The following is a 72,089-nucleotide window of genomic DNA, read 5'->3' as shown; positions in this document are numbered from 1 at the left end:
GAAAGAAAAAACTGTCAATGGCTAATTCTACATCCGGCAAATCCATCCTTCAAAGGAGACATTAAGACATGCTATAATTTTAAAAAGAAAAGGTGACCTGAGAGAATTTGTCACTAGCTGACCTTCTCCCCAGGAAATGCTGAAGGGAACATGTCATGTTGAAATGGAAGGAAACTAGGTAGTAACTCAAATCCACACTAAGAAATAAAAGACCCTGTTAATGTAACAACATAGGTAAAAGTAAAAAACAGTATAAATGTACTTTTTGTTCATAATTTCTTTTTCCTTTTTTTTTTTTTTTTTGAGATGGAATCTTGCTCTGTTGCCCAGGTTGGAGTGCAGTGGTGCAATCTTGGCTCACTGCAACCTCTGCCTCCTGGGTTCAAGTGATTCTTGTGCCTCAGCCTCCTGAGTAGCTGGGATTACAGGCACACACCAGTGTGCCCAGCTAGTTTTTGTATTTTTAGTAGAGACAGGGTTTGGCCATGTTAGCCAGGCTGGCCTTGAATTCCTGACTGCAGGTGATCCACCCGCCTTAGCCTCTGAAAGTGCTGGGATTATAGGCGTGAGCCACCGCATCCAGCCACTTCTTTCTTTTTTTCTATCTAATTTAAAAGACCACTACATAAAACGTTAATTATAAATCTTGAGTGATGGGCACACAATGTATAAAGATGTAATCTGTAACAATAGCAGCATGAAGGTGGGAGGGAGGACTAAAGATCATAGAAGCAGTTTTTGTATGCCCGTGAAATTTATTTGGTGTTTACTCAAACTAGACTGTCACAAACTAAGATGTTTCTTAACGGGAGCAGCAGGGAGGAAAGCGCACCAGAGATTCTGGTCTGCATGGTCTCTGCTGAGGTCTCAGTTGTATTCATTTCCTGTTGCCACTGTAACAAATTACCATAAACTTAGTGGTTTAAAATAACAGATTTATGATCTTGCAGTTCTGAAGGTCAGAAGTTCAAAATGGTTTCAGGGAACTAAAATCAAAGTGTTAGCAGGCTGCATTACTTCTGGAGGATCTAGAGAAGAATCAATGTCTTTGCTTTTCTCAGTTTTTACAGGTCGTCTACATTCCTTGACTCAGACCTCACATGACTCTGATCTCTGCTTCCATCTTCACAGGCTCTTAACTGCCTGCCTCCCTCTTATAAGGATCCTTGTGATTTCATTTAGTACCCACCAGGTGATCAGGATAACCGCCCCTTCACAAGATCCTTAAACGAATCACATCTGCAAAGTCCTTTTAACCATGTAATTGTCTTAATCCATTTGGGCTGTTATAACAAACGATCATAAGCTGGGTGCTTATAAAAAACAAAATTTCAGCCAGGCGCGGTGGCTCATGCCTGTAATCCCAGCACTTTGGGAGGCCGAGGTGGGCAGATCATTTGAGGCCAGGATTTCAAGACCAGCCTGGCTATCGTGGCGAAAGGCCGTTTCTACGAAAAATATGAAAATTAGCCAGGCATTAGGTGGCACATGCCTGTAGTCCCAGCTACTCAGGAGGCTGAGGCAGGAGAATTGCCTGAACCTGGGGTGGGGGCGGGGAAGGGGGGTATTGGGGTGGGGTGTGGGCGGAGGTTGCAGTACCCTGAGATGACGCCACTGCTTTCCAGCCTGGGCGACAGAGCGAGACTTTGTCTTACACACACACACACACACACACACACACACACACACACACACACACACACACACAATTATTTCTCACAGTTCTTGAAGCTAGGAAGTCCAAAATCAAGGTACCTGGAGATTTGGTGTCTGCTCAGGACCCACTTCCTGGTTCTCAGGACCCACTTCCTGGTTCACTTGTGTGCCTTCTTCCTGCAGCTTCACAGGGTGGAAGGAGCAAGGCGCCTCTCTGGGGCCTCTCACAGAGTGGAAGGAGCAAGGCGCCTCTCTGGGGCCTCTCTGACAATGGTACGCATCCCATTCATGAGGAAAGAGTCTGCCTGAATTACCTCCCAAAGACCCTACCTCCTGATACCGTGACACTGGTGATTAGGTTTTCAAACTACAGTTTTTGGCGGGGACACAAATTTTTAGACCACAGCAGTAACATATTCATAGGCTCCAGGCATGAGGAAGTGGACATTTTTGGGGACTTATTCAGCTCACCACAGGTCTCCCTATGCAATACTGAAGTGCAACCAGGGTTTAGAATGACCCAGGCAGAGCCTGGGATGCTCACACCTAACAGAGCCTTCAAGCCTCCAGGAGCTTCATAAGCCGGACCCACAGCCCCTCCAGACTTCCAGAATCAGGATCTTTGTGGGTGTAGTCTGGGATTGTCACTGTTTAAAGTTCTCCCTCATGATTCTTATGTGCCGGGGGTTGTAAACCCTCTCAGAGGAGGCATCAGCAGTCCATATAGCCCAACGCACCACAGAGAAAAGTCCCCTGATAAGTTTCAAGAATCCCTGGACACTTGGTGACATTCAGAGGCCAGGGTTCCAGACCGACCTGCACCTGCTCCTTCAGGCATGTCTTTTTGGCAAAACTTCTCAGGTAATTCTGATGCCCATGAAGGTTGACCAGTTGTCCCTTCGAGGGCAGCACTGGCTTACAGATGGATCCAAGCAGCCCCCGCCAACCAGGCTGTTTATATGCACAGTGATGCACGTGGCCAAGGAGATGGTACGTGTGTAAAGGCTTTGCTTTGGAGTGAGCTCTTAAAGGAAATGATTTCTTTCAGAGCCAAACTCAGACACCTAGCAGGGAACAGTTTGAAAAGGTCACCATGTACTTGACCCTTGGGAAAAGATAGGGAGCCTCCAAAGATGGAGATGTGTCTGCAGGATTGAACTGTCGAAGAATCGCAAAGATCCTCTCTAAACGATTTCAAAAGAATACCAGCTAGTGTTGCTGTAATTTGTGCTATTAAAGGAAAAGTCACATGGAGGGGAATATATCTTAGCATGACAAAAATGCAAATTTAAAATGTGAAGTTAGTTCCATTTTTAAAATTCAGAATCACAGTAGAAAAAATTGTAAAACTTAAAAATTAGAGATAGAAAAAACTCTGAAGACATCTTGTAAAACAGGTAACCTGCCTCATAAAGCTACATAGTAGCTTCTCAAACTTCGCTTATTCTATCTGAAAATGGAAACCTGGCTCCTTCTCCAGTGTACTCATATTGAGGTGTAGTGAAGACCAATGAGGGATATACAAATTAACCATTCAAAATGTTACAAGCAAAGGGCAAACAATGTGTCTGTCATTTAAAAAGTTAGCAGATCACAAGGTCAGGAGATCGAGACCATCCTGGCTAACCCGGTGAAACCCCGTCTCTACTAAAAAAATACAAAAAACTAGCGGGGCAAGGTGGCAGTCGCCTATAGTCTCACCTACTCGGGAGGCTGAGGCAGGAGAATGGCGTAAACCTGGGAGGCGGAGCTTGCAGTGAGCTGAGATCCGGTCTCAAAAAAAAAAAAGTTAGAATTGGCCTTGCGCGCTGGCTCGTGCCTGTAATCACAGCACTTTGGGAGGCCAAGGCGGGTGGATCATGAGATCAGGAGATCGAGACCATCCTGGCTAACACGGTGAAACCCTGTCTCTACTAAAAATACAAAAAATTAGCCGGGTGTGGTGGCGGGCGCCTGTAGTCCCAGTTACTCGGGAGGTTGAGGCAGGAGAATGGCTTGAACCCAGGAGGCAGAGCTTGCAGTGAGCCGAGATCGCACCACTGGACTCCAGCCTGGGCAACAGAGCAAGACTCTGCCTCAGAAAAAAAAAAAAAAAAAAAAAAAAAAGGGAATTCACCGAGATAAACAGGGAAAACTATATTTTAAAGATCATCTGCTTATTTCCACACTTTTGAGTTGGATGTATGAAATGTGCAATTAACTATCATCATAAAAAGTTGACTAAGATACTCAAAACTGAAAATCCTAAAATACCTAGGGAAAAAAATGAAACTAGCATGGTTCTTAAGCCCCAAACTTAAGCAAGCACTCACATATTTGTCTCTGGCAGCCGGGCATATCAACCATGTCTAAACACCACTAAATTTGATTCTCACTTTACCTATAGGCAGATAGCAGCGTATGACCGTCTCTACTACATTCTTGACCTATAAATCTTCAAAGCAACAATGCTCTACTACAAAAAGAAAAAAAACCAAGACCACAAGTAACCCATCTTCAAACTGTCACTCTAATCCCTTCTCTGACTGTCAGATTAAAGGTTGCTGCTGTCTGGAGGTCTATGGCTTCAAATTAGGGATGAGATCATCAAAAAAGCTTAAAATCAAACTTCAGATTGCTAGCTTCCCTAGGCTCCGTGGGGAAAAAATAAATACGTAAATAGTTACCCATTAGATATGCTATCAAGAATAAGAATGGATCCTGCATACATGTAAAATATCTATGATAAGATATCAATAACCTTATTGATAATATTACAGGACACTCATGTCCAGTGGTGGTTAAAAATCCAGCCTGACCTTACAGTAGACATTGAGCTACATGCCAGTCAGTGATCAAGGTCAAGGGAGGCAAGCTCTAGCCCCCACATCCAAATCCAACACAGCCTACCTGTGTACAGCCTATGAGCCAAGATGCTCTCTGGATTTTCAGTGAATGAAAGCACATGGAAAGAACAAGTATACTTTATGACGAATGAAAAATAAATGACATTCAAATTTCAGTATCCTTAAAGTTTTGTTGGGACTCAGCCATGTTTATTTCTTTGCAGATTATCTATGGCTGTTTCAGACTATAAGGGCACAGTAGCATAGTTGTGACAGAGACCATATGGCCTACAAACCTGAAGATATTTGCTATCAGAGCTTTTATGGAAAAACATTGGATGACCCCTGTTATAGACCTTGGACCTCAACCCTGGCTGGACAATGCAATCATTCTGAGAGTATTTAAAAGAACTGATGGGCAGGCCTTTCAGAGAGTTTTATACTAATTGGTCAGTTTTGATCTGGAAGCCCATGAAAGTTGATCGGTTGCCCTGTGGAGGGCAGCACTGGCCTGCAGATGGATCTAAGCAGCCCCAGCAGAACAGGCCACTTGTCTGGAGAACCAGATGAGTAAGTGTAGCTTCAAGTTGCCCAGCCCTCCCCTCGGCCCTCTTCCCTCCACCCTTGACTTCTGAATATTTCCTTTGTGGGATTCTTACTACAACAGTGCCTTCTCAGGGAACACCCGTTGCTGCCCACCTTGCTCCGAAAGATGTGCAAAGATGTGCACACTCAAAACACACACTGTCTCTCAAACATGCACATGTGCACACATACACACATGTGCACATATAAACACGCATGCACATATATTTACACACACACCGCTTGTGCGATCTCTGGAGCTCAACAAAGTGGAAAGAGGATTCTATTAAGTTAAGATGATGAGTTTCTTATCCAAATTACACACATCTCCTTCCCCTCATTGAATCCTCGTGGGCCCTTGAGCTTGAAAAATATGCAGTTAGGCCGGGTGCGGTGGCTCAAGCCTGTAATCCCAGCACTTTGGGAGGCCGAGACGGGCGGATCACGAGGTCAGGAGATCGAGACCATCCTGGCTAACACGGTGAAACCCCGTCTCTACTAAAAAATACAAAAAACTAGCCGGGCAAGGTGGTGGGCGCCTGTAGTCCCAGCTACTCGGGAGGCTGAGGCAGGAGAATGGCGTAAACCCGGGAGGCGGAGCTTGCAGTGAGCTGAGATCCGGCCACTGCACTCCAGCCTGGGCGATAGAGCAAGACTCTGTCTAAAAAAAAAAAAAAAAAAAAAAAAAAAGAAAAATACGCAGTCGTTCTTTGACCCAGATCATATTTATTTTAAGATCTAAAGCAGGGGTGTACAATCTTTTGGCTTCCCTGGACCACATTTGAAGAATTTTCTTGGGTCACACATAAAATACACTAACACTAATGACAGCTGATGAGTTACACAAAAAAATCGCAAAAGAATTTGGTAAAGTTTAAAGAAAGTTTATGAATTTGTGTTGGGCCACATTCAAAGTCAGACAATCTCGGTCTGAGGTTGTTTTCCTTTGAACTGGCTCTCCCACATTGGAGCCCATAGGTGGCAGTGGAAACTCACGGTTGAAATGCCTCTCTTTAAATGAGTGGTTTGTGGTGTGTGGTGTGTTGTGTGTGTATGTGTGTAGTGTGTGTAGTGCAGTATGTCGTGTGTGTGTGCTGTGTGTTTTGGTGTGTGTGGTACCTATATGTATGGTATGATGTGTTTGATGTGTGTGGTGTGTGTTGTTTGTGTGGTATGTGGTGCATGTATGTGGTATATGTCTGTGGTGCATGTGTGTGATGTCATGTGTTTGATTTGTGTTGTGTGCAAGTATGTATACATACTTGTGTATGTATACACCACATACAAGTGTATGTGTGTATGCCAAGTATGTATGTGATGTACGTACACATGCAGACTTGCATACAACAGGGTGTGGTGTGTTATGTGTGGTGTGGTGTGTGTGTGTAGGGTGTGGTTTGTGTGTGTGGTATGGTGGTGTATGATGGTATGTGATGTGTATGTGGTGTGTGGGGTATAGGGTGTGTATGTGGTGTGTGCTGTGATGTGGTGTGTGTGTGGTGGGTGGTGTGATGTGTGTGTGGTGCACGTATGGGGGGGTGTGTGGTGTGATATGATATGTGTGATGTGGTGTGTGTGGTTCATGTATGTGGAGTGTGTGGTGTGCTGTGGCATGTGTGGTGCATGTATGTGGGGTGTGTGGTGTGATGTGGTGTGTGAGTGTGGCGTGTGGTGTGATGTGGGGGGTGTGGTGTATGGTGTGATGTGGGGTATGCGGTGTGTGTTGTGATGTGGGGTATGTGGCGTGTGTGTGATATGCGGTGTAATGTAGTGTGTGCTATGTGTGATGTGGTATGTGTGTGTGTGAAGCACAGGTGTTCTGGGGAGCACTTGTCCCCCAGACGCCACTGGGAGGAGAGGAGCTGCTGGCTTAGGAAGCAGTGCCTGCCTGGCCTGGGCACTCAAGTGACAATAGCAGGCTCAGCCCTCAGTGAGTCCGGCCCCTGGAGACCAGGGCCCATGCTTCTCAGCAACAGCACACAGAGGCCCGAACCCTGGGCAGCAACAGTTGCCTGGCACCATCGCCGCCCATCCTTTCACTTCCAAACTTCCCATCTGGGTCACCATCAAATGAAGAGGAGCTGGGCCGGAGCGTGTTTCTATGGAAGCTCCTCGCAGGGCTGGAGGGCCTTTCTCCTCTAAACTCCTGTGCTTTCTGTCATTGTCACTGGCCAGCGAGAAAGCAATGTGCGTTGCCTTTTAAGTCTGTTTTTATGAACTCCCATTGATTGGGGGAAGCCAGCTGAGTAAGTGGCACCGCTCTCCCCTCTCACCTGTGGACAGGTGAGCGTGCAGCCGCACTCTTTCAGGGCTCCACTGCCAGCGGCCCTGATGTAGCCTCTCTGCTGGTGGTGGGGGATAATTATTACGTGCTGGTATCACTTCTTTGGAAAGGACAATGGAAAAATCTGGCCCCAATCCTTTAGCCTGGGGCATCTGATAAGAAGGTTCTGGGAGAGGTTGATAATGAAGTTCTTCCAGATAGAAATGCGGTTTAGGGACAAACAAGGTGTTGGAAGAAAGGAAGGACACACTCACAAACGCCTAGGTGCCTTTGTGGCCTGGAGGGGTTACAGTGCCCCAGAGCACTTTGCTTACTGCTGTATGGGTTTCTGGGAGCCCCACTTCCTCCTCTATAAAATGGCCACATTGCCTTACGTATCCCAAGAGCATTAGGAGAATTAAGTGAGATCATGTGTCTGGGAAGACTTTGTAAGCTAAAGCCGTGGGTGTGGTGTCTGCTGATGCTGCTGCCATGCACAGTGTTTTCTGGGAACCACTGCTGCTCCAGCATCCCCTCATCTGGGCTGAAGCCTGCTCCTTCCTCCTCGCCTTCCAATAGCCCCTCAGAGCTCAGCCTGCAACGCAGGGAATCTGGCATTTCTGCCAGTTGGAAGGCACCAGTGCATGAGTGCCCACCCCCCGCCAGCGCCCTATGCCAATGGCCCCCCACTCCATCGCCCCGTCTTGCAGGAGTTATTCTGCAGGCTCCTGGCTGCTGGCTTGGCCCCTTGGCCTTGTGGAAAGTGAGACAGCATAAGCCGTGGCAGCTCTGCAGAGCTGGGGTGTCAACACTTAACTATTCTAATAGGAACACTGAGAAATTTGCCCTGGGTGGCCTCTCAGTTCCATCCCTGGTGTGCATTTGTTTATTTTGGAGCCTGGGAGACAGCAAGCGCTGGGCTCGTTCACCCACATTCTGGGCCTGGGCACATTGTACCAATGTTACCCTTCACCTCGGAACAAGCCTGCTGGTGCCAGTGTTCCTTTGGTTTAGCCCTGGGGACGCAGCACGTCCCCATTAGCTGGACACAAAACCAAGGCTTGAAAGAGGGAACCGCCTTACTCTGCAATGCTTCTTGGCTGCTCCCTAGTGAACCTGACCTTTTTCCTTACTTATTTGTGTCACAATCTATACATATCTGGTTTCCGCTTACTCCAGGGTCAGGCTGCAGGTGAGATGCCTTGGCTTGGACACATATAGATACACTGAACGCGTTTGTTAGACTCTAGACACTATTTATCACTAAAGATAACTTGTTCTCCCAGAAAGGCAGCTCTTGACTTCTCGTTGCCCTCTGAGGGGCTGCCAGGCATGCCAAGACATTCGGGTGTGCCACCAGGGTTTCTTTTCAAGACAGACACCTGTCTACAGAACTGTGGTTACTCAACTTCTCCACCCCGTCAGGAGCCAAAGAACAGTTCCCATAACTTCAAGTTCAGGAGACCAACAAGGCATCTAGACTTCTGGAAAAACTACCTGGGTATGCATCGCTTTGGAGGGATTCGCATCTCCTCCAAGTGCTATCTTCAACCATACAACTCTCAGGCGCAGACCATGCCGTCTTCCCTGCTCAACCAGGGAAAAGCAATCGTCTGGAAGGCACTGGACCTGCTTGGAGCCATGGTTGATATAAAATGAGGTGCAGGAGAATTTCTCTCCTCTGAGGTGTCTTTCCTGGGGTGTAGGTAACTGTGTGGCCCCAGTGCACACACAGGCCAGTTTGTAAACCGTGTGAGCTCTTTTGAACTAATCACACTGAACTTGTTTGCATGTTGAACAGAAAAAGATAGTTTTCTTCCCCTCTTGTTCAGTTTTTTTCCTACACATTCAAACAATAATAATATATTAATAATAATGGTGTTTGTGTGACCTAACTCCAGCAAACAAACTCAAGCAAAGGGCAGGAAGGTGGACAGGTGTACCCCAAGCTCGCCGGCCGAGCAACTGCTGCCTTCCCCAGGGCTGCTCCAGGACGTCCTCTGACTCAGCGAGGTGGCAGCGTCCTGAGTCACAGCCCCCCTGGGGAGCTCGCACCTATCCAAGGTTTGGAGGGCATCTGCAGGTTTGACTTTTTCGGAGACATCCCTGTTCAATGTTAAACAGGCTCCACATAAGAAAACCAACAGTGTGCAGAATGTAGTCCTCACTGTCAGTAATAATTGCTACCAAAACAGAGAGAGGTGTCAGTGCCAAATTTCCTGAGAGTTTACTAAGATCAGAATTGTCTTTGTGCAACACTTCTCTGCGAGTGTCCACAGGCAGTGGGACAGAGCTGGGGAGGAAGACCTCGGGGCAGGTGCTGGGTAGCACCTGTCAGACTTGTGTCTCAGCGGCGACAGAGCGGCAGCCGGCGCGGTTTACTGTCGCGGGCAGAGAGGAGCTGTTCACGGCTGCTAGCTTAGTAATTTGTAGATAATGAGCTCCTGGTAGAAGCCTGTGGGTTTCAGAGCATATGCTCCAACAGATGGGCTGGCCTCGGCAAGGGTGGGGGTGCACTTGGACCTGTCAATCACTGACTTCCAGCTTCTGGGAGGGAACAAGCCCGGGAGAAGGCAAGGTTAGCTGCAGAAGCACAGTTCCACACAGGTTGGCCATGGCCCACAGTGATCCCCTAACCTTGCAGGAGCTCCTGGAGCCCCAGGCTCGGCTTCAGATCAGTCTCAAGTCATTTCATGAGGGGAAAACTCTCCACTAGATCGATGGTTCTCCAAGTGGGTCCCCAGATGGGGAGCAGCCCCAGGAAACTTGTCAGATATGTGAATTCTAGTCACTCCATGCCTGGTGGGTGGGCAACTCGGGTAGGTCCCTCAATCTGTGTTGGAGCAAACCTCTCAGAGGATTCCCAGACAAACTGAGGTTTCAGAAACACCGAACAAGCTCATTATCCACATAAGGACCAGAAGCGTGTGATTTCCTCCTTTCCACCGTGATTTCTTAGGCCCAGTGTATTGTTGGACACAAAAAGTGATCCAAGTGGAATTTTTGGAGGGGCTGTGGGAGGAAAGGGACTCTGCAAATCATTTCAGCTTCACTCCTCAACCTTGTTTCAGATTGAAACATTGTACTAAACTCCAGAAAGAGAACATCTGGTGATGAAGGTTATTTTCCACACTCAGGAGCAGGACCAGCACCTGCCCCTGCGAGACTCCTGGAAGAGCAGATTCTGGAGAGAAATAAAGGACTAACTTCAGCTCAGTCTTGAATTTGGGAATATTCCTTTTATTAATAAAACAAGATTAAACCTACAGTGCTATGGATCTTGCTAATTAGAAAAGGGGAGCAAAGGAAAGCACACACACACACACAGAGACAGAAAACAAACCAAAAAACCCAAATAGTTACTGAAGAAATCGTTGCAGAATCAGTGCTCCAGGTTGGATTGGTGAGACTTTCATCACCAACCCTGCAGCATCGGAGTCCTGCAGAGGCTGTTGCAGAGGCTGCAGGCCATTCTCAGGCACAGGCTTTGGTTTAGCTCTGGGAATGCAGCATGTCCCCATTAGCTGGACAGAAAACCAAGGCTTGAAAGAGGGGAACGCCTTGTTCTGCAATGCTTCTTGGCTGCTTCCAAGTGAACCTGGCCTTTTCCCTTACTTATGTCAGGGTCTAGTGGAGACCCTGAGCCAACCCAGCATCAGGAAGCTCGTGCTACCCGCCCCCCTGCCGCACGACCCCACCCCAAGCAGGGGACATGCCCACTGCCTTGGAAGTCGAGAGGGGGACAAGAATGACATGGCGCTATACGCCAAATTGGCTTTTATTAGGTGAAGTGTTTCTCCAAGTCACTTACACTGACTGAGCTTTTAGTTTCTTCATCTGTAAAATGGAGCTATTAATACCGCTTTCAAATACATTTTGCAGGTGTTAAATGAGACGTGCTGCAGGTAGCATCTGGCCCAGGCTGATGCTGCAGTTTTGAGAATGTGGGTTGCCACCCATTAGTGGAAAGGAAAATCAATCCAGTAAGTGATGGTTCGAATTGATTTGTTGTTGTTGATTCTAAATGATTTACTGGAGGTTTGTATTTAAATCTTCTGAGTCATATTTGATGTTAACTTTGTTATAGTTTTTCTTTATCATACATAGTGAGGGTAAGCTTTTCACGACACTTTTGTTTCTGTTGTATCTCAGACACAAATGTATTTCTTACTTGGGGTTGTAGACCCAAAAAATGGAAAAATATTGTATTAGGTGGACAATAAATATCTGTCTCTTTCCTCCTTCCTTCTTCGTCCTTTCGTCTGTCCCTTAGAAAGTCAGGGCGGCCACCTCTGTCCCTCTGGCATCAGTGTTAATGGTGGATGCAGTGAAACGGAGAGAGGCGTCATCTTCGTTGGGTCAGGGTGTAGATCATTACCTTAGCATGTGGCGTGGCTGCTTCTCAGCTCTATGGAAGGGAAGTGGTGGACCAGCACACCACATGTACTCAAGCAGCCCCTGAAGGGCCAGTGGGACCACAGGAGGCCCCAGAGCGAGGAACTGGGAGTGCTAGTGGACTGCTCATGGATAAAGAAGAGGCACTGGGGTACCCGCCTTACTTACTTTCTTGCCATAATGTTCTATCATGCAGGTAGTTAGAAAAGAGTCCAAAACTCAGAAGACATCAGGAAGTAGTGCTGTGTGAGTGTGTGTGTGTGTGTGTGTGTGTGTGTGTGTGAGAGAGAGAGAGAGAGAGAGAGACATGTGAGAGGTGTGAGTGTATGAAGGCGGCCAGGGAATTCTTAGCTAGGACTGCATGGGGAATTGTCAACTAGTGCTGCATCACCTGTCTTAATAGTTGAAGAAAAAGCGAATATGAGTGACCTGAACAGACCAAAATGGGAATGAATGGCTGGGTGATAGCCTGAGATGAAGGGTCACTGGGCTGCAGGGACAAGAGCCCATCTAATTAACTGAAGACCCTCTGTTGCCAACACTGTCAGAAATAGTGACTGCCCCGGGTGGTGGCTTCAGTCCCTCCCCCACCCCAGCCCCGCACAGCTGGGGACGCAGGTCCAGCTGTCACAGCACACTGGCCCTCATTCCACTGAACAATGACCTTGACTCCTGGGAGCAGGAGCCACAAAGATTTAATACATGTCCCCCCCTCCTCTTGGTGGGCCGGCAGCCGTCCAGAACGGACATACTGCAGGAGCTGCCACTCCCTCCTCGTCACTTCCCGGGAGGTCATCCCTCTCCCGGTGATACGGTGGAGTCAGTTGGGCCTGGAGCCATGAACAGACCATGGTCATTTAGGCAGAAGCTCCCTCCCTGCTCCTCCGCTGCTGGTCCATGGTGCAACTTCCCAGGCCTTACTCCTGAGAACTAGGACCATCTCTCTGGCCTGAGATGCTGGAAGGGAAGCCTGCTTTCCGGAGAATGCAGCTGGTGCCTGACTTTGGCCAGCTTCCCTGGGCTGGGCTGCCAGGCAAGACAGCATCCAGGTGAGCAGCTAAGCAGCTGCTTCTGTAGCCCCTTGCTCGCAGCTCAGGGCAAGCTGTGTTTTACGACTGCTGTGGAAACCTAGCACCTTGAAGATGGTGGCAGGAGACCTGCTAAGATGTTCCTCTCCCCTCCAGGGCCATGCTTTTCAGGCGCTTGGGGTTTCTCCCTTCTACCAGAAGCCTGGGGGAAGCAGGATGTCTGGACAGAGGGGGAAATACATATCTCGCTTTCCTTTTCCTTTTATTCTGTTTTTTTCTTTTGGCAGTTGGAGTTCAAAAGAAATAAACTGATGTTTATCTGAAGACGAACGATCTTACCCAATAAATTTTCATTGCAAAGGCATTCTTAGAAATATTTTGGGAAGAAACTTGCTAAACTGTGATGAACTTACATTAAGCATTTAAAAAATGGTCTGAATAAGTTAGAGTCACATCTTACAACTTGCATTTTCCTTTTCTCATCCCATCAGAGTATATGTTAGCTAAACTAGCAATTGACTTAGACTTTGAGATGGGAGTTAAGCTAAAACCAAACTTTGCTTTCGGGGCTGCAGGTGACACACTGATATTATGACTACTTTCTGACACCCCATTGTCAAAATTCCTTCAGTTTAAACATGCAACTCCACTTTTTTCTTTAAAAATGAATCTAGCCGGGCGCGGTGGCTCACACCTGTAATCCCAGCACTTTGGGAGGCCAAGGCGGGCAGATCATGAGGTCAGGAGATGGAGACCATCCTGGCTAACACGGTGAAACCCTGTCTCTACTAAAAATACAAAAAACTAGCCAGGCACCATGGCGAGCGCCTGTAGTCCCAGCTACTTGGGAAGTTGAGGCAGGAGAACGGAGTGAACCTGGGAGGCGGAGCTTGTGGTAAGCCGAGATTTCGCCACTGCACTCCAGCCTGGGCGACAGAGAGAGGCTCCATCTCAAAAAAAAAAAAAAAAAAAAAAAAAAAAAGAATCTGAATTTTTTTGTATGGCACCCACGAACACTTCATTGTGAATTCATCCATTCCAAAAATATGAATGGAGTGGCATTAAGCCTTGTAATTCCAGCAACCTCCCTCATTAGCAGTGTGATGAAAACATTAGGACATGGGCTCACAGTCTTGGTGGTACATCAGAACCACCTAGAAAGCCACCTAAAATTCCCAGTGTTTAGGTAATCTTACCTCTGGGTATTGTCCTAAATAATTTTTTTTTTTTTTTTTTTTTTTTTGAGACGGAGTTTTGCACATGTCGCCCAGGCTGGAGCACAATGGCACTATCTTGGCCCACTGCAACCTCTGCTTCCCAGGTTCTAGTGATTCTCCTGCCTCAGCCTCCCGAGTAGCTGGGATTATAGGCACCCACCACCACGCCTGGCTAATTTTCGTACTTTTAGTAGAGACGGGGTTTCACCACCATTGGTCAGGCTGGTCTCAAACTCATGAACTCAGGTGATCTGCCTGCCTTGGCCTCCCAAAGTGCTGGGATTACAGGCGTGAGCCACTGTGCCCAGCCTGCCCTAAATAATTGAAAGCAGGGACTTGAACAAATATTTGTACACCCATGTTCATAGCAGCATTATTTACAATGAACAAAAGGTGAATACGTCCCAGGTGTCCATAGATCAATGAATGGATAAACAAAACGTGCTCTGTCCATACGATGAAAAGTTAGTCAACCTTAAAAAGGAAGGAAATGCTGACATATCCTACAACATGGATGATCCTTGAGGACATTATGCTAAATGAAATAAACCAGTCACAAAGAGACAAATATTGTGTGATTTTACTCATGAGCTACCTAAAGCAATCAAATTTACAGAGACAGAAGGTATAATGGAGGCTGCCAGGGTCTAGGGGGAGAGGAAGATCAGAATTTGTGGTTTAATGGGTATAGACTTTCCAATGGGTATAGAGTTTAGTTTTGCAAGATAAAAATTGCTCCAGAGACGGATTGTGGTGACAGTTTCAAACCAATGTGAATGCACTTAAAGTCACTGAACTGTGCACCTAAAAATAGTTAAATGGCAAATTTTATGTTATGTTTATTTTACCACAATTTTTGAAAACCTAACGTTTAGTCCCTACCCCAGATTAATTGGATTCCTGAAAACAGATCCCAGGTACCAGGCTCCGCTGTACAGCCCAGATGGGGAGCTAGTGCCTCAGGTGATTTCACAGCCATGAGAGGTCAGCGGGTTTCCACGGGGCTTCAGTGGAGTTGAGGAGGCTTGCCTTGAAGAAGCTGATATGCTGCAAATAAGTAAAACAGAGAAATTCCGACCGGTTCTCCAGATTACTTGTGGAAGTATTAAAGTCTTCTTTGGGAATCCACTTCTGAATTTACATGGATATTCACCCTCAGTTACCCATGGTCACTTGATTTAATGAATGTGTGTTGAGAACCATGATGTTCCCACAAATATCCCTGGCTGCATCCTAGTCAGGGAGATAGAGTTTAATATCTATGCAAAATGTACACAGTACACTAAAAGGTGGTAACGTTAATGAAAAACAATGAGGAAGTTAAAGGGAATTAAGAATGGGAAGATAGGGTGGTAGAATGAGGCGGTTATTTGGAGGTTATTATCTTTAAAGGGTCTATTTTGACTGGATACTGTGAGGCTTAAAGACAAGAGGTTTTAATTACATAAGGACTGTACTCTAGTGAATACATTTGTTTCTCACGGGAGTAGAGATTAGCAATTCTGAAACAACTTTACCTGTGTACTAGAATTAAACAGATCAGCAAATAAATGATAGATGATGAGACCCAGGATTCTCACCCACAGAGAAAGAAGTTACAAGTAAGCAAGAGGGGAAAAAATGCTAGAATAGACTCTATTCTTCTGGTTTGTAGTTGGAGATATCAATATGAATTCTATTTATTTTAATGTGTGCACAAAGGAATATGCAGAAATAAACACATATGTATGTTTACACATGGGTTAATACACATACACTTTTTTTTTTCTATTTCTGCCTGCTGAGAGGACCTAGAAACTGTGACATCCTAGTAGCAATAAGCACACACACCAGCACCTAGAATTTGGTGTCTAAAACCATTCTCCAATAAAAAGAACCAGGACTCCACAGACAATGTCTGATGCTAGGGCTGGGGAAGGGAAAACAGAAGGTGAGCTTGGAGCATCTTATTGTGCCAGAAAGTGAGAAAGTGATTTAAAAACAATTGGAGGTTGGAGGTGGTCATAAGAGTATTTCAAAAGGAACAAAACTGAAGGAGCTACCAATGGTCATAGCTGCAACAACTTTAGCAAGAGCTGACGAGTTGATGGGTGCAGCACAGCAACATGGCACAAGTATACATATGTAACAAACCCGCACGTTATGCACATGTACCCTAGAACTTAAAGTATAATAATAATAAAAAAAAAAAACAAAAAAAGAAATGACTATTGTATTTGATTGTAACCTAAAGAATAAAATAAATAGCCATGAGTTCATGTTGATATAAATAAATGACTACATAAATAAGATAGGAGAGAAGAAACACATTTTTCCTATTGAATGATTCCAATTAATAAATGCAAGAGGACTGAGAGAAATGGAAATCACCGTGAGAATCCCACAGCAATAACTGCTGCAGGCAAGACCCACTGATAAATGCTTGATATTTCCATAGTCTCAAAGCATTTACCCCCAAATATTTCCTAATTACTGTGGTAGTTTAAAACTATTTCCACAAATACTTTAGCATTCTTCTTTCCTGGAACTGAAACCTAGTTGCCCTCTCCTGAGCAACAAAGCATGGTATGGGAAAAATAGTGACATTTCAGTGGAGAAAACTGACTGACACCACCTTAACCAAGTTATGAGGGTGAACAGGCAAACAAGTGAAGGGGTGAACATGACATTAACATCACAGGTGGTTGATATCACTGCCCCCCCCCATCTGTGATGAAATGAGGCAGACACAGCCCCCCTATGGAATTCTCCCTCAAGATTCACAACTTCTGTGGCACCAGGAGAAAACAACAGACAACCCCAATATGAGGGAAATTCTACAAAATACTTGATGAGTATTATTCAAAAGTATCAAGGTCATAACAAACCCTGAGGGACTGTCACCAATTCCAAGTGACTAAAGAGACATGACGACTAAATATGGTGTAATATTCTGGATGGGAACCTGGAAGAGGAAAAGGCCAGAGTGAAAATCTGGTGAAATCTGAATAGTCTGTAGTTTAGTGAATTGTGTTGTACCAATGATGAGTGCACCATGGTTTTCTGAGATGTTGACATTAGAGGGAGCCTGAGGAAGGACCAGAAATTCTCGGCACTACCTTGTAACCCTTTTGTAAATTTGAAATTATTTCAAAACAAAAAAGCTACCTAAAAAGAGAAGGAACCACTGGCCTTACAGAGGTTTTGACAAGTAATAAAAAGTAATTGCCTGCATGTAGCCGGACTTCCACACGAGAAAGCCCGAAGACTGGTTCCAGATGCTCCTCTGTGAGACCAGGCTGGCCTGACCCCTTCTCTGTGGCTCCGTGACAAAGGCTGACAACTGTCCCTCTGGTGATGGGTGAGAGAAAATGAGGGCAGAGGGACAAGTTTCTTTCCACCACAAAGCTGAATCAGGGCTGGACCACGGCCCCCTCCACAGTAGTGAGTTTCAATAGGGCAAATGTGATCGGTAGACATTTTCTTGGCTGGAAAAGAATCAGGTCCGACTGGAGGCATCTGTCAACTTGAGCTGGATACAGATCAAAACGGGATGGTTGTGGACTCCTGAAACTGCTGTTGGGGTCTTCAGTTCAGTCTTGGTGTCTTCATGTTTTTTTCCTTCTGATTTCATCTTCACATCTCAGGCCAAGCAATCCATCCCCAGCAAGTAGCAGATGCACCCTGCTGGCTAGTAGAGAGACGCCCTTACTCATCAAGACAAAAACCAAACTGCAGGAGAGGACTGCTGCCATCTTGACATAAGCATTGTTTTAAGTTTGACCATCAGTTTCATCTACATGAATTTCATGTAGAAATAACCTTGTAGAAGTCTACAGGGGCACAGGAGGGCAGTCAGGGTTGGGGAAGGGAAGAGACAGCTCTGATGACCTGAAAAAAGATCCATTGGTAGGCCGGGCGCGGTGGATCACATCTGTAATCCCAACACTTTTGGAGGTCGAGGCAGGTGGATCCCAAGGTCAGGAGATTGAGACCATCTTGGCTAACATGGTGAAACCCCGTCTCTACCAAAAATACAAAAAATTAACTGGGTGTGGTGGCACCCACCTGTAGTCCCAGCTACTCAGGATGCTGAGGCAGCAGAATAGCTTGAACCCAGGAGGCAGAGGTCACAGTGAGCCGAGATCGCGCCACTGCACTCCAGCCTGAGCAACAGAGCCAGACTCCGTCTCAAAAAAGAAAAAAAAAATTCAGTGGTGATTCTAGGATTTATCTAGATTCCCTCCAGTCCCTCTTTCCTCTTCCTCCCAAAAGAATACGGAATGAATAGTTGTATGAGTTGAGCCCATACAAAGTGTAAACAGTCATTGACATCATATCTGTAATGGAAAAGATGCGGGAACACAGGAGACCTGGCTCTAGTTTGAGCTTTACTGCAAACTGTGTCTCTGGATAAAGACCTCAACTTTTCTAGGTCTCATTTTCTCACCTATTAGCCAGTGGGGTTGAACAATGGTAACTTCTGGGGCTTTTCTCCTGGTATCTCAGGTATAATTTTAGGAACCAGTGATAGGACTCAGTGAAGTTTTAAGTAGAAAATTAATGAGTATTACAGACTCCATCTAGCCCATGGTATCTCAACTTGTTCACACACACTGCACAGTATGCACAAAAATAGAGGTGAGTTAATGCAAGCACTCTCTTTAGAATTTCTCAGTAAGCCCAAGATGAAAGTTGGCAGAACATTTATAAAATCTTTCCATATGATGCCAAGAGCCCTCCCTCCCTCCTTTCCTTCCTACCTTCCTACCTTCCTTCCTTCCTTTTTTCCTCCCTCCCTCCCTCCTTCCCTTCCTTCCTTCCTTTCTTTCTTCCTTCTTTCTTTCCTTCCTTTCTTCCTTCCCTCCTTTTCTTTCTTTGTCTCTCCTTCCTTCCTTCCTCCCTCCCTCCCTCCCTCCCTCCCTTCCTTCCTTCCTTCTTCCTTCCTTCCTCCCTCTCTCTCTCTTTCTCTCTTTCTCTCTTCCTTTTTTGAGATGCAGTTTTGCTCTGTTGCCCAGGCTGGAGGGCAGTAGCTCAATCTTACCTCACTGCAACCTCTGCCTCCTGAGTTCAAACAATTCTGTTGCCTTAGCCTCCCAAGTAGCTAGGATTACAGGCTTGCCTCACCATGTCCCACTAATTTTTGTATTTTTAGTAGAAACAAGGTTTCTACTAAAAATTGGCCCAGGCTGGTCTCGATCTCCTGGCTTCATGTGATCTATCCTTTGCCTCCATCTCCCAAAGTGCTGGGATTACAGGTGTCCATCGTGCCCAGCCAGTCTTGCCCTTCATAACAAGGAAATATATGTGGGGGGTGTGTGTGTGTGTGTGAGTGTGTTAATCAAGTAGGTCAGTTTATTGCTCTCTGACAACCTCCTAGAACTGACTCTTACATAAGCAATGTTGAATCCTCTGGGTTCAAAGAACATAACTCTAAATCTGAATGATTAATTTTGGTCTCCTTTCTTTTCTAAGACAAGAGACAGCCCTCTAATTATAGCATACCACAATAAGAAAATCAGCCTAATTAATTTAGTTGAAAATTAATTACTTTTCTTTACCCAGGACAGGGAGTGAAAGGCTTTGCTCTCTAAAGACCACCCTTCCCAGCCTGACTGAGGACTCTAGGGACAGGATGAGGAGGCACACCCCGCTGGGCCAGGCTGCCACCCCAGTACCATATGGGCTAGAATGACTTATGGGGTAAAGAGAGATGAAGCACAGGAGCCCATCACAGAATGCATGACTGGGTCCTGCTGGGCCGTTGAGCAATAGTGTGCTTGCTGTGTGTGCAAAGCGGCAAGGCAAGAGGAAGCTTGGCTGAAATCAGCACAAAATGCAAAAACACTTCCTTAGTGACCTGGCTTACCCTCATCAACATGTGAATTCTTAGTGTTAGCGAAGGGTTCCAGGGTGCTCTCAAACATCAAACACTGCACAGATACCAAACCCACACTTTGACAAATGTTAAGGAGAAACAAACAAAAACCACTTGCTCATAAAACACAGATGGATTGAAAAGACTAAGAGGAAAATAATCTGGGCAAAATAAAATTGGAGTTAGTAAACACAGCACATGCAAAAACTGTTTGAGACATTGGGAACAAAAATGCTAGGGTCAGATCACCCAGCCCTGTTGTTAAACCTCTTATCTCCACCACGAACAGCCAATGGCAGTGCAAATTCCACATAAGGTAGCGTGCATTGCCTATTCGATAAAGGAAAGCCCAGGACGTGGGCCACTGTGGGGCAGGAAGACCCTTCAGAAGCACAGTGCATGCACACAAGGTACTTCCGGTATGCAAGGGACAGCTGTTTCCAGCTCACCATGCCTGCAACTCATTTGTGTCCACTGTATTCCTAGCAGCCTATGGCCTTTATAACTAGACCAGAGGAGGGTCTAATAAACTTCAGTCTGAAAAGAGAGTCATGTAAAACAATTGTGAGAATTGCTAGATTTGGAGATCATTCTTCAAATATATCTCTTTCAAAATATTTGTGGTATTCTTAAGCATTGTGCAATGTTTTAACATTTGAGTCTCAACTTTACAACTCACTTATTGGGAGGTCCTTGTATTTACCAATATTTTAGCCATTATGAAAATAGAATCTGGAGGGCATTTTCCTTAATATCCTTCAAGATATTTGCTATTTTATCAATTATTTACTCAGAGTAATTACATCAAGAAATCACTGCCCTTCATCATTTTAATCCTAAATAATAACAAATGCATGGATTCACTTTGGAAGAATGTCTCAAATTTCATAGTGAAAAAACTCCAAACATACAGTCAGTAGGAATGCTAATAGTTACCCTCAGCAAACCATTTGACATTCCAGATTAACTAAAATAATAAGGTGGCTTAAATTTGTAAATAATTTGATTATTTTGTGACTCTTAGGTATCAAAATTGATGTATATTTTCTCATCAGTAGTCTGAGAGCTATTTTGAAAATGAGTTTCATACAACTCACTGTACTTGCTATACACAACTCTACTTGCTACAAACTGCCCTCGATTACCACTTGTTCTATAATCCAAACTGCTCTGTCACCATCTGTCAGCAATGAGGTGGCTTGTTGAGGTTAGAGAGCAGCAGGAGGCAGGACGGTGCTTAAGATAATCTGAACCGGCCGGGCGCGGTGGCCCACGCCTGTAATCCCAGCACTTTGTAAGGCCGAGGTGGGTGGATCACTTGAGGTCAGGAGTTCAAGACCAGCCTGCCAAACATGGTAAAACCCTGTCTTTAAAAAAATACAAAAATTAGCCGGGTGTGGTGGCGCTGTAATCCCAGCTACTTGGGAGATACTTGGGAGACTGAGGCAGGAGAATTGCTTGAACCCGGGAGGCAGAGGTTGCAGTGAGCCGAGGTTTTGCCATTGCACTGGGCAACAGAGCGAGACTCTGTCTCAAAAAGAAAAAAAAAAAGAAAGATAATCAGAACCTCCAACCCCACACCCAAAACACATTATTTTATTTCTAGTCTTCCTAATAAGTCTTAGATATTTGTCCTACTGTATGGTCTAAAATCATCTGTCTTCAAAGCCGCCCCACCTCCTTGGAAAAGAAATGTAACCAGAGACTGGGGTTCTGATTGAACTTGAGCTTGATCCTGAAGAATCCCATAAGAAAATGGATGCTACAATCCCACATTTAGGTTGATGTTGTTATCTGTTTGATCTCACTTTACAAATGCTACTTCCCACCATGCTCCTTCCTCCATTGTTTGACACATATTTCTTATACTTCAAGAGGCAGCTCAATATTCAGTTCTAGGAAAAATGGTCATGGTTCTACTATCTCATTCTAAGTTAGAATTTTTCTCATGTGCTTATATAAGGTGTGGTGCTTACCTCTATCTCAATACTTATCGTATCATTTTGGAAATGGCTATTTGTTGATTTTACCGACCAATTTCAGTGGAAGTCCAACGATACATCATTTATTTCCAGAACTTTATGCATAAATGGCACTGAACGTGGACTGAAAGCCTTGTGAAGGCAGCCATGCTGAGCGCCTCACTCCTGCAATATTCCTACGCCTGGTCTGTCCCTTGTGGCTTGCCAGGCACTGAACACATTTTTATCCAATGAATTAATGAAGTTGCACTTAGTATAAAAAGCATAATGTACTTTATAATTGATGCTGGCATAATTACACAAATCTCTTGTAGGAAAAGATATCCTACAGCAGAGGCTGGCAAACTATAGCGCCATTGCCTGCTTTTGTATCCTCGCCAGCGAAGAACCGTTTGTGCATTTTCCAATGTTTTTTTTTTTTTTTTCAAAAAAATCTAAATGAGAATAGCATTTTATGATATGTGAGAACTACGTGGAATTCAAATTTGGTGTCGGTAAGTAAAGTTTTATTGGCACACAGAGTCTTGTTCATTCACTTGTGTACTGTTCATGGCTGCTCTCCCAGGGCAATGGCAACAACAGGGCTGAGCAGCTGTGGCCAACACCAGATGTGCGTTCTCCTTGCCTTGCACTCTGCTGCACTACAAATTGCAGGGACGGCCTTCCAGCGCTGCTTGCAATGCCATACTATGGCATTTTATTCATTTAATTTCAGTGCATCTTCTTACATCCACCAAGAAAGGATGAGAAAAGCGGACTCCAAAAGTCACACTTTCAAGGCAGAGTGGAGTGTAGATCATTTTGTTACGAGATTAGAAGGCAAAGCATGTCTTTGCTATGCGATGATCTTATAGCTGTGCTAAAGAGTATAATACACATTGACGTTATCAGGCAGAGCACCCGGCATGGTATTCTCAACCGCAGGCAGGAAACCGATAAACTTTAAAATAGAATAATACCTTTTCCAGAAAGAACACTTGTGTGAAGAGTTGAGAACATTGAGAGGAGCCTCGAATATTAACTGAAAAGCAAGTAAAAAAGTATAAAACTATTGTAAGCAATTATAAAAGGCAAAATTATAAACTATTAGACGATGATGGAAGTTATCTGTATCAGCTTGGGGATGAGAAAGCTCTTTAAACAAGACTCAAGTTTTACAAACTCATAAAAAATTTAAAATTGTCTGCTTCATTACATGAAGAACTTAGATTGTTCAGAAAATACTAGAATATCATTATAAAAGAATGCAAATTAAAATTATACCTGTTAGACTGGCAAAAATTCAAAATTTCCTATCTCACTAATAGGCCAAGACTGGGAAGAAACAGGTCCTCTTTTTCACTATTGATGGGAAAATAAATTGGTCTAGCCAAGTCACCTTACAAAGTGAATTTCAAGATGTGTTCCTACATTGTCAGTACCCGCCACTGCTCCAAGTTATGGGAGTGGGAAATCGTACTGAGACCTACTGAGCCAGGCTGGGCAGGGCCCGAGGGAGCCGCATGGGGGCTGCCCCCTATCCTAAGCCCGCCTGACCACCTGTCACCCCGCTTCTGCCTCCTGGTTCCCACCAGTCCATCCACCTCTCTGGGACCACTGGGCGGTAGCCAAGGAGGAAGCATGCCGGCCATCCGCTGAGTGCTGCTGGCCACACTGCGGGCAGTGCTGGCCCAGGAGGGTAGCCTACACTGGAGGTAGTGAGTGATGTGTTGACCAGGATACTGCATTCCCCTCACCTGCCCAGAGGGAGAACCTGAAATCATGCCACTGTCCACTGGTTGCACAGGACTCCAGGCGCAGGCTCACGCCCCAGCAGATGGGCTGGTGGGAAGGAGGCTGCTTCTGAGGTCGGTGCAGCTCTGCGACTCTAGAAACTATTCTTGCTGCGGGGCTGGCTGCCCAGCAGGTCTGTGCTTTGCTGGTGGATGTTTCGCCTAGGAACCCCAGTTCTCCTGCTTCTGGAAGAGCCCTCTCAGTGACATTGATTGTGAATAGAGTCCTCGGAGTCAAGGTTCTGAGTCAAAGCTGTTCTATTGGTGAGGAAGTTTCAGAACTGTCAGGCAGAACTCTTCCAGGAGCCGTGCCAGTATTCTCAGGAGTCCCAGAAGCTCTGCCAGTGGCAGTGCCAGAGGGAGATCACTCTTTCTATACAGTGTCCCCGTGTGTCACCAACAGTGTTGGGAGCAAGTTCAGCAAAACCCAAGTGTTGGAGGGTTATGGAATCCTGCAGTCCGACCCAGCTGTCAACGTCACAGTCATTGCTGTGGCCAGAAAGCCTTGCTGGCTCAACGTCACCTGGCAAGACCCCCACTCCTGGAACTGGTATTTCTGCAGACTATGGTTTGAGCTTTGATACCTGGCTAAATAGTCAAAGATGTTCATAATGTGAATGGCCAAGGATCTCCAACATCACTGTGCCATTCACAACACCTGGAAAGGCATGAGGCACCAGACACAGCTTCAGGCCCAGGAGGAGCTGGGGTAAGGCTTGTGAAGTGAGTGGAGCCCAGAGGTCAAGGGCACCCTTTGGGCAGACTCCAGGAGTCCTCCAGCTGAGACCACCTCCACACAAACATCTACTAATAATAAAGATGATGATAATATTCTCCCCAGAGATTCTGCAAATGTAACAAGCTTCCTGGGTTAAAAAAGACATGGAAGTTGCAGGGTCTGAAAGAAGACAAGACCAGCCTACAGCATGCACTGGCTGTGTTCTTTGGGGTGGCTGGTCCCAGAGAGACCTAGACCCACCCCATTACTTGTTCCTCTCATCTCCCATCAGTGTCCCCTAGCAGCCTCGAAATTGACGCCACCCTCGGCCATGGCCGACCAGATGCCAGGGACCCGTGGAGCCCTTATGACATCAGCAATGGAGACTATTTCTTCCCCATATAGCTGGCCAGGTGGCACCTGACAGGTTGGGTGTGTAAACCAGAAAAGTATCTGAGACAGCTCCCTATCAGTTTAAAAGTATGTTTTGCCAATGTTAAGTACACACCTCGAAGAAACAAACACGGAATCATAGAAAGACTTTGGTCTATGCTTTTTTCCAAAGATGATTTTGAGGGTTTTTGAGTATTTAAATGAGACAAGCAGGCTGGAGGGGGAAGAGGGAGGATATGGTCACATAACAGAATTCACATGTGACAAGAGAAAAGGAGCCGGCAGAGGAATAGTCCATGACATATTAATCTTGGGCTCAGTAAGTTAGCACTTTGCATAAGATAAGGTGAACACAGAGCAGCTACCTGTGGAGATGTTGAACCTTGATCTGTAGCTGTCTGCTTAGGAACAAGATGAAAGGCAGCTTCTTGCATGCCTCAGGTTTCTGCTCATGTTCTCCTTTTGGCACGGTGAACTGGGGTCCTGAGCTCTTATTTTCCTTTCACAGGTGTCAGGCATGCTGCACCGTGTGGATGACGGAGTGCAAACAGACTCAGCAGAAGTCACCTCCCACTGCCCTGCCGGCTCATCTCAGGGGGTGGGGCCTTTGGTTTCGATGTTATGGAAGAGCCTGGCAGAATGTTCTAGACCAGATGAAAATTGGGCTGCTGCAGACATTCAGAAGGAAGAAGTGGTTGAGTTTTTAAACCTCCTTTCCCCAATGCCCTGCTCAGTTAGAGTGAGCTCAGGCCACCGTGAATCACGAGAGCCATATCAATGCTCTCTTGGACGCTCAGGCAGGCAGAGCCAGGCAGCTGGGAGGGGGGCCTCTGTGTGAAGAAGAAGCTGCTGGCTGCCCACCCCTGACACTTCTGCACAAGCTGCACCACGGGGCAGGTGGGATGGATTTCCAGCCAAAGCTTTCCTCAGTCACCTTGCTCCTGGTCCACTGTGCGGTTACATCTTCCAGCTCAAATTCTGAAACCTAAGTGCCTTTGCAATTCTGTGTTTCTGGGCCTGAGGATGGCTTTTACTTAAACCACCTAGACTAGGAAAGAACCTCTTTCTCCCTTTCTTCCCCACACTTAAGAAACAACTGGGGGAGTGGGGGAGTGAATAATACAGTATCTCGGGGCCTGATGGTTTTAAATGGGGAATTATAATTAGGTCCTCATTAGCATTTTGCTAAATGTAAATGATATTAGGCATTTGCTGAATACAGAAGCAAATGTATTGGCTTTGGGTTTCAGGACTTCAGGAGGAGAGAAGTAGAGGAAGGAGGGGAATGGGGGACAGGATCTTCATGGCCCCCTGTAGTAGGGGAGGTGAGAGGGACCCCAGCCTCTGAAAACCAATGTTCTCTGTCTCCCACCTTCCCCAAAGGAGAGCTGGCAGTAGGGAGGGCTTCAGCCAGTGCTAAGATCAAAACTGTTGTACTTCAGCTTTGTTTTCCACTGAACCTGAGTAGCTAGGGAGGATGTTCTAATATTAGGGAAAATGATGTGGAAAAATAAAAGAACCTGGCAAGAATGCATTTCGATTTGCCTTTTTAAAAGACCACCAATTTCCTTCATCTTTCTCTTGGGAAGGTGGAAGATCCAGTAGTCACTGTGTCAGTATAGAAATAACTTTGTGGGGGAAGCACAGGAACCTTGTTTAGCCCAAAAGCAAGTCAAGTGAAAAAGGAGGAGGAGAAAAAATAATTTTCCCTGTTAGAGAAAAGATTCTAGTTTCATTTTGTAATTATAGTCCGCCTCTTCTCTAGGGGAAAAACAATTGTGAACTCCCCAAGGTGGTTATGAAGGAAGAGAGTACGATTCCCTGTCCTAGTGCTGAGAAGTCTCCCCCGCTCTACCAGGCAAGGTCCTAGAAATTCCCCACCCTGAAAGCTGTGAGCCCTCTGCTGTCAAAGGGGAAGTTCATTAAAAAATAAAAAAGGCCCTTACCACTATGCCTTCACCTTTTTGTTTAGGTCTTCAACTTGAATTCAGCCCAGCTAGAATGAAGCACCCATTAACTGTCCAGCCATGACACAGCAACTAACCACTTCAACTGAGTTTTCTGTCCAGGATTTGAAGATTCAGTGATATTACCGGGTACCTAGACAGTTAACCCTCAGGTATTGGGGTATCCCAGAGTGGAGATGTGATTAAAATCAGTCGTGTAACCACAGACCCAAAATTTACCAGACCACAGAAACTTCGGAGTACTCTACCTTTTTAGAAAACCAACTACCACCACCAGACGGTGTAAAAGGATAAAAATGACCCAGTCTTATTTACTGTTTGCCAGGTTCAAGCTGTTACAATCTTCCGCAAGTAGAGATTTTCATCGTGGGGTTTGTCTGTGCATTTTACACTCTGCTGCTGCTTGAGGCAACTTATCTTAAGTTAACAAAATTCAAGCAAGCATGAGCTGATTTTTTAAAGCTAAATGAAAAATAAAGATTGGCTGGGTGAAGTGGCTCACGCCTGTCATCCCAGCACTTTGGGAGGCTGACGTGGGAGGATCACTTGAGGACAGGAGTTCAAAACTAGCCCGACTGCTTTAGTGAGACCTGGTCTCTACAAAAAGAAAAATGCTTACAAAATAGCTGGGCGTGGTAGTGTGCACTTGTAATCCCAGTTACTCTGGAGGCTGAGATGGGAGAATCAGTTGAGCCCAGGAGTTCAAGGCTACGGTGAGCCATGATTATGCCCTTACATTCCAACCTGGGCAACAGAGTGAGACCTTGTCTCAAAAAAATAAATAAGTAAATAAATACATAAATAAACATAAGCTCCCTGTTTCTAAACTCCTAAGAGATTGTTTTCTTTACTTATCTGCATTAAGAAAACTGAAGGAATTTGCTTTGAGGGTTACAAAATCTTTAGAAACTGTTGGTCTCCATTTATAAAGATGAGGAGATAATCATATTATTTAGGTCCCTGGAACCAGATGTTTAATACTCTTCCCAAAACTACAGGTGAGAACTTGTTAGGGTAATTGTGGGTTTAATATAAGCTGATATCAAAGAGATGTAGCTGTTATACATTAACAAACATTCATGACAATAACAACACAGCAATGCAGCTAACATGTATTAGACTGTTACCCAGTGCCTCTCCCATAGCTAAGCACTTCATAGTGTGGGGAGAAGTGATTGGCTATGGTTTTATGATGCCTAAGGCTCTCCTCTATGGGCACAACCACCCCATCCTACAAACTTTCAGCTTAGTAAGATTGGCATAGATGGTATTCAGCTTTCCTTCATCTTTATAACCTGGCAGTAGTGTATTCCCACCCCCGTCGTGGGGATGATCAGTGCATAAGCCAAGATAAAACATGAGAAGAGCATGAAAATATTGAAACAGACAAGCTGACACTTTTACATGAGCCTAATTTAATGCTCCAAATTATCCTCTAAAATCAGTACTGCTGTTATCCTCACTGGCAGTGAAACATTAGGCATTGACTCCCTCCTATGGCTCATGTTAGCACTTCTCAGTGCTGGCTCCTTTTCCTGGCATTCAGCACAGGACTTTCTTTTCTTTTCTTTTCTTTTTTTTTAATTTTTGAGATGGAGTTTCACTCTTCTCACTCAGGCTGGAGTACTATAGTGCTATCTGAGCTCACTGCAGCCTCTGCCTCCCAGGTTCAAGCAGCTCTCCTGCGTCAGCCTCCTGAGTAGCTAGGATTACAGGCGCCTGCCACCACACCTGGCTAATTTTTTATATTTTTAGTAGAGACAGGGTTTCACCATGGTAACTAGGCTGGTCTCAAACTCTGACCTCAAATGATCCACCCGCCTCAGCCTCCCAAAATGTTGGAATTACAGGCATGAGCCACCGCGCCTGGCCAGGACTTTCCTAAAGCAGCACCTTCAGTGTATGTGAGGTTCTTCAAATGTTCCAGAGCCGCTGCATCTGCTCTCCCCACTAGAGCAGTCCCACTTTCCCCTCAAGCCGTGTCAGTAATTACATAGAGCAACAGAAGTCACACAACTCCAAGACCTCCAGCATGTGAGATAAGATGCTTCAGATCAATGTTTAAGATGGTGCTTTTTCTCCAGCAATAAATTTGAGTCATTGCACATTAAGAAAATATTACACTGTCTCCATCTTATTTGTTAAGAACAAAATAACCCTTCTTTTAAAGTCGTCCTCAAAATTAGGTCTGCCACTTCCATTAAGAGTATAATCTTGGTATTTTATTGCCTTTTAAAGTTGCTTGTTATTTTAACTCCACCATTTTACAATTCAAAGTTGCTTCTATAAAACCAAAGGTTATCATAGGAGAGGCTTTGTGAAAGCCTCTGAAGGAGCCTGACTCCTGGTTCCCTCCCTATCAGGGAAAACACCAAACCTGAAAGGACAATGTGAGAATCCCTTGAGGTGACAGGTTCTGTCTTCAACCTGCTTGCGTAGGGCTGGTGACTTTGGCAACCAGGCCCTCATAGGAGGGAAACATAAAAAAGGGAGCTTTGACATTTTCCTCCTGGTACTCGGCACATCTGCCCTGGGACACAGTGCCTGTGGGACTCTGGACCCCAGCACCAGATGTCCTTCTGAGAAAAGCCCAGTGGCGGAGAGAATTTCCAGAGGAGGGAGGGGTGGAGCCAAGAGAAGAGCTGGGGAGATAATGGAGTAGGCAGCTCCAGGAGTAATTCAGAGCAGAAGCCCCTGCTGTAAGGGTGCTTTCGGGACATTTTTTTTTTTTTTTTTTTTTTTTGAGACGGAGTCTCGCTCTGTCGCCCAGGCTGGAGTGCAGTGGCCGGATCTCAGCTCACTGCAAGCTCCGCCTCCCGGGTTCACGCCATTCTCCTGCCTCAGCCTCCCTAGTAGCTGGGACTACAGGCGCCTGCCACCTCGCCCGGCTTTCGGGACATTTTAACCAGCATATCGTCCCTTTTATGTGTGTATGACCATGCCATTGCACCAGAACTCTACACATCTAAAGAAGCCTAAGTAAAAGATCTCTATCAACTATTTTAAAGTAAATATTCTAAATGATCAAAAATGCATTTGTTATAGGTAAACTGGCAGCCAGCAGCTTTTATTGTTTCTTTGTAATTCATAAAATAATGATATATCTTTTAATCAAGAACAACTTAGATTTCAGTAAATCTAATCTTTCAACACACACACATATATTATATTACAGATATATAATGCTTACAAATCTGGGGAAGGATATTGAAGTGTTTGCCAACATATTTGAAAACTCAAATGAAATGAGTTATTTCCTGAAGATGGTTAAATTGGCAACATTAGCATTAAGAAGTTACAGAAAGCTAGAGAGGACTTTTAAAATAGGAAAATGCAAAAGAAGAAGAGAGTCATGTGGAAAGTCTGCTTTTTAAAAGAGATCCAGCACACACGATTTTAATGTTGGCTTCTGTTTCCTCCAGATTTCCTCCAGAGAGAGGAAAGATTTCAAGTTCATTCTTCTATGAGGCTATCATAACTGGAATATCAAAAGTAGACGAGAATACCACACAAAACAAAACCTGTAGACAAACTCTACTTCTTAAAATAGATGCAATAATACTACCATAGATGCAACTGCAAGAAAAAAACGGCAGTGTAGTGAAACAATCATATCTCATGACCTAAAGGGCTATCTTGGGAATAGAAAGTGGTTCATCATTAGAAATTGTATTGATAAAATCCACTATATTAAGAGATTAGAACATCTTAATAAATTTCCCGAAAAGAGAGCAATGGGTAAAATTTGACATCGATTCTCATTGTGAAACAATCAAACAAGGAAGTCCAGGATAAAATAAAACCCCTGAACCCCATAAAATATATATATACCAAAATCTGCAGCAGACTTCTAATTTAATAATTATTTTTAAAAATAGTTACCACAAGTGTTTAATCTAGAAATGGGATCATATCTGTAAATTAAGAAACAGTTATGTGTGTTGGAAAGAACATACGTACCCTGATTTGCAGCCAAGATTATACTTTAACAGTTCAAGAGAATCAATTGAATATATCTTAGAATAATTTACTCAGAATAATTTACTAAGAATGTCCCATTCATGATAGCAAATAGCAAAAAATACTTAGTAAGAACACAATAGCACACGTACAAGGACCTATTATGAGAAAAAACAAAATTTTTGTGACACAACAGAGGGGAGAAAGTATATTCTTTTGGTATATTTTGGTATAAAGCATATTTTAGTAAAAAGCTTCCAGTTTAAAAAAAAAATCTCTGGTAATGGCTTCATTTTCCGACGAAATGGCAGAGAAAAAAATATATGTATATATATCCCTTCTACTTCAGTAGCTCACACTTTCACTCTCTCTAATGGCTGTTAAACTCACCCACCAATTTCTCTCAGTTTCAGCTGCTATATTTTTTATTTCCAGTATGTGTATTCTATTTTTTTATATTTTTGTCCTCTGCTAAAGCATTCAATCCTGTGTTTTAATGCCTCCAACATATTAATTATATTTGTTTTAATGTCCCTGCTTGATAACTTCATCATCTGAATGTTCTGTGGATCTCTTTTCGTTGTTTACTTTCTTTTCTGTTCAGGTCAGGTTTTCTCTCCTTGAATGCCCAATTATTTTTGATTGAATGAGAAACTTGGTGATAGAAAATTGTAGTTCTCATTCTGGTCTCTAAAGGATAAAATCTTCCTGCAGGAAGATGTTGCTTCTGTCAAGAAGCTAGAAAAAGAAGCATCAGCACTCCTGCCTCGCCTTCATCCAATTAGAGAACCAGGAATTGAGGAACCTGAACCTTTGGAGAGGGCTGTTTCCAGGGCATTCTCACTCCTAAGGCGGACACTTCTGAGTTCCCACAAAACCTAGGGCGTTTACCAAGGTCCTTCCTTGTTGCAAGTTCCTGAAACTTGTAAGCATCTATAGAAGTTCAACTTGGTGCTACATCATCATGATGTCAGCTCAGGGAGTAGTTTAGAAAGTACAGTTGAATTTTTTTTTTTTTTTTTTTTTTTTTGAGACATTGTATCGCTCTGTCAGCCAGGCTGGAGTGCAATGGTACAATCTCGCTCACTGCAACCTCAGCCTCCCAGATTCAAGCGATTCTCCTGCCTTGGCTTCCTGAGTAACTGGGATGACAGGCGCCTGCCTCCACACCTGGCTATTTTTTGTATTTTTTTTAGTAGAGACAGGGTTTCACCATCTTGGTCAAGCTGGTCTCAAACTCCGGACCTCGTGACCCGCCCACCTCGGCTTCCCAAAGTGCTGGGATTACAGGCATGAACTACCATGCCCCGCCTACTGATGGATATTTTAATCAGATAGGGTAAACTAATCCCCTCGTCCTCAAGGTGGTTGGATGATAAAACTTCCTGTTTAAGTGGGACTCTGGCTGGATCTGATAAACCAGTTGCCCACACGATGGAAGTATAAACACACCACATAGGTAGTTTCAAATTTCCCAGTGGTCATATTTTAAAAATATAGACAGAAACTGGTGAAAGTAATTTTAATGCTATATTTTATTTAATCTAATATATGCAAAGTGTTATTTTAACACAAAACCAATCTAAAATGTATTGGCGATGACATTTTTTACATTTTTATCTCACCAAATTATCACAATTGGTAGGTATTTTCTAAATGACGGTACAGCTCAGTTAGGACTAACCACATGTTAAGTTTTGAAAAGCCACATGTGGCTAGTGGTACCACAGTCGTCACCAGTCTAGAACATTGAAATCAATGCCAAACACTAAAGCAAGAAGTTACATTAACTGTGGACAGCCCCTAAGGTTTGTGAATTTGAAACTAAGATAGTCAGGATCGGCCTGACTTGCACCCACTTGCAGGGTCTAAACAATGGAAAAGGCTGGCTAAAGCATAATTCTTCAGAAGCTGTCACTGTGCCACTGTGCACTCTCCGTAAGGATGAGGAGGGCGCTCACCCTTCCCACCAAGCAAGGGGGCTTCCAGACACCACCGAGAGACACTGGCTGTCCGTCTTGGAACTTGAGAGCCGTGAGACCTGATTTCGGAGACTTGTCTGGAAAAAGCACAGCAGTCAGAGACCGTGGCTGATGATGCTCAGCTCACAAGAGTAGAGACAGCAACCTTTGGAGCAAACTGCTCCTTTTCTGATTTCGGGCCTCACTAGCGGCAGGAGACATTGCATCAAGAAAAAGGACCCGCCCATACTGGTCTCAATTCTCTTGCAACTTTCTAGCCCTGAAACAAGCCCAAGCTGGCAAAGAAAACTTTTTTTTTTTTTTTTTTGTGACGGAGTCTCGCTCTGTCACCCAGGCTGGAGTGCAGTGGCACGATCTCAGCTCACTGCAGCCTCCACCTCCTGGATTCAAGCGATTCTCCTGCCTCAGCCTCCTGAGTAGCTGGGACTACAGGTGCACACCACCATGCCCCGGCTAATTTTTGTATTTTTAGTAGAGACGGGGTTTTGCCATGTTGTCCAGGATGGTCTTGATCTGCTGACCTCGTGATCCGCCCTCCTCGGCCTTCCAAAGTTCTGGGATTACAGGCGAGAGCCACCCCATGCCCAGCCAGAAAACAATTTTAATGTGATAGTTATTGGAGTTTGATCATTACATTGGACTGACCAATGCAATTACTGAGATGAGACTGTCCCTATAACCAAAAGCACCAGAAAGCCACAGTACCTGTCCAAGATGTTAATTGAGAGGTAAGCAGAAGAGAAACAGGTTCACAGAGGGAATTTTGCATGTAGGGATGAGACACAATAAAGCTTCTCTGGTATTTTCCTGACTGAGTCCTCTTCATTCAACAAACTGGTTACCTGAGGGGGTTTTTGTTTCACCTCTTGGGGTGGTGGTAGGTAGGGGACCAGAAAGAGCTAACAGCATGTGAGAATCAGGTGAGATTTGGGCTCATGCTTCACAGTGAGGGGTGCTTCCCCGGGGCCATACCCTTGATCAGTGGGACCAGCACAGCACCCAGAGGGGCAGATGGTCTTATCGCACCTCAGTGGTCTGCTCCATCTGCTCAGGGACCAGACCATCAGCTCTATCAGGCCAGAGGCCTGGTGTCACCCAGAAGCTCCTGTCATTCAGCACTCACCTTCTGGGCTGTGGAATCTTCTCTTGCCACGTAGAAAGGTGGAAAGAGATGGGAAACTTGGAGAGAAGCAATCAATAGCTTTGGCAAATAAGTTAAAATTGTCTTTTTCTTTTTACTGGTGAGAGACTAGTTAAACTGGAAGAGACTCGAATTTTGGGTAAAAAATAAGTTTTTGTTTTTACTATTAACCAAAACATAAAAATAAAAAAAAAGGGTGCTTCTTTCCTTTAACCCAAATGCCATCACCATGAGTCCAGAGAAAAATGATACCAGCTACCTAAAATAAAGGGTGCTGCACGTATAAGCACAAGCTGTATTACATTTTATAAAGGAAATCAACATTTTCCTTGAAAGCATGATATTTGAATGGTGTCAAAAGAAAGCATAAAGGTTAATTTTTGTGGCAGGAGGATGAAGGAAGCAGAGAATTATAGGGAAATACAGCATGAGCTATGAGAGAAGAAGTCGGGCTGTTGGAGGCAGGAAGCTATAATTTTGGAGACAGGGGGACTCATGGTGATTGCCCAGGCACCTTTTATTTTGTAGATGAGAAAATTCTGTCAAATGATTGCAGAATGTCTCACAATTAGTAGTGAAGCTGGTGGAATCCAATGAGACTTAATTCAGAGATTTTCTTCCCCCACCAAAGCATGCTCTAACTTTTCCCCAGGGAACGGTTCTTCATTGACTGCATTTTTCTTTTTGTAATTGAAAGGTGATTCAACACTGTATATTTGCTGTGGTTTGAATGCCTCCTCCAAAATTCATGTTGAAACTTTATCCCCAGTGTGGCAGTACTGAGAGGTGGGACATTCAAGAAATGACTGAGTCATGAGAGCTCTTCCCTCATGAAATAATTATTCCACTCATGGGTTAATAGGTCAATGGGTTATGGTGGGAGGGGAACTGGCAGATTTACAACAAGAGGAAGAGAGGCCTCAGCTGGCACACTCTGCCCCCTCACCATGTGATGCCCTGCACTGCCTCAGGACTCTGCAGAGAGACTCCACCGGCAAGAAGGCACTCACCAGATGCTCCCTCTTGATCTTGACTTCCCAGCTTCCATAAGAAGCAAATGCCTTTTCTGTATCAACTACCAGTTTCAGGTATTCAGTTATAAGCAAGAGAAAATGGACGACTACATTATTCTGTAAGATTTTGGCTTTGGGAGGACGAGGCGGGCAGATCATGAGGTCAGGAGTTCAAGACCAGCCTGGCCAAGGTGGTGAAACCCCATCTCTAGTAAAAATACAAACAATTAGCCGGGGGTTGTGGTGGGCGCCTGTAGACCCAGCTACTTGGGAAGCTGAGCTTGAACCCAGGAGGCAGGCTTGCAGTGATAAAAGATCACTCCACTACACTCCAGCCTGGAAGACAGAGTGAGACTCCGTCTCAAAAAAAAAAAAAAAAAGGTTTTGGTCCTTTCTTCTCCTTCTTCTCCTTTTTACTTTTAATGTCACTGGCTTTGGAAGACTGTGCTTATCAACGACAGACCCAACAATATCCTGTTATGATGGAACATTTGGGTCCCCTGAAGTTAATATGCTGGAGCCCTAACTTCCAAGTGGTTTTATTTGGAGGTGGGGCCTCAAGTAATTAAGGCTAAATGAGGAAATGAGATCATAAAAATGGAGGCCTGATGTGATAGAATTGGTGTCCTTCTTGTAAGAAGAGGAAGATCTCTCTCCTCCCCGACTGCCACTCCATGTAAGGATATGGTGAAAAGACAGTCACCTGCAAACCAACAAGAGAGCCCTTACTAGAAACCAAACTGGCCAGAACCTTGATCTTGGACCTCTGACCTCCAGAACTGTGAAAAAGAAATTTCTGTTGTTTAAGCTACCAACTCAACAGTATTTTGTTATGGCAGCCCAAGTAGATTCATACACATCCCATCCTCCATGCTCTTCTTCAATGTGGCCATCCTAGTCCCCACTAAAGGCCCCCTGGTGAAGCTGGGCTGGCCTCAGGAACTTGGTCAGAAAGCATAGACCTCAGCCTGGTTCTCTTGGGACACTTGCTGTCTGGATGATCCTGTTTGAAACCTTCCTTTTCAGAGCTCAGCCTCCAGGTTACGAGAAGCTCAAGCCACATGGAGATGCCATGTGCAGGCACAGAGCCCTAGCTGATTCCAGCCTTTGAATCATTGCATTCTGGGCACCAGACATGTGAGTGAGAAAGCTTCCAGATGGTCCCAGCCTCTAGCTGGCCAAGTAAACCACAAAGTTTCAGATTGTCCCAGCTGAAGCCCTAGACATTGTGGAACAGAGACGAGCTGTCTCTGCAGTACGTGTCTGAACTCCCAACCACGGAATCTGCAAGTACAGTCAAATGGTCATTTATGCCATCAAGTAGGGGCATTTCGTGTGTGCATCCATGGTAACCGAAATGTACATTTCTTTCAGGAAAATTTCCTCCGTGGTTGTTACCTGGCCAACCCTATCAATTCCACCCTGTCTGACTTGTGAGATGCAGGGAGAGCAGAGATGAACATGGGAGGGAAAACCTCCCAGGGGTGAACTAATGAAAGTCTGTAGAACAGAGTTCACGGTGTTTCTTATTTGTGTTCTTTCTCCCCATTTTATTATTTTTATTATGAGATGGGGACTTGCTCTGTCGCTGGGGCTGGAGTGCAGCAGTGCAATCATAGCTCACTACATCCTCAAATTCCTGGGCTCAAGTGATCCTTCTGTCCCACCCTTCCAAGTAGCTGGGACTACAGGTGTAAGTCACCATATGGGCTAATTTTTAAAAATTCTTTTCAAAATTTATTGATTTATCTCTCTGTTTGTTTGCTTACAAGTTCTCACTAAGTTGCCCAGCCTTGTATTGAACTCCTGACCTCAAGTAATTTTCCTACCTGGACCTCCCAAGTAGCTGTTTACAGGCACGAACCACTATGCCCAGCCCTCCAACTTTATTCTTCATGGTAAAAAGGTTCCAAATTGCTTACTTTAACTACAAGTGTCTCTGAGCTTCTAACTTTGGTTATACTCAAGGCTATGTTTACTCATCACGACATTGAAAGTTGAATCTGTCAAAATGTTCAAAGCGCTCCATGCTGGTCCTTTTGTTCAGGTTAGACCAGCCCAAGTCACTACTCTCACCAGACAGGAACCAGAGTACCTACAAGGGAGTAAAAGCATCAAGTGGAAAGACAGGAAAAGCAAGCGTCAGCGTGGTCTCTCCTTGGAAAAAGGCAACCAGGACTCAAGAACAGGCTTCAACTAGCTACTTGCTGGTAGTAGGTTGATTATAGTACAGTTTACTGTCCAAACAGGAAAGGGATGCTATTCATAATTACACTGGAACAACAAGCATGAATCTGGTGTAATTCCATTTATGTAAAATTCTAGGAAATGCAAACTAATGTATGGTGACAGAAAGTATCTTAGTGTCTGCCTGGGGTGGGGAGGAGGGTTGGGCGGAGGGATTAAGGGTAAGCATAAGGAGACTTTAGGAAAGATTGGCATGTTCTTCACTTTGATTGTGGTGACAATTTCACAGCTGTACACAAATGTCAGAACTTTTCGAGGTGTACACTTTAAAAACATGCAGGTTATTGTTTGCAAATTATATCTCCACAAAGCTATAAAACAGTCTATACCACAGCCAAGATTATGTCGCTGGACATTCTCATAGTATCTTTTTGTAAAAGAAATGAAAATATTGCAAAAGCATCTCTCCTAACCTCCTCACCTTCCCTTATTCTCTCACCTCCTATGCCATTTCCCCAAAGTAACCCCTATCAAGATGGGAGCATACTTTCCACGCACAATTTTATACATATTCTGTGTGTATATGTCCATTAAGTTTATTTGTTTTCTTTTGTGAGTATAGAATCTCGGCATAAGTATTATCATATTGGGGAAATTATCTAGTTTGTGACCATTAAGAGGAAAAACAACCCATTTCTCCTTTTGCTGTCTTCTTTCCAGATCTGAGTGCCAGCTAACCTCCTGAGGTTGCTTTTCAGGAGCCGTTAGGTTATGACCCCTGTTTATTAGATGCCTTGTATTCTCTTAGTTGCACTCCTTTTGTTTGTTTTTGCAACAGTATATTTTCAAGAGATCTTAGAAAATATTTTTATGCACCTTCAGAAAAGTACATAGATGAAAAGTTAACTTTCTAATCCCTCCCTGAATGTCTAAAAGTGTGTTTTCTTTTAATTTTTCAATTACATTTGATCTACGTTTGACTGGGAATAGAATTTTAAGTTCCCAGTCATTTTCTTAAGTACATTCAAACACTGTTTCATCATCTTTTAAAAACTAGTGTTACTGATGGAAACTTTTCTACCAGTCTTTTTCTTCTTCCATTGCAGGTAACATGCATGTTGCTTTTAGAATCTTTTAGTGTCTTTGTTTTATTCTTAGTTTTCTGAAATTGCTTTAGGATGTGCCTCAATGAAAATCTAGTTGAATATGTATATATTCCTTTTTTCTATCATTGTTTAAAAAATATAATATACTCCCCTTTTTCTCTCTCTCTTTTACTTTTGTAGACTCCTAACAGAAGATAGCATTTCTGAATGAGCAATCTGGGTTCCATGTCTCTAGTTTTCTCTCTCATGTTTCTCATCTCTTTGTATTGAGACATTTCCTACTTTTTAAATTAGTTCTATTGAATTGTTTTCTTTAGGTACAATATTTTAAATCCCATGAACTGATTCTAGGTTCTGATTTCATACCTTCTGAAGAGTAGTCTGTTCTTAAATTGTGGATGGAATTTCTTCTCTTCTAACTCTGAATAGAGGTTTAAAAAATACCTCTTAGTTTTCTGAATTATCTTTGTTTCTTTTTTTTTTTTTCCTTTTTTCTTTCTTTTTTTTAGAGACGAAGCTTCACTCTTGCTGCCTAGTCTGGAGTGATGGCACGATCTTGGCTCATTGCAACCTCCGCCTCCTGGGTTGAAGTGATTCTCCTCTCTCAGCCTCCAGAGTAGCCGGGATTACAGGCATGCACCACCACGCTCGGCTTATTTTTTATTTTTAGTAGAGACAGGATTTCACCATGTTGGCCAGGATAGTCTTGAACTCCTGACCTCAGCCTCGGCCTCCCAAAGTGCCAGGATTACAGGCAGGAGCCACCATGCCTGTCTGATTATCCTTGTTTCTTCTGGGGTCAATTCTATTCACTCCCTCCTAGACCCTGTTTTTTTCTTTCTTTTTCCTTTGATTTTTTCTTGCAGTATGAGTTTATAAATAAATCATATGGATGATTTATTCAGAGAGTTCACAAGGTTTTCTTCTACCATTACTCTCATTTTTCGGTCTTTCCCAGGGATCTGAGGGCTTCTTGCAAGGTCTGAGTACAGGTAAGATACATCACCTGATGGCTTCTTTGAGGGTCTAAACAATGACAAGGGGAATAGGCAGGCCTACTGAAGCATCGGATACCAAACTGGGCCCTATCTCAGGGCCTCTGTTGTTTTAGGAGCCCTAGCCTCTTTAAGCAAGCATTCTGCCTTTAGTCTGGGAGTAAACACCGGCTCTAGGAACAAAAGGTGGAAAAGCCTACCATGACCCCAATTCTATTCTTAGAGTTCCTCTAAATTTATTCTGTTTATGTATTTCAATCCCAGGATCATGACCCAAATAAACTACATGCATTGAATCTGCTGTCAGGTCTGGTTCTGGAGGAACACAACCATATTCTCCTGAATTCAACACTTGCCCTCAGAATCTAGAGATTTCCTTTCCTCAATTCACCAACTAAGGGTTTGTAAATATATTACATGTCACTTTGTATTTTTACAGAAAAATAGGGTATATAAACTTCAAAGCTGCCAGAATCACTGCCGTGCATTTTATGACACCGTAAAATGAGGAAGGTTTTTGCATAGATTGCATTGCACTATCTTTCTGGAACCTTTCATGTTCTAACCCTGACCTTGCCTTCCACAGCAGACTAGAAGAAACATAATTCTATAATCTAATAGGGTCCACTTACTTTTGACTTCTGGACAACTCTGGTTTTTATGAAAGATTTCCCTCCTGTGCTTTAATAATTATCAGGCTGGTGCAAAAGTAATTGCGGATTTTGCCATTAATGGCAAATGGCAAAACCTGCAATTACTTTTGCACCAGTGTAATAGCTAATAAAATAATGCACTGCATTGTATCTATTCATCAAGTTAGTTAAATAATGAGTGACTGATCACCTATTTGGTGCCAGGCCTTTTAGGAGATATAAAGTCCATAATCACAGCCCATCACAAAGTTTACAGTCTAGTGAGAAAGACACACAAACGATAACTATGATGCATGAGATAAGGGCCATGAGAGAAGAATGTTCAGCACTGCGACAGCCCAGGAGGGATGCGGGTCCCTGACTGCAGCAGCAAAGAAGCTTCGCAGGATGAAGTGAACTGAAGGGTGAAGAATAGAGCTTTGCTCATCAGAAGGATGAGGTGTCTCGAGCAGAGAAAGCAGCATTTGTGAAATACACCCTTTCATCTGCTAGATCAGTGATTTTCACATAATTTTTTTTTTTTTTTTTTTTTTTTTTTGAGACGGAGTCTCACGCTGTTGCCCAGGCTGGAGTGCAGTGGCCCGATCTCGGCTCACTGCAAGCTCCGCCTCCCGGGTTCCCGCCATTCTCCTGCCTCAGCCTCCTGAGTAGCTGGGACTACAGGCGCCCGCCACCGCGCCCGGCTAATTTTTTGTATTTTTAGTAGAGACGGGGTTTCACTGTGGTCTCGATCTCCTGACCTTGTGAACCGCCCGCCTCGGCCTCCCAAAGTGCTGGGATTACAGGCTTGAGCCACCGCGCCCGGCCGACACATAATTTTTTTAAAGAAACAGAACAGGCCAGGCCCGGTGGCTCACATCTGTAATCCCAGCACTTTGGGAGGCCTAGGTGGGTGGATCACTTGAGCCCAAGAGTTCAAGACCAGCCCAGACAACTTCACAAAAACCCGTCTCTACTAAAAAATACAAAAAACAGCCTGGCATGGTGGCGCGCACCTGTAGTCCCAGTTACTTGTGAGGCCTAAGTGGGAGAATCACCTGAGTCCAGGGAAGTCGAGGCTATAGTGAGCCATGATCAAGCCATTGCACTCCAGTCTGAGCATGGGGAGTGAGACCTGTGTCAAAATAAAGAAGTACATAAAATAAGGAAACAAAACAGTTGCTTCAAACACAAGTTTCTTGGAAGGCCCAGTAGGTACAACGGAGAGGCTCTGGGAATGTGAGGAGTGGAGCTGAAGAACACCACCCTTCCCTTTGGAATAATCTCCTTGTCAAACTCACAGTCTCAGTTCAAAGTTTTCTCCTAACTCTGGCAGCATCACGTCCTCTGTTGTCCAAGGCAGCCCCCGTGCAAGGGCATCCCTTTGTGCTATGAGACATGCACTCACTTCACCGTGAGTCTACATGACTTAGATACGGCTCCATAAATTAAAGAAAATTACTCCTACCGCCAGTCATCCTGAAAAGGACCACTCCAAAACACTGTAGGAGGAACATTAAGAGCTGGATCAAAATGCCTTTTTGGAAGGGACTCCATTTCCCCCGCTAGTGACTCTGACTCACATGCACAGCCAGTGAGTCAGAGAGGGAGCGAGTCAACAAGAAATGGGAAAGCAAAGAGAGGAATTATTCTCCTTAGGAACATGAGGTTTTTAAAAAACATGTATGTTCAATTTTATTTGTTACTTCTCAGATGTTGGGAACTCAGAAGTCAGAACTGGAGCAGAAAGATAGGACAATGTTCTGGAAGCCAAAGCTCCAGCTGACTGAAGAGGCAACAGGTCATTAGTTGTTAAGGGGCACATATGTGTAAGATTTAGTTTTAAGTTTTCTGTAAAGCATCCTGGTTGCGGCAGTGAGGCCTGGAGCCAGCGTGTACTGGGTCACAAGAGCCAACTTTAAGTTGTCGGGAATGTTACAGGTGAGTCGTTAAACCTAGCAATTATTCAAGATTAAATAATGGAAGTTTTAAATGAAATAAACCACATTTTTAAGAAGATAAATACTCAAAACATATCAGTTTCTAATAATTTCACTACACTGTAAACCTATGCTTCTGAGGTTACTGAACTCTATAGCGTATGTCTGGGTAAACACTGTGCAACAGGATAATAAGGCTTTATATAGTAACATAATGCACCTGAATTTCTCCCAGACTCCGCTCCGTGATGTCATATTGGTAGCTTGAAGGATTTATAGCAAATGCTTCAAACCAGGGCGTTTTTGTTTGGAGAGCAGGTCATTAAACTTCTATCAGTGAGCCAGTGGGTCAAGGGCACAGTGTCTGGAAGCAGCCACTTGAAGGTCCAGCTCAGTTGCTGGCTGTGTGACCTGAGCAAGTCATTTCATCTTCTTCGGCCTCACTTTTCCCAAATGGTTATTTTGAGGACCACATCAATCAAAAATTGTAAAGCACTTAGAACATTACCTGGCACAGAGTACCCACTATGTAATTGTTACCTGTTATTGATGCTGTTATTGTTAGATTTATTTACATCATAATAGTCATACACCTCTTATAAATGCCTGGCACCTTTCTAAACCCTCACAAACACACACAAAAGCCTGGCTTTTCAAGATTTTTACAAAAGCCAGTCACTCCTCTTTTTCCCCACCAAGAACTTTACCTCTGCTGAGGCACTGGCTCCAGGTTCATCCACTGAGTCTACATAGTTACGGAATCCCCAGCTATTACCTGAGAACACAGCCCCCATCACGAGGGCAGTCTTCCCTGCTTCCTTTGACAGATCTGAGCAAAGTTTTGAAACTCTATGTGTCGAGGAACAGTTGACTATAGCCTTTCTTAAAAGACATCTGAGTGGCAGTCTTGCCTCTGCCTCTTCATCCCTCTTCCTCTCTGCAGGCTGGATGTGGACACAATGGTGGGATCCCCAGCAGCCATTTTGTACTCTGAGGTGACTTTGGGAATGCAGGCCCCATGATGGAGCAACAATATGGAAGTCACCTGACTCCCCAAGGACTCCACTGAGCAGCGTCTCCACACCAGGCCTTTCCTGGGAAAGAGAACTGAGTGTCTGTGCTGTTGATGTCCTTATAGTGTGTTCCTTGAATCAGCAGATCCTTTCAGGTTTCAGAATCTCACTCTTCCTCAAGTCTGCTGAGGTGCACAGTAATAAAATCTGCATTTAACACAATCATGGGGTGTTTCCTGTGCACATTAAAGTCTGAGAAGCTCTGGTTTAAGCTGCCATAATGTCGGCCATTCTAATTCTCAGCTGAGCTCTATCCTAACTGCTTTAGCCTTGGTAGGATCAAATCTGTGCATAGCAACCAATAGAAGGGGCGGTGGACACCGGGGTTCTCAGGATGAGAAGGAACAAGGCATGGCATGGTAAAGACAGCTTATCAGAGGCAGGAACCTGGAGCCAGTGCCTCAGCAGAGGTAAAGTTCTTGGTGGGGAAAAAGAGGAGTGACTGGCTTTTGTAAAAATCTTGAAATACAAAGTTATACCGGTCTCCCCATTAGTCTGGCCCATGTGGCATCTGGGTAACAGATTTAACATCTAATTCCCTGTTAGTCAACAAGCCACTCGTCTAGGAGCCTGGATCTTGGAAATCCAACTCCCAAGGCCGAGCCACTCTTTCTGGTACCACATGCTGACATTATCTGATTAGAGTAAGTTATTTGCTCATTTCTCTCTTCCCTCTCAAGTCTGATGAATGGACTTTCTGGGGAGCTTCTCATTTTATTTCTTGAGTGTAAGTTGAATTAATTTTTCTCATCTTATTAATTTTAGCTTCTACCTAGCAACAAACTGTGGGCTTCTTCATCACCTTTCTCTCTCTTCAGGCCTCCTCATGACAGGATAATGCTGCCATCTTGTTGACCATCTGGCCTTCTTCCACAGCTTTCTGTCTTCCTCAGCCACTGTGCCCATCAGCTTCCTTTCCTATTTTAGGTGGAGGGTTGCACAAGACATAAAGACAAGACACTTTCCCTGGTAAAGAGAAATCCTAAAGCTAGCTTGGGAAGTGTTTTAAAACACAGGTTTTATTATGATTCAGGTAAGGCAAGGCCAACAGATGTAGAGATGACTTCCATTAAAAAGATAGTATTTTGTACTTAACAGATCCCAAGTGGGGGTGTGCCATGCCACCAGGACCACATGGGGAAGCCTGGGGTCTGTCAGGAGGCAGAGAGAGTGAGGAGAAAAGGTGGGTAAGAGCTTTTATTGTGGTGGTTGTGGAAAGAAATGGACAAGGCAAAGTAAGCAGGCTAAGCAGATTTAGGATCATCTGGCTTGAATAATTTCAACGGGTTTCAGGTATAGGCTCTGTTTTGAGTTGTCTGGTCCCTGATCTTCAGGTAACTAAGGCAGAAGAAGATTGGCTAGAGGGTATGAGCAAGATTGGGCTCTGGATTTGTTCTTTTGCATATGAAAGGCACACTCTTGGGAAGTGTTTGCTACCTCTAGGAATTAGCTGACTCTAGAAATTCTCTCCCCAGTCAGCAGGACCCCTGAATCCAGAGCGTTAAGACTACAGAAAATAAGAGACTATAATGAATACAGGAAGGCTTAGTAGAGACAATGATTTGGCCTTGAAGGAGGAGTATGTGGCCTAGAAAGGTAGAGAGATGATTCTATGTCAAGTAAAAGCACAAAAGGCCTGTCTTTGAGAAAGATGACAGTGAGTGCAGGATAGGGAAGCGGTGGGTGGAAGGAACTGTCAGCTGCTTGCTAAGAGCTGTTCAGCCACTCTTGTGGTGGCCAGCTAAGGCAGACAATGATAGAAGGTGGAGCCAAGGACCTTCCATCCATTGTTGAATTCCCAAAGGAATTGTGTACCTTCTCATTCCAGACTCCAAGTTCTATGACATAGCAAGCTGCCCTCTTACCGAAGGCAGTTAGTTCCACGCTTCTCTGACACTTGAGCCAAAAGCATTGCAGACTGATGCAAGGCTGGTGTAATGAAGGCAGAGGGCTGGCCAGACTGGCCACGTCTACCAGAATACCAAGCTGAAGGGCAACAGGAAGAGCCATGATCATACCATTTTAAAGAGATGATGTAAGATATTGCATAATATTTAAAATATGCATATATTTAATAATTCTTATAAAATATATAATAATATATTGCATACATAACAATGCATAAAATGGACTCTAGAGGAAATAGAATCAAGAAAAATATCAAATAGAAAGTAACTAAACTCATGAATGGATGAGCATCCAGATTGTGAAATTAAAGAAGAAAAGAGAAGTCTAACAATGTTTTAACAGAATATCCACTGCACTTGGCAACATTGGATGCAGCACTGAGAAGGTAAGCTACTTGGAACTCCCATGACCAGAACAGTAATGGTGACTTACAGCAAGAGTTGTCAATAAAACAAGCATAACAGAGTCATCCAGACCCTGGCAAGCACGTGCAGCCCGTGACTCAGCTCTTTGTGCAAGCTGACGAGCTGCTGTTCACAGACAGAAGTCTGAATATTACATGCCATAACAGATGAAACAAATCTTTTACTCATGGAAAAAAAAAAAAAAAAAAAGAAGAGACTATTTTCGAGATTTGAGGATAAATATATTTTTGAGGTAAGGAACTTGGGTTTCTAGAGCTGTGATAACGCCATCTGATATTTTTTCTTACCATAACCATGTTTGATTATTATTATTATTCACAGCTTAATTATGAAGAAATGAAGGCTTAAAAAGTTCAAGTACAATTTGCTTGTGTTCACACAACTGGAAGCGACAGAGCTGGTAGCTACAAACACGTTTACTATAAAGACGAACAAGCAGTGGGGTGACGTTTTAACCTAAAAGTCTTTTTATTTCCGTAATCTGGCCTCAAAATCTTCACCTACTGTTTAAATAATCTTAAAAGCTCCTCCTGAATTAGCCAGCAACTAATTTTACTCCAATATTTATAAACAGATCTGGCAATTTTTACCAGTTTGGAAAATAGAACAGAACAGATAATCTCTATAAACACAGGGATTCACTTTTTTTTTTTTTTTTTTTTTTTTTTTTAATCTTTACTGCAGGATCTGGATCAAAAGTTCTCATGAATTTAGGATACTACATTTCAGAGAAGAGTTGGAAAAGGACAGTTTGCAAAAATGGTGGCGATATGGTTGTCGACAGGGAGGTATGGGATGTGGATTTATTGGCTGTTGCTCGCCTTAAGACTCCCAGAGTGGAATGTGAACCCAACTCACACAGGGGTCAGGTTAGTGACACTGACAAACAGCCCTGACCCCACCCATGGCACACAGCACTGAGGGTTTTCTCCACGTGGATCCATGCCTGGATGGGACCAGGGACTGTCACTCACTTCATCTAGATTGGCCACCTCCTGAAGCTCTGTTCAAGGTAAGCATCGTGTCATGCTGGGCAAGACCAGCTCATCCTCTTCGCTCCTTTCTGGTGGTGCGAGGGATCTCCTGCCTGGGCAGGAAAGGACTCTGTCTTCACTGTGCATCATGTATGATCCTTGCTCAGGTATGGGTCCTGGTAAAACACCAAGGAGAAGGCATCCAATGGAGTCCTGTGGTCCACATTCTTCGAGCATGGGCCACTGACCACCAATATCTACCCACTGAAATACAGGGCACGAAACCCTGAGTGAACAAAAGACGGAACACCTTTTTATAAGGAAAGATGATTCAAAGGCCCTTTTCTAGATGAACCATGTTAAATCAGTGTGTGTCCTTCAGAATATAAAACAGATGGCTCTGAATATTGATTTTTAAAATATCACCCTCCAAGCAGCTTTTCAAGGTGGCTAGCCTCATTCTGCCTTGTTTTTTTTTTTTTTTTTTTTTTTTTTTTTTGAGACGGAGTCTTGCTGTGTCACCCAGGCTGGAGTGCAATGGCCAGATCTCGGCTCACTGCAAGCTCCGCCTCCCGGGTTCACGCCATTCTCCTGCCTCAGCCTCCCGAGTAGCTGGGACTACAGGCACCCGCCACCTCGCCCGGCTAGTTTTTTTTTGTATTTTTTATTAGAGACGGGGTTTCACCGTGTTAGCCAGGATGGTCTCGATCTCCTGAACTCGTGATCCGCCCGTCTCGGCCTCCCAAAGTGCTGGGATTACAGGCTTGAGCCACCGCGCCCGGCCTCTGCCTTGTTTCTAATTGTGCAATGTGCTCATTCCCAGAGCTGCCCCAGGGAACCTCTGCTCCTCCCCATTCCGGCGCATTGCTTGAACAGCACTTGATGGAAAAAACATCCCCCTCCCCACTCAAGACCCTCTCCTAGTGGGCTCCAGTGATCCACCAGTGGCTCCAGCCTTAAGCAACCCAGGACGTTGCCCCATACCTGGCTCCAGCAAAGCCACACGGGACCAGTACCATAGAGCGCTCTGTTTTCCTGAACCCAGAGGAGTGTTCTGCCGTAAGACCCAGATGGTCGTTGCAGCCTCCTGCCTGGCTAGTGGGTCAGATCCTGCCTGATATAATGTGTCTAAATCAAAGCTTAGTTCCCAGGTGCCTGCTATCAGATTTGCCCATTTTAGCCCTACGTTTTCTGGGTCAGCCGGATGACGGACCTCGTTTACCAGTTGGTTATTATCGCTTGGCTTCAACGGGCCATGTATTTGTTTCCTGTGACTGCTGTAGCACCTTACCACAAACTGGGTGACTTCACCGAAATGCACTCTGTCATACTCTGGAGGCCAGACGTCTGCAGTCAATGTGTCAGCAGGACCATGCTCCCCTGAAGGCTCTGGGGAGGACCCTTCCCTGCCTCTCCAAGCCCCTCCCTGCTCGCTGTGTCAGCCTCACTCCCCTCTCTTCCTATCTTCACATGGCCATCTTCTCCTGTGCGTCTGAGTCTTCAAGTCTCTCCTGGTAAAGACACCCATCATTGGGGGCAGAGCCTGCTGTAATCCAGTATGACTTCATCTTAACTTGGTCACATCCGTGAAAATCTTGTTTCTAAGTCAAGTCACATTCACAGGTACTAGGAGTTAGGACTTGAACTCGCCTTTTTGAGGAACTCAGCTCAGCCCACTGCAGGCTACATGCCCCTGGCACGGCCTAGGGAGCTGGAACCACTGTTTGCTACGTAAAGCCATCTGCTAGAGCATCAGAGATCCATGCAGCCCTCTCCGCCAATGAATCAGGAGAAGCCATGTGGATGGGACAGATTTTGTCACTGCTCTTTGTTGTTGTTGTTGATTTCATTCCACTCACTGTTTTTATTATTTTAGAGGGAGGAATGGGAGGAGGTGGAGGGCAGGATGACCTCTCTGGGCTAACCCGGGCTGCCCTCATGTCACTCGGCTCCCGGAACCCAATGTGGAACCCCAGATAGCTGCGGCTGGAAATCCAGGCTGGTCATGGGCCTGAACCCCACCCCTGGGTAGATCACAGCCGTGGTCCCCGCAGCCGCTGTCTGCCACCTTCACTCTAGGGACAAAGTGCAGATTCCAGGATGGGAGCTGGCCCTCATCATGACCACCATCACGGTCTGTCTAGACCCTCAGCCCTGGAGCGGTTTCTCCCAAACTTTCAGATAATAAAAATTCACTGTGGGACTCAAACACTCAAACAAACAAACAAGCAAACAAACAGAACAGGATGTCATGACGCATAACCTCCCAGAAGGAGCCGGGTGCTGTTTATGTTGGCATTTCTTCTCGTGATCCTCCACATCCATGACGTTGGAAGCCACTCTTAGAGGAGCCTCACACCATCTGATACAGTTTGGATGTCCCACCCAAATCTGATGTTGAATTGTAATCCCCAGTGCTGGAAGTGGGGCCTGGTGGGAGGTGGGTGAGTCATGGGGTTGGATCTCTTATGGCTCGATACTGAGTTCCCGATAGTGAGTTCTCGAAAGATCTGATCATTTAAAAGTGTGTGGCATCTCCCCACTCCCTCTTGTTCCTGCCTTCCTGATGTGATGTGCAAGCTCTCACTTTGCCTTCTGCCATGAGTAAAAGCTCCCTGAGGTCTCCCCAGAAGCGATACCTGTGCTATGCTTCCTGTACAGCCTGCAGAACCATGAGCCAATTAAACCTCTTTTCTTATACATTACCCAGTCTCAGATATTTCTTTGTAGCAATGCAAGAATGGCCTAATACACTGTCCTAAGGCCTGGGCTTTTGTTTAGTGTCCCCCAACCAAACTCTGTTCCTAGATTGGAGTTTAGTCATAGCAACAGCAGTGCCCACTCCAATAGACCATTCCTGCTGCCCAGGGCCTGTCCTGGTGCCCAACTACAGCTTTGATTTTGTGAGTGGGCCTACGGCTTCTAATGACTGTTAAGCTCAGAGTTAAAGGGGGAGTCTGGAATATGTGTCTGCACATGTGTGTATGTGTGCACATGTGTGTGCATGCATATGTGTGCATGTGTGTGCATTCAAGAGTGTGTGTGTGCATGCACTCACAGGTGTTTCATTAATGATCCTGTCTGACACGAGACAAGGGGAGATGAAGACTGAAACAAAAGTGAGACGACCACGGTCACCCACTGCAGGCTGCCGGGGAAACGGTGGTTTATCTCCAGGTTACTTGTCCTGTTGTAAAATAAAATACTGTGATAAATCCCATTTGGGGGGATTTGGAGAGCCCCAAGGCCCTGGTGTGGAAGGAGAAATGGACTGACATGGAGAGCTAAGCTTCTGTGCCCAAGAGGTTAATGGTAATATAGGAACCTCTGGAGCAGAGAAGAGAGCAGCAGGGTCTGTGTGCAGTGGAGACTGTCCCATCAGCAGTCTGCTGGAGGACTGGGACCAGAGACACGGTATTGGCCTTCCTTGCACAGAAGAGTAAATGCTGATCTCCTAAGAGTGGAGAAAGTCGGTCTGTGTACCTCTGGGGAGGGTTGCCTCGTTGAACACAGATGTCCCTGCCTTGTGAAGCTTTCACTTAAGATTTTTGGACTTTAGATGGTGCGAAAACGGCATGGCATTCCATAGAAACCATACTTTGAGTAGTCATACAAACATTCTGTTTTTCACTTTCAACTTAGTATTCAATAAATTACATGAGATACCAACACTTCATTATAATATAGCCTTTGTGTTAGGTGACTGCCCATAGTAGGCTAATGTAAGTGTTCCGATAACATTTAAGGTGGGCCAGGCTAAGCTAGGATGGCTGGTAAGGTAGGTGTATTGAATGCACTTTCCACTTATGATATTTTCAACTTATGATGAGTTTATCAGGAAGTGGCATCATTGTAAGTCAAGCAATGCATATTAGAATTTTGTGTGGAGCATACCTATATGAAGACATTATGCCTTATCTATCTGGAATTCACATATCTGCCCACCCTACCTGTGAGGCCCCCCAGGACATGTCAAAGACAGCCTGTGGGTGGGCACAGCCCATTCTCCTCCTCCCACTCTAGCAACCACGGAGACCAAGATGCTGTGGGAACCAATTCCATTAGACTGTCCGGACACCCAGAGCTTCAATACATTTGGTATTAACAGGGGGAGAACAAAAGACAGAGAGAAAACAAACCCTGTCCAGTACCAGGCAGCTCACTAAGTGAGACACCCAGCATCCCATGAAGTCCTTCCTTGGAAGAGCCCTAAGCAGAGGTGGGGAACCGAAACCTCTGTGGTAGGAGGGGATTATTTGTCAAAGCTCACATCATTAGTAAGCAATACAGGTGAGGAACGGGCTCAGGTTGTCTCACCTCAATTGTTTTACTCCATGACCAACCTCATTTGTCTACCACATTTCTCCTTGAGTTACCAGCACAATTTTCCCACTCTCCAAGTGGCCCAGGTTGAAGGCTAGCTGAGCTCCCAGCTCCTGCTGTCCCCTGTCCATCATCCATTGCTGACCAGCATCCCAGGCATAGACAGAGTGGAGAGAGTCTCTGTCTTCAGTGAGGAGAGAAGCAGTACATGTTGAAAGGGTGCTTTAATGGGAAAATACAGAATTACTGGATGGGAACAGGAAAAGTAACTAACAGTGGTGTAGGAAGGCATGATGGAAAGATTTTCTGAAGATCTGATGTTTATGCTGAGCCTCAAAATTGACTAGGAGCTACTTGGGTCAACATCTGAGGGAAGGGGCATGGAAAGCCTGAGATATAAGGAGCAGCAGGTGCAAAGGCTTGATGGGAGTGGGGGAACCACAGCATTTTCCAAGAGCAAGGTCAAGGTGGCTAAGACAAGGAGGGAGGACCAAGTGACCAGGGATGAGTTGAGGTTCCTGATTCTGGATTTTATTCCTAGTAGAATAGAGCCTGGAAAGCTTATAGTTGCCCTCTAGCGCCGAGGCAGGCTGCCTGGGTTGGCTGCATTTGCAGAGCTTCTGTATTAGTCTGTTTTTATGCTGCATACCCAAGACTGGGTAGTTTATAAAGAAAAAGAGATTTGATGGACTCACAGTTCCACATGACTGGGGAGGCCTCACAGTCATGGCGGAAGGTGAGGGAAGAACAAAATCACATTTTACATGGTGGCAGGCAAAGAGAGAAATGAGAACCAAGCAAAAGGGGAAACCCCTTATAAAACCATCAGATCTCGCAAGATATATTCACTACCCATGAGAACAGTATGGCAGAAACTGTCCCCATGATACAGTTATCTCCTACCGGGTCCTTCCCACAACATGTGGGAATTATGGGAGCTACAATTCAAGATGAGATTTGGGTGGGGACACAGCCAAACCACATCAGCTTCCCAATTTCCCATGTCTTCCTCCAGGGCCACCTGCCAGGGTCTCCCAGCTGTGACCTCCTATGTGCCTTGATCTCCTGGCTGAGGGTCCTGGGCTGGCCTCTGACGGAGTCTCTGGGGCCCATCTCTGAAACCTGTCCTGCCCCAGTTAGCAGGCTTCAGCCCCATGCTGAGTCACTGTCTCCCACAGGTTCTGAGACGTATTCCTACCTTGCACCTAGGCCTAATGTCTGATCGACCCTCCCTCCTTCTGGAAAGTGTATCTAAGACCTGCAGAATATCTCTCAATAGTTTTCAGAACAGAGAAGAAGAGAAAAGTACAGAGAAGAAGAGAAAGGTAAAGAGAATCCCCGGCTGGTTCAACGTGATTCCTGGCAGAGCAGTCTTTCTAAGGAGGACAGATGGGACCATGGGCCATATGGGTGCTTTTGGAAAGAGCCGTCACTGCCTGGAAGCTGGTGGCAGGATGGACTCAAAATCCCAGCAATATCATTTGCTTGTTGGATGATTTCCCAGAAATTATTTATTTTCTCTGTGGCTCATTTTCCCCACCTGTAAGACAAGGTCAACTTCAGTGCCTACCGCACAGGGCTGTTTTGAGGACTGAGGGCAATAAACCAAGTGTAGTCTTTAGCACAGTCCTGGCCCTGTGGTCTGCACCCATCAGACATTAACTCAGATTTGAACTGGGTCTGGCTCTACCCTGAGCCTTGCATGAGGGTGAAAGAGAGTAGAACAGGGGCTCCAACACTTCTACCTTGTCCTGGTCATCAAATGGAGTAGAATGTACATCCTTCAGGAGAAGACTGGAGTGGAGAACAGGATAATGGGAGGTTGGGTCTTGGAGGAAGGGGAGATGAGAACTGCCATTCAGGGAGAAGAAAGCAGGACACTGGAGAAAAGAGATGTTGGATATGTGAAACCTTAGCCCCTCAATTAAAAAACAAGAATCACAAAAGTATGAAGGAAAGTGAAGAGGCTGAGCTCTGGATCCTGGCTGTTCAGTCCATGATGTTGCAAGCAGAGATGAAATGCTCGCCTTCCTTGCCTCTCCATGACCACAACAGGGGGTATGTGTGTGGGCATGAGCTGACCACTCTCTTACCCAAACACCACCCAGACCCTGCCTCCAAAATGTACTTTCTTCCTTGGGGAACGCTATTGTTCAGCTATGTGTGGAGGAAGGGAAGACAGCCAGAACAACTGGCCATGGCTTGTGTCCTGTTGCATTTTTCCAGAGGCAAAAACTCGAAGCTGCACCAAAGATACAAATACTTACTATAACATATTCTGTGCCAGCACTTTGCCCTAAAGCATCTAGGGATAAAAAGACCATAGAAGACACAGGCACTCCCTCATGTTGCTCACAGTGTAATGGGGGAGACACATTACTAAACTCATCAGAAGAAAGACTATCTTAGAAATCATAAGGAATTTGAGGCAGGCGGGGTGGTTGCCCATTTACCTGTGACCAAGGTGTGGACCTGGCTGCAGGAAGCTGATGCAATTAATCCTGAGAAGAAAAGGTAAAACTAGTGTGAAGCGAGCAATACACCTGAACCAAAAGTGCAGAGTTGGGAGACTGGAGACAGAGTGCAGGCTTCCGGTAGTCCATCTTCTTCAGGGCTCAGCAGCTCAAAGTGCACAGCAGACCTGGTTGGAGAGGAGGTGGGAAGGTGCGGAGAGGGGTCAAGCAGGCTTTGCACCCTGAGATGGGCACAGCCCCCACCAAAGAGTGAAGCCAAATGCCACACTGGCAGTCTTTAGAGAGACCCTGACCATGGTTGTAACAATGTATGAATCTTTACAAAATGATACAGACATCTGTCATCTGGCAAAGATGAGGACTTGGAAAGGGTGAAGGGCCCAATCATTTCAATGAGGAAATGTACAGAGACTGTGGGAAGGCCAGGGGCAGGCATGACCACCAGTGCCCAAGGTGAGCAAGATGGTGAGGTCAGGTGCTGACAGTGGCCCCATGGGTGTTAACCTTCTGTTATAGGCTAATTGCAGTCCCCGAAGTTCATCTGTTGAAGTCCTAATTCCCAATGCTTCAGAATGTGACCTTATTTGAGGACAGGCTTTTACAGAGGTAATTATAAAGTTAAATAAGGCCATATGGGTGGGCTCTAATCCAATCTGACTAGTGTCCTATAAGAAGAGGAAACAAGGACACAGACACACAGAGAAGGATAACCATGTGAAGACACAGGGAGAAGACGCCATCTGCAAGCTAAAGAGGGGGCCACAGGAGAAACCAACCCTGCTGACACCTTGATTTTGGGCTTCCAGCCTCAAAGACTGTGAGGCAATGAGCATCTGCTGCTTGAGCGCCCCCATCTGTCGTGCTTGTTATGGCAGCCTGAGCTGAGGAACACAGGCTCCTTCCAAACAGCCAAGGGCCAGGGTTCCCATGACACCACACTGGGTTCATAAAAGTACATTTTAAGATTTTATTTTAGCTCAGAATATCAGCTCTTTATCTGATTAATAAAACAAATAGTTGTTTAATCCTATGTTACATAAACAAACTATTATTGATTAAATAAAAGTAAATAAATATAAAACTCCCAGAACATATTGTCCAGATAAAGGAAATGATGAAACTTTCCTTGCAGGTAAAAGAAGAAATAGAAGCTGGAAATAATTCACTCATTTGGGGACATTACTCTCTTCTCCAAAACAATTTAATTTATCCTGTTGGTTCTACTAATCACACTTAACTCTCATAAGGAGATAGCCCAGTCCTCAGGTTTGCTCATTCCTTTTCCTTTTCCCTATAGTGATGTCCAGAAATGGATGCAAATGCCCTAATGCAATGTATTACTGCATTGGGTTTTGCTATGCTGGGGAATTTTTGCCATCTCCCAGCTTCATCTGCTCTGTGCCATCTTCTGAAACTTCTCCTTTGAAAAACTGTGCAGTCCCAGCATCGTATAGCTTTTGCTTGGCTTCAGAACAAGCTTATTTGACTTCTGTTTCTGTGGAGATGGAATAGATAGATGTACATTTCCCTATTCCTCTCACTAAGTACAACTAAAAACCTTGCATATTATGTTAAAAACAAAATCCTAACAAGAATATGAAAAGTGAAGAGGAGAAGGCAGGCCAGCTATGGACCTTGGGACAGGAAGATCAACATGTTGGCATTCTTAGGTCTTCTTTTTGCCTCATATAACTCTGAGTTGGAGTGGAAGAAGGCATTGATAAAAACAGTATCTTAGCAGAAACCTACTGTCTCTAGCCAAAGGACAAGGAGAGACACAGCCTAGCCAAAAAGAACATTTTAGAAAATAAATGCTCAACTCTTAGCCAAATTCTACAAAAAGCTGTGGCACAAACCCCACCCATGCCAGCAAAAAATAAGTAAGAACTGTAGACTTCCAGCCCCTCTGGGAAGAAAAGAGGCACCTCAAAATTCCCTACTTCACCCTTTTCCTGCTGGAGTGGTGTAATAAAGACAACTAACACAGAAAGCTTAAATAAGATTCAACTTCTCATACCACAAAGCCCACATTTCCAGTTTTCAATAAAAAATCACTCATCATACCAAGCACCAGGAAGATTTCAAACTAAATCAAAAGGACAAACAAAAGATTCCAGCACCAAGATGACAGAAATGTGAGAATTCTCCGACACATATTTAAAAGCAGTCATCATAAAAACGCTTCAATGAATGATTATGAACATGCTTAAAAACCATGAAACAATAGAAAGTCTCAGCAAAGAACTAAGAGATGTAAAAAAGAATTCAATGGAAATTTTAGAACTGAAAAACACAATAACCATAAAAAAATAAATAAATAAATGGAAGAACTCAACAGCAGGTGGAGGGAGCACAGGAAAGAGTGAGTGAAGTAGAAGAAAGAATGATGGAAATGAATCAATCTGAGAAACAAAGAAAGAAGACTTAAAAAAAAAATGAACAGAGATTCAGGGACAAATGATAAACTTACAGATTTGAGTGACTGATTAAATCCCAAACAAAATAAACTCAAATAAATCTACACCAAGACACATCATAGTCCAACATCTGAAAACTGAAGAAAAAGAATATATCTTGAAAGAAATGACAGAGATATGAAAATATAGGTGAAAATATAGCAGCTTCTAAAAAATTCTTATGACGATGGACTTTTCATTAGAAACCATAGAAGCCAGAAGGAAGTAAGACTGTGTTTTTCAAGTGCTGAAAGAAAGAAAATTGTAAACCCAGAATACTGTTTTCTATATAAATTATATAAATGAATGGATTCTGTACGTGATTGGAGAGAAAGTCAAGACATCCTTAGAAGAAGGAAACTAAGTTAATTTGTTGCAATCAGACATACCCCAAAAGAATGACTAAGGGAAGTTCTCCATACAGGAAGGAAACAATAAAAGAACTTTGGAACATCAGGAAAGAAGGAATAAAACAATGAGCAAAAATATAGCTAAATAAAATAGGCTGCCTTCCGGTTCTTAAGTTTTCTAAATTATGTTTGACAATTCAAGCAGAACTTATAACCCTGTTTCATATGGTTCTAAGTAAATATAGAGGAAATATTTAAGAAAATCATAAGAAAGTGGTGAGAGGAGTTTGTAAGATTTCTAAACTTCATTTGAACTGATAAAAAGGCAACACCAGTAGACTCTGATAAGGCATGTGCATATAATGTAAACCTAGAGCAATTACTAAAAGAGGTATATCAAGAGATAAACTAAAAAGCACAATAATTAAGTGAAAACAAAATATTTTTAAAAATGTTTGAGTGATCTGCAGAAAGGCAGGGAAAAACAAAAGAAGCTGAGAGGATACACAGAGAAAAAATAAAATGATAGACTTAAATCCTTAACATGACAATGATTAATTATCAATGGTCTAAATACGTCAATTAAAAGGCAAAGAATGATGAGATGGATTAACGGCATTACCAATTTATGCTATATAGAAGAAGTTGTGTGCACTTCAAATAGATAATACAGACATACTGAAAATAAAAGAAAAGAATAGCTTATATTATGCAAATATTAAAGAAATCAGTAGTGGTTACATTAATATCATATAACACAGACTTCTGAGAAAAAAACATTATTAGACATAGAGAGGGTCATTATATAATTAAAAAAATCAGCCGGGCATCATGGCTTACTCCTGTAATCCCAGCACTTTGGGAGACCGAGGTGGGCAGATCACTTCAGGAGTTCGAGACCAGCCTGGCCAACATGGTAAAACCCCATCTCTACTAAAAACACAAAAATGAGGACATAGTGTCAAGAGCCTGTAATTCTAGCTACTAGGAGGTTGAGACAGGAGAATCCCTTGAACCCAGGAGCAGAGGTTGCAGAGAGCTAAGATCTTGCCATTGCACTACAGCTTGGGCAACAAGAGCGAAACTCCATCTGGAAAAAAAGAAAAAAGAAAAAAGATAAAAAATCAATCTGACATAAAATACAGCAATCTGAAATTTATGTGCAGCCAACAACAGTATGGCAATATATGTGAAGCAAACCCTAACTGAATCGAAAAGAGATTCACTGTTACGATTAGCGATTTCAGCACTCTTCTCTCAACAACTGAGAGGACTAAACAGAAAATCAGTGTGAACACAGAAAACCTCAATAGCACCATCATCTCAGTTCAATTTGTGCTTTTAAAATAAAATTCCACAGATTGGATATTTTATTTCAGAATTATTTTGTCACAGTTCTGCAGCCTGGGAAGTCCAAGATCAAGGCATCAACATTTTGCAAGGGCCTACTTGCTGAATCATCACATGGTGGAAGGGCAGAGACAAAAGAAGGCTGGACTTGCCCTTTTATAGTGGCATTAAGGTGGAGCCCATAAAGGTGGAACCCGTATGGCCCTATCACCTCCCCAAAGTCTCAAATTCTGACACCACCACACAGGCAAACAAATTTAAACATGAGGTTTGGAGGGGATAAACATTCAAACCATAGAAACCATCAATCAACAAGTGCTAATCCATATTTATAGAATACTCCGTCCAACAACAATAGAATACAAATTCTTTTCAAGTGCTCACACGATGTGTATCAAGACAGAAGATATCCCGGGCCATAAAACAAACCTTAGAAAATTTAAAAGAATTAAAATCAGGTAAGGTATGTTCTCTTAAAAGAATTAAAACAGATAAAGTATGATTCCCACAATGGAATCAAATAAGAAATCAGTAACAGAACAATAAGGGAAAATCTTGATATACTTACAAACTAAATAACATACTTCTTAATAATCTATGGGTCAAAGAGGAAGTCTCAAGGGAAATAAGATGCACAGACTTGAAAGAAAATGAAAATACAACATAACAAACTTCATTAAACATCACAAAAGCAGTGGTGAGAGGGAAAATTGTAGCACTACATGAATAGATAAGAAAAAATGAAAAGTCTGAAATCACTAATCTAAGCTTTCACTCCAAGATCCTAGACAAACAAGAGAAAAATAAACCCAAAGAACACAGAAGGAAGAAAACAATAAACATAAAAGTAGAAATCAGTCAAATAAAAAGCAGGAAAGCAATAGAGACAATGATTGAAACAAAGAACTGGATTATTGAAAAGATCAATAAAATTGACACACTTCTAGCAAGACTGACAAAGAAAAAAGATAATAAAACTTATAAATACAAATAATGAAGCCAAGGCTATCACTACAGACCCTACAGATGTCCAAAGGATAAGAGGATACTGTGAATAACTACACACAGAAATTTGACAACTTAGATGAAATGGACCAATTCTTTGAAAAACACAAACCACTGGAGTTCACAAAATACGAAATTTGAACACTCTTTAGGAAATTGAATTAGTAATGTTAAAACTCCCTCCTAAAAGAAATCTTTGAGTCCAGGTGGTTTTGCTGAAGAATTCTGCCAAATATTTCAAGAATTAACACCAATTACACATAGTCTCTTCCCTAAAATAGAAAGAATGGAAATACTTCCCAATGAATTTTATGAATATAGCATTATATTGATACAAAACTAGACCAAAAGTATACCAAAAGGAAAACTACAGACTAGTATTTGTCATAATTATAGATGCAAAAATTTTAAACAAAATAACAAACATAATTTAGCAATACATAAAAATAATTGTACATCACAACCAAGTGGATTTTGTTCCTGAAATTCAAAGTGAGTTCAATATTCAAAAATCAATTACAGATACTTTTCAGCTTACCATGAATTTACAGCCCAATAAACCCATTTATAAGTCGAAAATATTGTTAAGTCAACAACGCAGGTAATATGCCTAACCTACCAAACCTCATAGCTTAGCCTGCCTACCTTAATTGTGCTCAGAATATTTCCATTAGCCTACAGTTGGGAAAAATCATCTAACACAAAGCTTATTTTATAATAAAGTATAAAATGTCTCACATAATTTACTGAATACCATACTGAAAATGAAAAACAGAATGGTTTTATGGTTTTGTACTATTGTAGAGTCAAAACGTTGAAAAATGTTAAGTCACACTATTGCAAGTCAGGAACTGTCTGTGTTGTAACTGACCACATTTACAAGCTAAAGAAGAAAAATCACCTAATGACATCAACTGATGTAGAAAAAGGCATTTGGCAAAATGCAACACTGATTCATTTAAAAAAAGAGAGAGGGAGAAACAAAAAATAAAACTTTTAGAAAATAGTAATAATAATAATAAGGGAGAAACTTCCTCAACTTCACAAAAAGCATCTGTAAAACCATAGCTCACTTTATACTGCATGGTGTGAATACTTTCCCCCTAAGATTTGGAGCCAGGCAGGGGTGTCTCTTCTCATCATTCCTAGTAAATATAGTGCTAGAAGTTTTAACCAGTTCACTAAGGCAAAAAAAAAAAAAAGTAAATAAAAAGCAGAATGCAATGAAAGAAATAAAACTGTCCCTACTTGTAGATGGCTTGATTGTCTACTCACAAAATCCTAGAGAGTCTACAAAAGCACACCTAGAAGTGTGGGCGTGGTGGCTCACGCCTGTAATCCCAGCACTTTGGGAGGCTGAGGTGGGCGGATCACAAGGTCAGCAGATTGAGACCATCATGGGTTAACGGTGGTGAAACCCCATCTCTACTAAAAATACAAAAAATTAGCCAGGCATGGTGGTGCACACCTGTAATCCCAGCTACTCAGGAGGTTGAAGCAGGAGAATCGCTTGAGCCAAGATGGCATCATTGCACTCCAGCCTGGGCAACAGAGCAAGACTCTGCCTCAAAAAAAAAAAAAAAAAAAAAAAAAAAAAAAAGCAGACCTAGAACTAATAAGTGGGCTCAGCAATATTTCGAGATAAAAGAGAAACATACAAAACTCAGCTGTGTTTCTGTACCCTAGAAGAGAACATGTGGACACAGAAATTAAAATATAATACCATTCACAATAGCTAAAAGAAATGAAATACTAAGGTATAAATCTAACGAAGTATAAACAGAAGTTGTACTACAGAATGCTGATAATAGAATTCAAAGATCGATATAAGTGAATAGAAATACCATCATAGATTTAAATAATAGATGTAATCATAGATCCAAAGGCATAAGAGAGTGAGGATGTCAATTCTTCTCAAATTGATCTATAGGTTTAAACAATTTCTTTCATACTCTCAGTAAGACTTTTGTAGATTTAGACATTATTCTAAAATGTGTGGAAAGGCAAAAAAAAAAAAAAAGTACAACTAAAAGAAATTTGAAAAAGAATAATTTAGAAGTAATTAGTCATCAAGACCAGTATGGAAATCTGGGTTTGGCCACCCACCGGCCCCATGTGCTGCAGCAGATGGCTCGATCTCACAACCTCAATTTCCCCAGATTTAAAACTGAAGGCAGAACAGTAACCTCTCTGTCGTGCTCTTGTGGGGGTGAAGTAAAGTGATGCACGCAGAGCCCCTGCGGCATGCATGGCCTGCAGGGAGCATTCCACAGCTGCTGCCTCTTCATAAAGCATCATGTGCAGGCAGCCACTGCCCCTGGCTGTGCCCACCAGGTTACAGAACACGATAGCATGGGCACCCGTCTCAGGTACACCACCCTAAGGATGGTGGGCATGGACATCTCTTCTCCACTTGTCTCCCTCACACATTTCCCCAGAAGTGCTCCGGGCCACCATCAGAAACCAGGATACCAGCTCCTGATGGAGATGAAGACCAGCATCTGGTTGCTGCTCCCTGCAGAAAGGACAGGGCTCCCTCAGTAGGACTGTGTTGACAGGAGCGTTGATCTGCCCCTGCTCCCCGCCTTCTTCCACCTGTCAAAGAGGTGATGTCACATTCATGGAGAGGGTCCTTGTCTGAAAAGAGGGAAGCCAAGTTCCAAAGCACATTCCAACTTGCTTTATCTCCCTGTGAGCCTGTTTCCAATGATTTGGGGCTAGCGCATTTCTTCTCATAATTGTAGTAGAAAGCTTCTAAAAGGGCCCCAGTACCTTTGGTGTTCACACCCCTTGTAATACCCTCTTCTTGAGTGAGGGTGGGACCCAGTGACTTGCTTCTAACAGACAATATGGCAAAAGTGATGGGATGTCACATCTATGATGAGGTTACAGAAAGACTGCATTCTGGCTTGCTCATCCTCCTTTGTCTTATGCTCATAAATGCAGAAAGTCCACTGCCACAGTGTGAGCTGCCCTCACAGTTACAGACACCCCTCGCCAAGGGACACACAGTTCCAGCCGGCAGTCCATGAAGATCTGAAACCCTCCACCCAACATCTGCAAAGAATGGCATCCTGCTCCTATCCACGTGAGTGAGCTTGGCAGCAGATCTGACCTGGTCCTCAAATCTCAAGACGGATGCAGACCCACAAACATGCAGATTGCAACTCTGAGACCCTGAGCCAAACCACCCAACGAAGCCACACCTGGATTCCTGACACTCAGAAACTGACAGATTATGAAAGTTTGTTGTTTCAAACCACTAAGATTTGTTACGCGGCAATACACAACTAATATCATTGTGTTAAGTCTTAAACCATCCTAAAGAGTTTCTTAGGTGAATCCTTTATTTCCACTGAAATACTCCCATTAACACAAATAAAGGGATGATGAGAAATTGACATGAAATTCCTAATGCCTATGCAGTAATCTTAAGTAATGTATATTACTGTATGCATTTCATACACGGCCCATGAGACACCCTATTGCTTCCTTAATCTACTTTTCTACTTCTGATTTATTTTTTAAATGGAGCTAGGCTCTAAAAAAATATATTGAGTGGCCCCTTCCACAAATTGCCAGCTATCCATAAATTGTTCCAGTGCTGATGAATGGATGCGTGTGTGCCCCTAGGACGCTGCAGCCTGTGGTGAGTCACTCTGTTGCCTTCCTCTGAAGCTTCCAGGACAACTGTTCTGGCCCGAGATGAATTGATCATCATCCAGGCACACAGGGCAGAGGGAGGCCCTTGTCTCCACTGGCCCGGCACACCGGGAACAGTTACGGTTTTTCTTTCACTGTATTCCCCTGACTTTGGAGCTTCAATTTACCTTTTCATGAGTTTTTCATTCCATTGTTTGCTGTCATTTCTGTCACTTCCTCCTAGTTGTTGTAGCACAAATGGAAACGCACCAGTCACCTGCTGTCACTTCATGTCCCCTGCCTCCTGGAGTGCACAGCTAACAGACTTTAAATGACGAATTTTCTGTTTACAATCGCAAAGGAGAACAGGAAGAGAGCACTTAGTCACCTCCTTGTAAACCAGTTTCAAAATATTGTTTTCATAGACATTTTACATCTTTTCTTTTAAATTATGATGAAGACACATAACATAAAATTTACTTTCTTAACCATTTTCAAGTGTACAGTTCAGCAGCATTAGGTACATTCACAGTTGTACAACCATCATCGTTAACCATTTCCAGAACTTTTTTATCATTCCAAACAAAAACTCAGTACTCATTAAACACTCACTCCCCATTCCTCCTCCCCCCAGGCCCTGGAAACCATCATTCCACTTTCTGTCTCCATGACTTGAACTTCTCCAGGGGCCTCCCATGAGTGGAATCAGACAGCATTTGTCCTTTTGTGCCTGGTTTGTTCCACTTAGCATAATGTCCTTGACGCTTATTTATGTTGCAGCATGTGACATGATTTCCTTCATTTTTTCAGGCTGAGTATTCTCTTCCTCCTTCTCTTCCTTGTCTTTCTTCTTTTTTCCATCATGCAGGTCCAAGACACTTAGCTGGGAACCAAGGGGAATGGAGATGAACACACAGCATCTGTGTCATGTGCTCCTGGGTCAGGAAGAGATCACCCCTACACACACACACACACACACACACACACACAAATGGTGGTAGGACTTACAGTTACATGGTTGCTGGGTTGAGCTCTATGGAAGAGGAATGGGCCAGCTGGATGCATGAAGAGAGTGATCAGTAACCAGAAGATGTGGGAAAGTATGGCCTACGACCTTGATAGGAAATAAGGCCGAGACTGACGGATCTGGAATCAATGTGGGCGAGGCAGAAAAGGATAATATGGCATCCACACAATGCATTGCATCCCAAGTGGCTGAAGCATCAAGAAGGTGGGTAGAGAAAAGGAGGAAGACACGCCTAGTTAGACAGGGAGAATTGAGCACATCAAGAAGGACTCTAAGTGTCTTGCAAAAATATCTCACTTAGACGACAATAAAGTCATTAAAAACATTTTTTACTTTATTGCAAACTTATGTCAAAGTGAAAATGAAAGTCTTTAAGGCAAAGAGGCAACTACAATAGTATAGCCCAATGAAGTGTTAAAAAGCCATCCAAACATGACTCATCAGTATCATGACACCATAACAGGGCAGGTAGTGGTGCCCTGGACTGGACCCTGGAACTAAAACAGGGTGTAATTTTAAAAAACTGATGAAATCCAATAAAATCCAGTTTAGTTAGTAGTAATGTACCAATGTCAATGTCTTAGTTTTCACAAAAGCATGGTGATAGTACCAGATATTAACGATGAGGGAAATTCAGTAAAGGGTATGTGAGAAGTCTCTGTAATATCTTTGTAATTTGTCTATTAAATCTAAAATTATTCCAAAATAAAAATTTATTTTAAAATATTGAAGCTCTAAAAGTCCACAATGATATCCTTTAATCAAATCAATGTTTTTCCTCTTCTTGTGTTTGCCTGTAAATACGGTCCACATTCATTTTTATGTATGTGAAGAAAGATACTAAATAGACATTATAATTGACTGTTTTACTTAACATTTATTAATATTTTATGTATTGCCTCCTTCTCCCCCCATCCTTCTAACACAATCATGGAACCAGTACTGAGGGCCTGGTGTATGTTATACAACTTCTGCATGGCCAGGCCTTCAGATACAAATATGCACACACATACCCGGGGATCACAAATGTCTCCCCTTCTTCATTGTGTTACTTATTTATTTTTATGTTTATGTTTTTCCAAGACAGAGTTTCGTTCTTGTCACCCAGGCTAGAGTGCAGTGGCATGATCTCGGCTCATGGCAAGCTCTGCCTCCTGGGTTCAAGCAATTCTCCTGCCTCAGCCTCCTATGTAGCTAGGATTACAGGTACCTGCTACCATACCCAGCTAATTTTTGTATTTTTAGTAGAGATGGGATTTCACCATATTGGCCAGGCTGGTCTCGTACTCCTGACCTGAAGTGATCTGCTCACCTTGGCCTCCCAAAGTGCTGGGATTACAGACATGAGCCATCACACCCACCTCATTGTTATTTATATATCTGTCCAACTTATTTCCTTACTTCATGGTGTGGGCATTCCTATAATTCGATGAATGTGGATCTAACTCAACATGTTTAATATCTGAATGATACTCTATATTAGGTATGTAGTCAACTTATTTAAACATTTTCCTGTTGGTGGACTTGCAATTTTGTGCTGGAATATGTCTCACTGTACCTATGACATGCGCAAATGACTTCATTTCTGCAGACTAGATGAGCAGCAATGGAACAGATGGATGTGTGTGCTTGTGTGTGTGTGTGTGGATGGGAAAATATAATAACATATAAAATGCTGTCTCCTTTACCTCCTCACCAACGTGGATAACATTAATATGATGGTTTTCCAAATATGATAAACCAAAATTGATGTAATTATTTATTTTCATTACTTTTCCATGCTTCCATCTAAGAATTGGTATTTTTAAAAACATGCTTATCAATCATTCGCATTCACCTCTCTGTGAATTGCCTATGAATAGGATTCACTCACTTTTTTCTGTGTTATTTCACTTTTATCATAAGTTTGTAAAAGTTCTTGATACGTTGTCCATATTAACTCTTGTTATAGCTCGAATCATGTTTTTCCCAGTATCCTTGTCTTTGTTTTGTTTGGGGTATCATTTGTTGTAATTAAAAAAACAATCCTATAGTCAAGCATGTATAACTTATTGAATAAATGGGACTTGGAGGGCAGAATTATGAAATAGACTTTTTCCCTTACACAGCTTCTTCCTTCTCAGGTTTCTTCCTTCTCAGGTTCCAGAAGGCATCTCAGGCACTATCAGGATCAACCATTACAGTCATCTCCAGTTATCATTCCCCAGTCTGATGATCAGATATTGCGTGTCCAGCCTAATCTAAACCCAAGTCTCCCACTCTCATCTGGGGCAGGGCTCCCCCAGCCATGGTGAGAAGTGAAGCCAGCTGGACTTCCTGGGTCAAGTGGGGACTTGGGGAAATTTCCTGTCTTACAAGAGGATCGTAAAATGCACCAATCAGTGCTCTATAAAATGCACCAATCAACAGGATTCTAAAAGTAGCCAATCCTGGGGAGGATTGAAAAAAGGGCACTCTGATAGGACAGAAAGAGAACGTAGGAGGGGACAATAAGGGAATAAAACAGAACGTGGAAGGGGACCCCAGCTGGCAACCAGCTGGCAACCTGCTGGGGTCCCCTTCCACACTGTGGAAGGTTTGTCCTTGCAGTCTTCACAGTAAACCTTGCTACCGCTCACTGTTTGTGTCTGTGCCATCTTTAAGAGCTGTAACACTCACAAGGAGGGTCCATGACTTTGTTCTTGAAGTCAGCAAGACCACGAACCCACCAGCAGGAACCGACTCCAGACACAATGGCGGCTCCTGGCCAGACCCTCAGAACCTGAGGAGGAGGTAAGTCCTGACTTTCTTCTTCCTCATGCCCATTCCCTGTGTTGGTCTCCATGGATGGCCAAGATGGTGGGCCAGTGGAGAGGGCATTATCTCATTGGTGACATTTCAGTTGGACATTGGTGCCTACTGGACAGTAGATGCCAACACTTAGATTCTCTTTCTTTTTAAAATTATGATAAAATATACATAACATAAAATTGAGCATCTTAGCCACATTAAAGTTACAGTTGAATGACATTAAGTGCATTCACATTTTTGTAAAACTGATACCACCATCCATCCCCAGAAGTTCTTCATCTTCCCAAACGGAAGCTCTATACCCATCAAACACTTCCCTGTTCCCCTTTCTCCCCCTAGCCCCTGGTGACCACCATTCTACTTTCTGTCTCCGTGATCTTATCTGACTCTCTTTTCCTATTTGGAGCTCCTGCAGGTTCTCAGAAGGCAGTCCCTGTGGCCCTGCATCCTCTAACCCTAGCAGAGTCAGGCACAACCTGGAGCTCTCCCAGGCCCTGCTGGTGGTAAGGTCCCCAGGGTCCTCTGTGGTCCATGCCTGAGATGCCCATCTGCTCTCAGGACACAAGTCGCTCTGTCTCTCTCACTCTGTCCTCCCAGAAAGCTCTAGGCAGCTTCTGACACTGTAAATGTCACCAAGCCAGGGTCAGCTTTTTAGGAGGTTCTCTCCAATCATCCTCATTTGGCATGAGCTGAGGAAAACACGCCTATCCTCGCAGGGAAAGGTGACAGGTGAAGTCACTCCGCAGCTTCTTCCAAGAGACCTCCTTGCACCCTCCTCATAGTCCTCCTTTAGGGCCCAGGAGGCAGAACAAATTTGGGGCCACCCTTCACAAGTCTTGCCGGGAAAGCTGCTCACTCTGGTAGGATGTGTAACCCTTTGTTCTTGGATGCAGCTTGAAATAAGAAGAGCCCCTGGGACCCCCTGCTGCACAGGCTATTCCATCCTTTATGGCTAAAAAAACGAGATTTTGAGAATCAAGTCAGAGGGGGTTTCTGGGAGGCCCAGTAGGGATGAGACAAAGAATGTCTCCTCAACCCAACTCTACTCAGGCTTTCCTGAGCTCTTTTCCGACTATGTCTGACTTTGCGACCCCATGTTTTAGCAAGAATCCTGCTAAGTCAGTTTAGCCAGGAACCCCACCCTTGGTATCCGATCAGGTTTCTTATCTCCCGCCACCCCCAGCTGATGTCTAGTCACTCTGCTTGGTCTTCAGCAATGATCCTCTTTGGTCAGTAAAGTCAGAATCCCCCCTAGCCCTGATATTTCTTCAGAGTAATTTTCCATTCACTGACCCCTATCCTACTCCTTGTTGATAAATTCCCACTTTTCCTTGTTGCATTCAGAGTTGAGCCCAGTATCTCTCCCCCACAGCAAGACCCCATTACAGTGGTTCCTGTACCTATCACAGTGGTCCTAAATAAAGTCTGCCTTATCATGCTTTAACAAGAGAATGAATAACTTTTTCTTAAATAGATGTTCCAGATCGCTCTCTTCTTGCACAAGCAGGCCTCATGATGCGTGTGTGAGGGCACCTTCTGGGCAGGGAGCCCCAGCAGGAGAGCAGTGAGGAGGCTATTGCAATAACCCAGGCAAGAGGCTGGAAGCTTGGGCTCATGCCTGTAATCCCAGCACTTTGGGAGGTCGAGGCAGGCGCATCATTTGAGGTCAGGAGTTTGAGACCAGCATAACCAACATGGTGAAACCCCAACTCTACTAAAAAATACAAAAAATTAGCCAGGCATAGTGGTGCTTGCCTGTACATAGTCCCAGCTACTCTGAGGCACAAGAATCACTTGAACCTGGGAGGCAGAGGTTGCAGTGGGCCGAGATTGTGCTATTGCACTCCAGCCTGGGTGACACAGCGAGACTCTATCTCAAATAATAATAATAATAATAAAATAATAAAACAAATAAAAATAACCCAGGCGAGAAATAACTAGGCTCGTGGGAATTGTGTTACCCTATTCCAGAAAATCATTATTTAATCCATAAATCATGCTGTAGTTCCTTCAGAATAATTCTCGAATTCAAGAACCCATCAAGTCATCCTGGAAAGCACTAGTTATGAGGACATAAAAGATGAAGTCCCTGCCTGCCTCAGAGGAGGCAGCTGGACCAAAACAAGGAGATGGACAGGCAGAGCATGCCAGGCCCGCCTAGCTCAGCCCGCTCTGGAGCCTTTGACTGCTGGATCCACAGCTCAGCTCAGAGCCATGCCCCTCCCCTTGGCATTTCCAGGTCCAGTGTTCTGTGGGTGATGCTCTCTGGGGGTGATGCGCACTGCATTCCACAAACCAACCATGCCGGTTCCTCATAAACACAGGAGGCCAAGGAGAGTGAATTAAGGAGGCTTGTTAAATGGGGCATGATAAATATCATTTAGTTGGAGCATTCGAGCTCTGGCGCCATCCAATGAATGCATCAATTGTCTGCTTGAGGCTGTTACTTTGCTAACACCTGGAATCACAGGCCATCAACCATTTCTACCGTAGACTCCGCTCGGCCATGAGAAGTGAGCACACCAGTGCTCGGCGGCCCTAGTAAGCTACTAAAATGCATCAGAACCTCACTACATACCCCATAAATACATACAATTTAATTACATGTAAATTTAAAAATAAAATAAAATTAATAAAATTTACAATAAAAAATAAAGAATTTTGTGCAGGCATTCCTGGGAGATATTGCAGGTTCAGTTCTAGACCACCATGATAAAGTGAATATTGCAAAAAGCAAGTCACATAAAAAATAATTCCAAAATTCTCACTTGCAGCTATGTACACATATATATATGTGTGTTTATATGTATGTCTATCTGCCTATCTGTCTATCTATCTATGTCTGAGTTTTGCACTGCTTACTGACACAAAGCAAACTCCACTTCTTTTCTGATAGAAGCTGGCATGAAAAGGCCTGGTTCACTCATCCCCACCAGGATGTCACTTCTTCAGTTTTAATTACCCCACAAAAGAGATGTTACAAAATATAGTAACACTTTATATATTCCTATGATGATATAGGACTATATAATCACGTGGCCAGATTGCATAGCTAGAAGTGTTTCACTGTGAGGAACATGCTCTGGGTTCATTTGCACATATCAAGCATCCCCAAAAGAGAGCAAACCAACAGGGAGACAGAATTGGTGAGTGGTTCCAGAATAGCTGCTGGTCCCTGCCTTCAGCTGAGAGAGGCATCCAGGCCTCCCTTCTACAGAAGAGGAAGTGGAGTGTGGAGATGCTGCCATGCCCTTGCAGCCCTGGGCTTACTCCCAGCTCTGTCTGAACCCTTCTCAGCCATCCCAACACCTGGACTTGAACCCTGTCTCTGCTATCAGTTTGATGTGGGATAAATGGTCTGGGATCCACAACATCCTCTTGAGCATCGAATGCTTTTGGTCTTTTATGTTGCCCATCAGTGATGTTTTCTTCCCGCATCTCAGATGCCACCGCCAGCATTACTCTCATAAGAACACATGACTGCAACACAGCAGAAGGTTGGCTGTGCAAATCCTGATGCCAGTGGGAATTCTGGTAAAGCCAGCAGCAGCAGGAAGAATGAGGCAGGACTGAACCTCCCCGGGTCCTGTCCTATGTATGAAGAAGGGAAGGGCTGGGCCAGCCTTCCACAGGGAAGGACAGCGCATGCGCTGTGTAGACTGAGGAATGCGTGAGTGAGCCGCAGCATTCGGTTCTGGAAGAAGGCAAGGAAGAAATGAGTTGAGATTCCAGTCTACGCGGTACGTCGGAATCCGTCCTCTTCCTGAGCGAGAAAAGGGTTTCTGGATCACAGTGGCAAACAGATGAATACACAACTCCTCTCTTGCAAAACCCACAGTAGGGGTCAGGCAGCTCTCAGCACGTCACGTTTTGATGGAGGCGAAGCAGCTCAGAATGCTTAATGTCCGCTGAGGATCAGCAGTGCACATGGAGCCTGCTTCTGTGAAAGGGCCTGAGGACTCCACTGCTCCGTGACTAATTAAAATGCACCAGCACTCGGGTTCCATGCAAGTCGTCTAAGGCTTTGCTCACATTGCTCCCCATGGGCAGCCCCAACAGAAGTTGGAGGAGGCAAAGCCAGCAGATCCACACCCACAGTGGAGGTGGCCTCCTGCTGCCTACACAGACCAACCCAGGGATGAGCCAGGGAGTGGTGCAGGAACCAGAGGGTACTGGGACACAGCTTCTTCTGCAGGTTCCAGGTGGAACTTCCAGAGCGCCAGGAAGGTTTTTGGGAGATTGGGGACAATGTTAATTAACAATGTATATTTCTCATTCTCTCACGTTTCTAAAAGATGACTGAGGCGATTGCTCTATGGGTAAATCCAATCATTGACTGACAGCATATTGATTGTCAGTCATTAATTGCCTCCATGAAAAACCTCTGCAAATCTCCTATAGCAATTTCTCCTGGAGCACTTAAAATATCATCAGATTAAAGAACTGTTTCTATACTATTTCACATTCAGGAATATATCTGCTTCCCCCAGGAGGTGTAGCAGTCCATACAGATAAAATCTCTACCCACAGTAGTAAACAAAATTAAAAATGTCCCATTTAGCATAAGTGAGAGAAGGGCAGGTTCCCTGGCCCCAGCATTACTGAGGACTGGTTGACTTACACACAATATTCGCTTCCCTCTAGGAAAGTGGGAATAATAACAACTGTTTTCTCCCAGGTAAAGCAACCCAAGATATGCTCAACAAAGTGTTTAGAGTTCTTCAGAAGAAAGCTACCAGAAAATAATACAGTGCTTAGTGCTTCAGCTGTCTTCAGCCTAGTGCTTGTAGACTGACTTACCCACATCTGAGCTTCCACACAATTGAGGAGATGAAAAATATCAGTCCTACTCAAGCATTTTAGGTGAACATTTATTTAAGGAATTAAAGGAACATTTATTCAAGGAATTAAAAGATAAAAGAAAAGGATTTAGAGAGTTAAATAAGAGAAACTGTGTTTGTGTGTGTGCATGTATATGTGTGTGTTCGTATTTGGGCATATGTCTGAGTACATGCACGTGTGTGTGTGCCTGTGTGTACAGTTATATCTCTGTACATGAGTGTATCTGTGTGTTCATGTATGCATGCACACGTGTGTGTGTGTCTGCATTTTTTTTCTCCAGCAGCGATCATTTCTGGTCAGTTTCTTGACTGGCACTAAGTCAAGCTTTGCCCTCCATGTCATCAGCTGCAGGCCAGATAATCTAAGGTGAGAAATGATCTTAGATTTCATTTACCTTCTGGACAAGTCTCCTGTGTCCCTCATTATTTTAAAAAGGCTATTCCTTAGATTCAACTTATTTTGCCATATGCAAGAGTACTCTTTGTTACTGATAATGCTGACTTAGCTCTGCAAAATGCCTGGAATCCAGAGCCTCAACAGAAGACTTTCTCCCAAAGCCCCTATCTATCCTGCAGGTTACACAGAAAACACCTTGTATACTGAATGCTGGAAGCTTCAGCACATGACTGGCTGTCCACAAAGCCACCAGCTCACTGGGCCTACCAGAAGCCCCTTGTCCTGCCCACTCTGCTTCATTCCGGTGTCAGTTATTGACAGTGGGTTCTTGGCTGGTGAGAACTTCCACACTGGCCTTCCTCGTTTTGCTAAAAACCAGCCGGAGGCACTGGCGTGGAGGACAGTGGGTGAGAGGTCTTCTATAATAATAAAATTGCACAGTCTGGGGACAGCACCCTTGTTACAGACTTCAGCACTGTCGTGAGAGAAATGCACTCTGTACTTAGGAATCATGTGTTGCTCCATATTTCAACCAGATATACGGAATTCACTGAGTCCTATCCAACAGAGGCCACTTTATAACACAGAAGCCAAGTTAAACCCTTTAGATGAATGTCATCCCCATTAAACATCATAAGAGGAGGGAGGTTTAGTTGAATGTTAAGGAAACTGACAGGGACTTTTCAGCAAAGAAAAGACGTAGGAAAGCTGTTCTTTGTAATGTATAGTTAAAAAGAGTGAGCCCAGGAAGAGCTTTATCTTTATAATCAATAACAGGCATGTTAAATAACTGTCACTGGCCCTTCAAATAAATTGCTTAAAATGCAAATATTGCTCTTAAATGAATAAATGGCCATAAAGACCTTCAGTAATCCAAAGGAATGAAGACTAGGGCTGATACAGATCACAGCACACTAACAACGTTTATTCAAATACTAGTTTAAAATAGTAGTACTAGTTTGCTAGCTGTATTGTAAAATCTTTAGCTTCAGATATTCTTGATAACTGCATTATTTATTTCAACCAGTTTTTTTCATTTGTCACTTAAAACGGTTACAAATGCATATTTTAAAGGCATAGGACATGATGGACTGAGCAGGGACGTAAGTCTGAACACTTGGCTCATGAGCCCACAGGCTCGTGACACTGAGAAAACAACTTTATTTCTCTGAGCACGAGGATACCTTTCAATAAACAAAACTACTGGCCTCATTGAGTTTTCCGGGTGTTCCAATGAGTGAGGTACGAAATGTGAAAATATCATGTGCTGTGAATATCATTAGACAGAGTTAATATTAATCATTGCATTTTAAACATGATATATTTAACTCCTGCTCCAAACTGCCAACCACAATGGTAAACATGCTAAAGTATCTACGTATGGAACAACAAAACCAATCCTACTTTTGGCTCTGAAGTTAGCACCTTCTTTTGAAGCAT

General features: G+C 43.9%; 1 pseudogene; it reads left to right on the top strand.

Moving 5' to 3' along the window:
* The first annotated feature begins 22,262 nt into the window (after nt 1-22,262).
* LOC126937335 (interleukin-6 receptor subunit alpha-like) lies at nt 22,263-24,703 on the top strand (annotated as a pseudogene).
* Nucleotides 24,704-72,089: the final 47,386 nt, after the last annotated feature.

Source organism: Macaca thibetana, chromosome 15, assembly GCF_024542745.1.
Source record: "Macaca thibetana thibetana isolate TM-01 chromosome 15, ASM2454274v1, whole genome shotgun sequence".
In the NCBI taxonomy this organism is placed as follows: domain Eukaryota; kingdom Metazoa; phylum Chordata; class Mammalia; order Primates; family Cercopithecidae; genus Macaca; species Macaca thibetana.
Note: the sequence above shows the minus strand (reverse complement) of the source record. Positions and strands in the feature narration are given on the sequence as shown.